General features: G+C 49.7%; 2 protein-coding genes across 4 annotated transcripts in view; both read left to right on the top strand.

Annotated features, from left to right (window-relative positions):
* LOC138737263 (kinesin light chain 1-like) overlaps nt 1-8,408 on the top strand; it is a 70,980-nt gene extending 62,572 nt beyond the window's left edge. Inside the window, 3 exon segments of the mRNA XM_069888005.1 lie at nt 4,544-4,668; nt 7,478-7,535; nt 7,887-8,408. Of these exon segments, the coding sequence (XP_069744106.1) occupies nt 4,544-4,668; nt 7,478-7,535; nt 7,887-7,976 (273 nt within the window). The 3' untranslated portion in view covers nt 7,977-8,408.
* Nucleotides 8,409-29,795: 21,387 nt separating this feature from the next.
* On the top strand, nt 29,796-51,972 carry gtpbp2b (GTP binding protein 2b). Of its 3 annotated transcripts, XM_069888006.1 has the most exons (12): nt 29,796-30,158; nt 30,816-30,842; nt 35,494-35,678; nt 35,962-36,070; nt 40,731-40,928; nt 41,547-41,721; nt 44,562-44,781; nt 45,523-45,658; nt 46,011-46,069; nt 48,390-48,561; nt 49,180-49,344; nt 50,190-51,972. In XM_069888006.1, exons 1-12 carry the CDS (start codon nt 29,838-29,840, stop codon nt 50,343-50,345), a joined length of 1,923 nt encoding a protein of 640 aa, XP_069744107.1. In that variant the 5' UTR covers nt 29,796-29,837; the 3' UTR covers nt 50,346-51,972. The 3 variants fall into 3 exon arrangements, with proteins under 3 accessions (XP_069744107.1, XP_069744110.1, XP_069744109.1); XM_069888009.1 differs by lacking the exons at nt 29,796-30,158; nt 30,816-30,842 and adding an exon at nt 30,849-31,027 and having other exon boundaries at nt 35,477-35,678; XM_069888008.1 differs by lacking the exons at nt 29,796-30,158; nt 30,816-30,842 and adding an exon at nt 30,938-31,027.
* The last annotated feature ends 9,763 nt before the right edge of the window (nt 51,973-61,735 follow it).

Raw genomic sequence — 61,735 nt, forward strand, 5'->3', positions numbered from 1 at the left:
GGATTGAACTCCATCTGCCACTTTTCTGCCCAACTCTGCATCCTGTCGATATCCTCTTGTAACCTTCAACAACCTTCAGCTCCATCCACAACTCCTCCAACCTTCGTGTCATCCGCAAACTTCCTCTCCATCCTCTCTAAACCCATCTCCTCTAATCCTGAACTTTCTCTCTGTGTTTGGAAGTCTCCTCTCCCTGCCTCCAGTGGGGCAAACAGAATTACACACAAGTGCAGCCGAACCATTTGATTTAACGACAACGTGACTTTATTTTACTTCATGCCCTTGCCAATGAAGCCCAGCATTCCACACAGCAACTCGACCACCCGATCCACCTGAGAGACTACTTTCAATGCATTGTGGTTCTCAACCCCCCACCCCCAGATTTCTTTCAATATCACAGAAGTTACGTGGAGGAAGTTTCGGGACCACGTGCTGGGTTCAGAATAGGTTTGTCCCACTGGTACAGGGAAAATATGGTGGGAAAAGGGAACCGTGGCTGATGAAACAGGTCAGGCAACTCGTCAGGAGGAAGAAGGAAGCAAACATTAGATATAGGAAGCAGGAAACAGGAAGGGCTCATGAGAAGTACATGGTAGCCAGGAAGGAGCTTAAGGAAGGGGGCCTTGACATGTAGGATTAAGGAGAACCCCAGGGTGTTCTATGTGTATGTGAAGAACAGAAGGATGATGAGAATGAAGGTGGGGCCACTAAAGGATAAAGGAGGGAACAAGTGCCTGGAGGTGGAGGAGGTTGGGGAGGGTCTAAATGAAAACTTTACGTCTGTATTCACAAGGGAAAAGGACCTTGATCAGGGTGAGGTTGGAATTGAACGGGCCTGTGTCCTGGACAATGTGGAGATTAAGGAAGAGGAAGTGCTGGATCTACTTAAACACATCAAGATTGATAAGTCCCTGGGGCCGGACGCGATGTACCCCAGGCTGCTGTGGGAAGGGAGGGAAGAGATGGCTGGGGCAATACCTATGATCTTTGAATCCTCTTTGGGTGCAGGTGAGGTACCGGAGGATTGGAGAACAGCAAATGTAATCATCTTGTTTATAAAAGGTAATAGGGAGAATCCTGGGAATTCTAGACGGGTGAGTCTGACGTCAGTGGGGTGGAAACTAATGGGGAAGATTCTTAAGGACAGGGTCTATGAGCATTTAGAGAAGTCCAGTCTACTCAAGGATAGTCAGCAGGGCTTTGGGAAGGGAAGGGTTAGGGTTTTTTGAGGAGGTAACAAAAGAAATTGATGAGGGTCGGGTGGTAGATGGGGTCATCATGGATTTAACAAGGCATTTGACCAGGTTCCCCACGAGAGACTCGTCCAGAAAGTCACAAGGCACCAGATCAGGGGAACCTTGGCCGTGTGGATAAAAAATTGGCCTGTCTGTAGAAAGCAGAGAGTAATAGTGGAAGGAAAGGATTCTGCCTGGAGGTCGGTGACTAGTGGAGGACGGATGGGTTAGGAATTTTGTGGATGATACGAAGGTTGGAGGGGTTGTGGATGGAGCTGAAGGTTGTTGAAGATTACAAGAGGGTATCGACAGGATACAGAGTTGTGCAGAAAAGTGGCAGATGGAGTTCAATCCAGATCAGTGTGAGGTGATGCATTTTGGACGGACAAACCAGGAGGCTGAGGACAGGGTTAATGGTCGGTTACTGAAGGATGTGGATGAACAGAGGGACCTTGGGGTCCAAATCCATACATCCCTCAAGGTCACCGCACAGGGTGATAGAATAGTTAAGAAGGTCTATGGGTCACTAGGATTCATTCATGGGGGATTGAGTTCAGGAGTAGAGAGGTCATGGTACAACTCTACAAATCTCTGGTGGACCCCGCTTAGAGAATTGTGTTCAGTTCTGGTCACCTCATTACAGGAAGGATGTGGAAGCTGTGGAGAGGGGGCAGAGGGGATTTCCCAGGATGTTGCCTGGATTGGGAAACAAGTCTTATGAGGCCAGGTGAGCAGAGCTGGGACTTTTCTCTCTGGAGTGTAGAAGGACGAGAGGAGATTTGATGGAGGTCGACAAGATTCCGAGAGGCATAGATAGGGTGGACAGTCAGTGTCTGTTTCCCAGGGCAGGATCAGCAAACATCAGAGGACGTGTGTACAAAGTGAAGGGAGGGAAGTTTAGTGGAGACGTCAGGGAGAAGTTCTTTACACAGAGAGTTGTGGGGGCCTGGAATGCCTTCCCAGGGGTGGTGGTGGAGGCTGGAACATTGGGGGCATTTTATAGACTCTTAGACAGACATATGGATGGAAGGAAGATAGAAGGTTATGGGGTAGGGAGGGGTTAGTACATGTTTTTATTGGTAGGAATATATGGGTTAAGCACAACATTGTGCTGTACTGTGCTGTCGTGTTCCATCAGTCTCTTAAGTGCCCCACCATGAACCCCCTTGCATAATCTCCAGTGGAGGGCAATGATCCCACTACTTGACACATCTTCCCCTCTCCACCTTCTGCAGAGACCACTCCCTTGTCCACTCATCTCTCCGCACCTATTCCACTCCCCTTCCCGGCACCTTCCCCTGTGCCCATAGGAGGTGCCACACTACACCCACACCTCCTCCCTCAACACAATCCGGGCTCCAAACGGGCCTTTCATGTGAAGCAACACTTCACTGTGTATCCATCTACGTTGGAGAGACTGGGCACAGACTGGGAGATGTTTCACTGGGCACTTTCACTCTGTCCGCACCAGTGACAGGGACGTCCCAACAGCCAACCATTTCTAATCTGAGCCCCACTCCCACACCCACGTCCATCCATGGCCTCATGTTCCATCCCACCAAGACCACCCGTAAATTGGAGGAAAACCACCTGATGTTCTGTCTGGACCCTCTCCAGCCAGACGGCATCAACGTCAACTTGTCCAATTTCTGCCAACTTGCTCTCCTCTTCCCCTTCCCGTCCTCCCATCAGCTTTCCGCCCCCTTCCCTCTCCATCCCCCTCCCCCTGATGGCTGCTGTGCCCTCCCTTCCTTCTCCACCTGTGGGACCGGGCCCCTCCGCCTCCCCTCCCCTCCCCTTTTATTTAGACGCCTGCTGACATTGTTCCAGACCTTGGTGAAGGGCTGAAGCTCGGAACGTTGTTCTGTGTCTATACCTTTGCTACATAAAGGACATTGTCTGACCTGCCGAGTTTCTCCAGCATCGTGTTTCTGGTCCAGTGGGAGTGCCTTGGGGTTCGGACCCGGGACCCTTACTTTTTGTCATGTTTGGAGCAGGGAGAGTAAGGTGGGTGTTGAGAAGACGATATGTGTTCCAGTGGTCAGTGAAGGGTCGGGTAGGGCATCAAGATCAGGTGGGGATCACAGCAGAGAGCAGAGCTGTGAGCTGCTGTACTTGGGTAGATCAGACCAGACCAGGGAGATGGAGTAGCCGAGAGAGCATTTGAGACACTTGCCTTCAATCTTCGGAGCACTGAGTCCAGTCTGGGACATCACAGTGAAGCTACACTTGGGATATCGTGGGCAGTTTTGGCCGCAGGGCGGTCGGAAGGATGTGAAAAAGTTCGAAAGGCTGGAGATGAGTTGTTGCCAGGATTAGAGAAGTTGAGTTCTGCTGAGAGACTGGGAAAACTGGAGTCCGCAGACCCCGTGGTTGAAGTAAAAACACGACACTGGAGAGACTCGGCAGGTCAAACGGTGACCTTTATACAGGAGAGATAGAGACACAGAACCAATGTTTCAGGCTTGAACCCATCATCCAGGTGTGGAAAAATGTTGGCAGGCATCCAAATGAAATGGTGGGGGAAAGGGGCAGGGGAGAAGTCTGGGGTAATAGGTGGATAAGGGAGTGGGTGCAAAACCAAACTTCCTTTCCTTCGAGTAAGGGAGATTGTGATGGGATCTTATTGAGGTCAATAAAACCATGCGGGGCAGAGATAAGGTGGACAGTGGCTGATTCCCATAGTGGGAGAACCTCAGACAAGAGGGCATAACGAGGTGAGGGTGAAGGTACGGGACAGTTCTTCGCATGGAACCGGCCATCAAGAACAGTGCTGGAGGCAGGGGCATTGGCTTCTGTTAACAAATGGGTGTGATGGATTGGAGGGGTGGGGGTGGGACTAAAGCAGGAGTGAAGGTTGTTAGGCGTGTGGACCTGTCTCCGCACTGTTGATCAAGAGGCCTCTGACCTCCCACACGTGCCAGGCCTGCTAACCTGCCCACCCTCTTGTCCATCCACACATGACCCGTGTACCACTCCGGCATTTGCCTGCGTTGTTTGAACAATGCTCAGCTTCTTCTCATTTGTGTTCGATCGCATTAACCAGCATCACTGTGTACCATAGATGATCAGCTGAGATGGGAGGGTGGGGCAGAACTACCTGTAAAGAACTGAACTGGGATGTCCCAGAACAGAACACAGGGTCTGAAGCCTGTCCACAAGGACCACTCATGAGGCAGTGTTAGGTCTGACAAAGGTTTGACCAGGTCATGTTTGACTGTCCTGCATTTGACTGTCCTGTGTTTTGACCCTCCCGTGTTGGACCCTCCCGCAGTTGACCAGCTGTGCCTCTCTGTACCCCCCACCAGGATGGCAGTGGGACCCTGCGGAGGAGTGGATCGTTTGGGAAGATCCGGGACGTTCTGAAGCGAAGTAGCGAGATGTTGGTGAAAAAGCTGCAAGGAAATGGCCCTCCTGAGCCCAGGAACCCCAGGTATGAGGCTCAACCCCTCCCCCTCAACCCCAAAACCCTCCCCTCCTTCCCACCCCTCCCGCCCCCCTCCCTCCCCAGGAACCCCAAATACAAGGCTCAACCACTGCTGAGAGATACACTGGAGGGGGGAGGTCCATCACGACAAACCCCCCCCTCCCTATCCCACCCCTTCCCACCACGCCACACCCCTCCCCCCTCCCCTCCCTATCCCACCCCTTCCCACCACGCCACACCCCTCCCCCTCCCTCCCCTCCCAATCCCTCCGCTTCCCACCATGCCACATCCCTCCCCATCCCCTCCCTATCCCACCCCTTCCCACCACACCACACCCCTCCCCCTCCCTATCCGACCACACCACACACCTCCCCCTCCCTATCCCACTGTGCCACACCCCTCCCCCTCCTTCCCCTCCCTATCCCACCCCTTCCCACTATGCCACACACCTCCCCCTCCCTATCCCACCCCTTCCCACCACGCCACACTCCTCCCCCTCACTCCCCTCCCTATCCCACCCCTTCCCACCATGCCACACCCCACCCCCTCCCAACCCCTCCCTATCCTACCCCTTCCCACCACGCAACACCCTCCCCCTCCCTCCCCTCCCTATCCCACCCCTTCCCACCACGCAACACCCCTCCCCATCTCACCCCTCTCTATCCCAACCCTTCCCACCACGCCACACCCCTCCCCCTCCCCTCCCTATCCCACCCCTTCCCACCACACCACACCCCTCCCACTCCCTCCCCTCCCAATCCCTCCCTTTCCCACCACGCTACACACTTCCCCCTCCCTATCCCACCACACCACACCCCTCCCCCTCCCTATCCCACCATGACACACCCATCCTGCTCCTTCCCCTCCCTATCCCACCCCTTCCCACCACACCACACCCCTCCCACTCCCTCCCCTCCCAATCCCTCCCTTTCCCACCACGCTACACACCTCCCCCTCCCTATCCCACCCCTTCCCAACATGCCACACCCCTCCCCGTCCCTCCCCTCCCTATCCCACCCCTTCCCACCACGCCACACCCCTCCCCATCTCACCACGCGACACCACTCCCCCTCCCTATCCCACCACACCACACCCCTCCCCCTCCCAAACCCACCACACCACACCCCTCCCCCTCCTTCCCCTCCCTATCCCACCCCTTCCCACCATGCCAAACCCCTCCCCCTCCCTCCCCTCCCTATCCCTCCCCATCTCACCTCGCCACACCCCGCCCCCTCCCTATCCCACCACACCACACCCCTCCTCCTCCCTATTCCACCAGCCACACCCCTCCCCCTCCTTCCCCTCCCTTCCCACCATGCCACACCACTCCACCTCCCTCCCCTCCCTTTCCCAACACTTCCCACCACGCCACACCCCTCCCCCACACTCCCCTCAGTATCCCACCCCTTCCCACCACACCACACCCCTACCCCTCCCCATCCCACCACGCCACACCCCTCCCCTTCCCTCCCCTCCCTATCCCACCCCTTCCCACCATGCCACACCCCTCCCCCTCCCTATCCCACCATGCCGCACCCCTCCCCCTCCCTCCCCTCCCTATCCCACCCCTTCCCGCCATGCCACACTCCTCCCCCTCCCTCCCCTCCCTATCCCACCCCTTCCCACCACGCCACACCCCTCCCTATCCCACCACGCCGCTCCCCTCCCCCTCCCCTCCCTATCCCAACCCTTCCTACCACGCCACACCCCTCCCCCTCCCCATCTCACCACGCCACACCCCTCCCCCTCCCCATCTCACCACGCCGCACCCCTCCCCCTCCCTCCCCTCCCTATCCTACCCCTTCCCACCTCGCCACACCCCTCCCCCTCCCTATCCCACCGCTTCCCACCATGCCACATCCCTTCCTTCCCCCTCCCCTCCCCTCCTCTCCCAATCCCACCCCTCCCCTCCCCCTTCCTCCCTATCCCACCACGCTACACTCTGTAGCGAGATTGTACGTTCTCCCCATGTCTGTGTGGGTTTTCCCCTGGGTCTCCGGTTTCTCTCAACCTTTGAAACCTACCGGGGACTGAAGGTTTGTAGGGGTGAATTGGGGGGCACAGACTCATGACCGAAAGGGCCTGTTACCGTGTTGTGTCTAAATCAAAAAGTAAAGTTGGCCAGGGTAGAGGTTGAGAACGGACGGGTCAAATTTGAAGGAAGAAAACTCTGTTGATGGGATGACTTTAAGTGAAGTGAAGGAAATGAAAGATACTGGGGACTCAGGACCCTCAGAGCTGCTGGCCAGGGTGATGGTGTTGTTCAGAAGGTGTACAGTGTGTTGAGCTTCATTAACCATGGGGTCAAGTTCAAGTGCCATGAGATAATGTAACAGCTCTATAAAACCTTGGTTAGACCCCAGTGGCAATATTGTGTTCAGTCCTGGTCCCCTCACTACAGGAAGGATGTGGTTGCTGTCGAGAGGGTGCAGAGGAGATTCACAAGGACACTGCTTGGATTGGAGAGCAGGCCTTATGAGGACAGGTTGCATGAACTTGGTCTTTTTTCTTTGGAGTGACAGAGGATAAAGGGTGTCCTGAAGGAAGTGGACAAGATGATGAGAGACATTGATCACGTGGATGCCAGAGGCTTTTCCCCAGGGCTGAAATATCCAACAAGAGGGGGTATAGTTTTAAGGTGCTTGGGGAGTAAGTCTGGGGGGGGGGGGGGGGGGATGTAAGAGAGTGGTGGGTGCAGGGAAAGCACTGCCAGTAACGGTAGAATAGACCCCTCCCCCCCACCACTGTGGTCCTGGTGTCGTGGGGGGGGGGGTTTCCTCACTGGGGCTGACTCTCTCTCTCTCCGCCCCCCCAGCATGAAACGTGCGTCGTCTCTGAACCACCTGAACCGACCCAACGACGAGCTCTTCCAGGTAATGTGTGGTGACCAGGATCGGGACCAGATCCCAAGGGAGGAAGTCTGGGGATGGGGTCCAGGGGAGGGAGACAAAGGATGGGGTGGTGGTATGGTCCGTGGAGGGGATCTGGGAATGGGGTCCAGGGGTGGGGTCCAGGATTGATATCCAGGGTGGGGTCCATGGATGGGGTCCTTGATTTGGTGTCCAGGGGTGGGGTCTGGGATTGATGTCTGGAGGTGGGGTCTGGGGTTGGTGTCCGGGGTGGTATCCAGAGGTGAAGTTGGGGTCAAGCAGTGGGGTCTGGGATTGGGGTCCAGGGTATTCTGGCCTGACACTTACCCTCGGTGAATGTCCCCATCCCCACAGGGTCGCCGCGGGAACCTGGCCGAGTCGAGGGGTCTCAGCTCCAGCAATGTGGACCTGGCCCATCCTCGCTCCGTCCTCACCCACAACTAGGGGAGGCACTTTCCTCCACCCCCCACCCCACAACGTCCCATCACCCCCCTCCCCCTCCCCTTATGGGGGGATGGTGGGGAGAGTCTGCGTCCAGCCCCCCCCCCCGTTCCATTGCTCAGGCTGGGCTCTGGGGCCCCAACCGCCCACCTCTGAAAACACTAATGCGCTGAAGGCCTGGCCTGTGCCGTGATCCCACCCTCGTCCGGTACACAGGCCAAAGTCCGGCCTGCATAGGTTGTGTGCTGGCTGCAGCGCAGACCTCCATCTGAAGTCACGAGCCTGAGGGTAAGCGCCGGCCCTAAGCGGAGCCCAGTCAATGTGTCTGACAACGTGTCACGCCCATCACTGCCCGGACGTGCATGAGGAAGCTGATCAGCGCAAACAGTTTCTGCTGCTATCGCACTCCCTCAATAAAGTCTGGTTGTGACCTCACCGCTGTCTCACTGACATCACCGGCGTCTCGCTTACATCACCACTGTTACACTGACATCACTGGTGTCTCACTTACATCACCACAGTCTCACTTACATCACCACTGTCTCACTGACATCACTGGCATCTTGCTGACTTCACCAAAGTCTCGCTGACATCACCACAGTCTCGCTGACATCACCGCTGCCTCGCTGACATCACTCCTGTCTTGCTGACATCACCAGTCTCGCTGACATCACCGCCATCTTGCTGACATCACCGCTGTCTCGCTGGCATCTCTGCCGTCACGCTGACATCACAGCCGTCTCGCTGACATCACCGCCGTCTCGCTGACATCACCGCCGTCTCGCTGACATCACTGCTGTCTCTGACATCACCGCCGTCTCGCTGACATCACCGCCGTCTCGCTGGCATCTCTGCCGTCTCGCTGACATCACCGCCGTCTCGCTGACATCACTGCCGTCTCACTGACATCAGAGGATGACTGAGTGGGGGAGGGGCCATAGTGAGTGGGAAGGGGTTGTGGGGGAAGGGCTGAGGGGTAGGGAAGTAGGGATGGGGTGACAACCAGTGCAGAATATTGCCTGTGGCCATTCCCATGAACAACTGTTTTAGATACTTTTGGTGGGGATGATCTACCAGAGACAATGTCATGTCTCCTGAACAGAGGCCGGTCTCCCCCCGGCTCAGAAGGGAAAGTGGGAAAGAGGAGAGTGATGGTAATTGGGGACTCGCTGGTTTGGGGAGTAGATAGGAGGTTGGATGAGGTTGGGCTCCGGATGGGATGTTGCCTCCCAGGTGCCAGGGTCAGGAACATCTCTGATGAAGTTCACATCATTCTGGAGGGGAAGGGGGAGCATCTGGGTGTTGTGGTCCACGTGGGGACCAATGATGGAGACAGGAGTGGGGATGAGGTCCTGAAGAGGGAATATAGGAAGTTAGGGAAGAAGTTAAACAGCAGAACTTCGAGGCTGGTGATCTCAGGATCACTGCCTGTACCACGGATCAGGGAGGGGAGGAACAGGACGTTGTGGCACATGAACATATGGCTGAAGAGTTGGGACAGGGGTTCAGATTTCCACATCATTGGGATCTTGTGAGGAAAAGACCTGACCTGTACAAAAAGGACATGCTGCACCTGAACTGGAGGGGACAATATCCTAGTGGGCAGGTTTGCTGGAGCTGTTGCGAGGGGGTTAAACTAGTTTGGAGGGGGGGTGGGAATCAGAATGTGAGGGGAGAGATTAGTGTAGAAGGACAGAAGCAAAAGGCTGTGTGCTCTGAGTTGGTGAGGAAGGACCGGTAGGGGACAGAACATAAAGGGAGCCGATTAGAGGGGTTGGAATGTGTCTATTTCAATGCTGGGGAGATTAGAAATAAAGGGGATGAACTTTGAGCTTGGATCAGTACGTGGAACCACGATGTTGTGGCCGTTACTGAAACTTGGCTGGAGAAAGGGCAGGATCGGCTGATGCAGGTACCGGGGTTTAGGGGTTTTAAAAGGAATAGGATGGGAGGTGGAAGAGTCGGGGGGGGGGGAGTAGCATCACTGTTCAGGGACAGTATCACGGCTGTAGAAAGGGAGGGGCTGCAGAGGGAGGGTCCACTGAGTCGGGGTGGGAGGACGTCAGAAACAGGAAGGGGGCTTTCACTGTGCTAGGAGTCATCTATTGGCCCCCAAATAGCCCTCGGGACCCCGAGGAGCAGATATTCAGTCAAATTGTGGAATGGTGGGAAATGCAGAGTTGTAGTTATGGGTGATTTCAGCTTCCCTAATATTGACCGGTGCCTCCTGACTGCAAGAGGGATGGTTGGGGCTGAATTTGACAGGAGTGTCCAAGAAGGATTCCTGACACCATGTGTGGACCAGCCAACGAGAGGAGTTAAGTGCTCACAGAGAACAGCGGCTGTGGTCGTGTCACTGGCGTGACGTGGCGAAATTTCAAGATGGCGGCACCCATAGGGAGAAGTGTCGGGGTACAAGATCAACGCAAATAAAACTGAAGCAATGCCAATGAATAATGTGGATTTCACAAAGTTTAAGAAAGAATCACCATTTAAATGGTAAACACAAGCAATGCGATACCTAGGTATTCAACTAGATAATAATCTAGGCCATCTATACAAATTAAATTATCAGCCATTAATGAAGAAATTACAAGATGACTTAGAACACTGGAAAGGTAAATTGCATTAAAATGAATATCTTCCCAAGGATACAATACCTATTCCAATCGTTACCAATTCACCTAACAGAGAAATTCTTCAAGGAGCTAAAGAAAATTCTTATGGAAAGGGGGGAAATGGTACAAACAAGGGGGCTGACAGCTACCAAACTTTAAGAATTATTATAGAGCCGCACAATTAAGATACCTATCATACTTTTATCAAACAAGGGAAAAGCCAGATTGGACTAGATTAGAACTAGATAAAATAGGGGAGAAGATACCTCAACACATATTATATAAATGGGATGAAAAATTGGTACAACTTAGGAATTCTCCAGTATTACATCATCTACTCAATATTTGGAAGAAGATTCATGTAGAAAGGAATAAAACAAATTACCAACTACCAAAACTAATACTGACGCAAAATCAGCTAATCCCTTTTACAATAGATAACCTTTCCTTTAGAGAATGGGAGAAAAAAGGGATCAAAAGAATAGAAAATTGTTTTTCAGGAAATAGATTATTATCCTTTGAACAAATGAAAGATAAATATAATATAACTCAAGATACAGCGCTGGCATATTACCAATTGAGATCCTACTTGAAGGACAAATTAGGAAGCAGTTTGAGTTTACCAGAGGGAAGTAAATTTGAATATGTGATTACAGATACAATAACAATCAAAAGATTTATAACAAATATGTATATTAAACTGCAAGAAAAGGAGAATGAGGAAACAAATGGTAAAACTAAACAAAGATGGGAACAAGATCTAAACATAAAGATAAAGAAGGAAACATGGGAGAAGTTATGCTCAGGAACTATGAGAAATACAATAAACACGAGGTTACGTATGATACAATATAACTGGATACACAGGCTATACATTACACCTCAAAAGTTAAATAAATGGGACCCAACAGTATCTGACAGATGTTTTCGCTGTAAAAAGGAAATGGGAACAACAATTCATGCAATCTGGACATGTGAGAAAGTAGAAAAATTTTGGGAAGATTGCCAGACTCTGGCTTTACCCTATCCTTAATTTAGTCTATGTGTCGTCTGAGTCCAGCGTGTTCGTTAAATGAAGTGATAGGAGAATCAGTTTATTACACAGCATAATAAAGCTTAACAGAGCTCTGGGTCAGTCGTTAGTTCATAGGTCACCTGCACAGTGAGCTATTCCCCAAGACTGACCTCTACTGTCCAGTCTCTAAAGTTTATATAGCTCAACCTTATCATACAGAACAAAAGTTGGCTTCCTTTGCTAGATTTCTTGCATAAGATTTATCACGTAATTTCCTGCTCTGCAGTTATCTGGGGTGTAGAGCTCCCATCTTAATCCTCAAGGTCAGAATATCCTGTTGTTTTGATCAGAAATCAATTCATACCCCAGATATTTCTAATTATTTCTTTGTTCTCATCTGGCCATATTCTTCTGTTCTACTCAACACCTCCTTCTGTCTTAGCTTCTTACTGATTCCATTCTCTTTGTTTCTGACAGTCTCTGTCAGATTATTTTTGTTTGTGCTAATCAACACCTCCTTTTGCCTTAACCTTCCTACTAAATTGTTTCATACATATCCTCTGTTGTGTATTTTGGAAGCAGACAATTCTAAACCTACTGTAATCAGCCAACTTTGCTACATACTGTGGCTGCCCCTTACTTACATTACTCTTTCCCTTCACCATGAGGTAAATATTAAATTGTTACATAGTTCTGGATTCATGTATACAAAATGAATAGTACATAAGCATATATTCTACATATTTTCTATGATTAATTAACCCCTATATTCCAACAGTCCCCCTTTTGGTCTCATGAAAATGAGACCAACCACCAGTCAACTTATGGGACCAAGACCTCAGGAGTTTTTGCAAGGACTGGCATCTCCGACCCCTTATTAAACTTAACCTCACAAACTTGGCCATTATGAACACACTTCAGTCCAGTGGGGGCCCCAACACAGTGTTCAGGAACGTCAGTCCAATCCGCAACGTACTGTTTTGGTTCGTTATGGGCCTCCCAGGCTGACCACAATCCCTTTGTACAGTTGTTTCCTTCTCCAGACGCTTCAAGGGCTAGGAACAACATCACCCATAGTCCCCACATAGTGTCCATCACAGCCCCCTAAATTCTGTTGACTTCAATATAGAAATATCATTTCAAATACTGAAATACAGTCACCGTAGTCCAATAGTCTCTTTAAAGGGACCCGTTCAAAAAGTTCTTAGTCCGTAGTTGCTTAACAGGTTCTCAGTCACCTCCGTTCGAATCTGTTCCAGTGTCTGTGTAGGTGGGTCCGTTGCTGTTCACTGACTCCAATGAAACCACGTCTCTCCTTTTCCCTGTAGTCGAACCGCATGGGATGTCCTCTCCACCACTCTGTAGGGTCCTGTCCACCTGGGCTCCGACCACTTTCTCTTGATGACCTTTAGCAGAACCCACTCCATGACTGATGGTATTGGTCTTTCCCCTTTTCTGTTGGGACTTGTGACCTGTTGTGAAAAATCTGACACCAGAGCCGTTAGTTTATCATAATAAAGCTTACATCCCATTGAACTTACTCATTCTTCGTAGTCTGAATTCCGGCTCCTGGTCCCGGAAACTGGTGCCCCGTTTGTAGTTCATACGGAGTAAATCCTGTCACAGAACTTACCGAACTCCTTATTGACATCAATGCCAGGGGCAGCGCATCCACCCAATTTAATTTGGTCCGTGCGTGTACTTTCCCGATCTTACCTTTTATTGTTTGGTTCATTCTCTCCACTTTTCCTTGGGATTGTGGATGATACACCATTCCAAAGGCATGTCTTAATCCTAACATCGCTTCTACCTCCTGTAAATCTTCATTCTTAAAATGACTTCCATTATCTGACCTGATCTTCCTAGGAAACCAGTGTATAGGAATGTACTGGTTGATTAGGAACTTAATCACCGACTTTGCATCTTCTCTTTTGGCAGATATTGCCTCCGGCCAACCTGTGTACACATCTACTGCTACTAAGAGGTATCGATATCCCCTTGCCCTCTCTATCATGTCCGTGTAATCAATTACAATTTCCTGCCCTGGTAACTTAGGTAACGGGAACTGTCCTTTGTGACGTTTCACAGTCGCCTTGACATTATATGTCATACATACCTTACACTCTCTGATATGATTCTCCACCATCGCCGGCAGGAAGGGGTGCCACCAATGTACCAAATACCTTATCATCTGTTTCTTCCCACAGTGGGTTAACCCATGTGCCTCCTCCAGGAGGGGTTTCAGATGGTAATACTGGCCTACCGTCCATTGATCTCCACAGTCCTTGCTCTTCGGTTGCCCCCCTTTCCTCCCATACCATCCTTTCCTGAGGTGATGCCTTTGCTTGTTCCTATATTATTACTTCTACCCTACACGGTGGTAATAAGTCATGTGCTGTTCTGTCTGCCTGTATCATAATAAACTGAGGGCCGTATCCTGCTGCCCTTTTAGCGGCCATGTCCGCTTCCTGATTTCCCCGAGCCACCATCGTATCTGTTCTATCATGTCCTTTACATTTAAGAACTGCTAATTCCCTTGGTTTCAGGAGGGCCTCAACCAGTTTCCTAACGTCCTTCTCGTGTTTAATTGGGGTCCTTGCTGCTGTTAAAAACCCACTTCTAATCCATTGACTAAGCTCAACCTGTATTGTCCCTACCACATATGCCGAGTCTGTATATATATTGACCTCCTTCCCTTCTGCCCATTCTAATGCTGCTATCATTCCCTGTAGTTTGGCCAGTTGTGCTGACTCCTTTCCTCTCACTGTCCCTGTAATAATTTCTTCAAATCCTTCTGTGCTTCTCCGTACTACTACATAGGCGGCTTTTAATCCGTAACAACAACCATCTGTAAATAAGATTTCATCTGGTTCTCTCAAGGGTGAAGCCTGTAAATCAGGTCTTATTTTAATATCCCTTAGAACCCTCTTTTCACAACAGTGTGGTTCTCCCTCTCCCATATTGTCTGCCATGTTAATGCCTTCATGGGTAAACGTAACATTTGGAACATTCAGGATCTTTTCCAGTCTCGTCTGCCTCAGTGACGTCATTGTAAACGCTGTCGAGCTCACAAATGCTACAATACTGTGTGTGGTTAATACCGTCAGGGCATGTCCCATCACTATGTGTGCCACCTTTTGTAAAATCTTTGCTACCCCCGCTGCATGTCTCGTGCATGGTGGGTGTCTGTCTTCCATCGGATCTAGTGTGATACTCACATCCATGAGCACACATCTTCCACCCCCTTTTTTCTGAAAAGGACACCAACAATCGTGTGTGCTTTTTCAGAAACATCCAAAAAGAAAGAGTGTCTATAATTTGGAATCGCCAAATCTATAGCTGTTGTAAGAGCTTGCTTAAGTAGAATAAAACTCATCTCAGCCTGTGCAGTCCAATCAAGTGTAGCTCCCAGATTCCTCATCCCCTGCTCATTCACCAAAGTTCGCAGTGGATGTGTCAACTCACCATACGATGGGATAAACTGCCTACTATAACCTGTCAAACTCAAAAACGAAAGCATTTCCTTAATTATCTTTGGTTTTGGATGATGTAGTATCGCTGTTCGATGCACAGGGGATATCCCTGTACCTTTCGCTGAGACCATTCTTCCTAAAAAGGAGACCACTTGTCTACAACATTGCAACTTTAAATGAGAGACTTTAAAACCTGCCTTGAACAGCTGCACTAACAGGAGTTTTGTGGCCTCCAAACAGGAGACAGACTCAGGTGCTGCCAATAAGATCTCATCTACGTACTGGATCAGAACTACCCCACATGGCAGTAAAACCTGATTGAAAATCCCTGGGGATAAGATAAAGCCCTGAGGGAGTCGAGTATAACGTAACTTTATACCTCTATACGTATATTTTAGTTAAAAATTCATCTATTTTGTCTTCTTTCCCTTCGTTTTCAGTTTGGTATAATTGTTCGTAGAATTCTCTAAAGTTTTCATTGATCTCCGTTGGATGATATGTGATTTGTTTGTCTTTTTTCCTTGATGCCAATACCATTCTCTTAGTTTGTTCTGTCTTAATCTACCATGCTAGAATTTTGTGCGTTTTTTCTCCTAGTTCATAATATTTCTGTTTTGTCTTCATTATATTATTCTTCGCCTAAAATATTTGTAGTGTTTCATATTTTATTTTTTTTTTATCTGCCAATTCTCTTCTTTTAGTTGTGTCTTCTTTCATTGCTAATTCTTTTTCTATATTTGCTATTTCCCTTTCCAACTGCTCTGTTTCCTGATTGTAGTCCTTCTTCATCTTGGTTACATAACTTATTATTTGCCCTCTGATGAACACTTTCATTGCATCCCATAGTATAAACTTATCTTTCACTGATTCCATATTTACTTCAAAGTACATTTTAATTTGTCTTTCAATGAATTCTCTAAAATCCTGCCTTTTGAGTAACATGGGGTTTAATCTCCATCTATACATTCTTGGAGGGATGTCCTCTAACTTTACTGTCAATATTAAGGGTGAATGGTCCGATAATATTCTAGCTTTATATTCTGTTTTTCTTACTCTATCTTGCATACGAGCTGATAACAGGAATAGGTCTATTCTTGAGTATGTTTTATGTCTACCCGAATAATATGAATATTCCTTTTCCTTTGGGTGTTGTTTCCTCCATATATCCAAAAGTTGCATTTCTTCCATCGATTTAATTGTAAATTTGGTTACTTTGTTCTTTCTGTTAATTTTTTTCCCAGTTTTGTCCATATTTGAATCCAAATTAAGGTTGAAATCCCCTCCTATTAGTATGTTCCCTTGCATATCTGCTATCTTCAAAAAAATATCTTGCATAAACTTTTGATCTTCTTCGTTAGGTGAATATACATTGAGTAGATTCCAAAACTCCGAATATATCTTACATTTTATCATTACATATCTCCCTGCTGGATCTATTATTTCCTCTTCTACTTTAATTGGTATATTTTTACTGATTAATATAGCTACTCCTCTTGCTTTTGAATTATACAACGCTGCTGTTACATGTCCTACCCAATCTCTCTTTAATTTCTTGTGCTCCAATTCAGTTAAATGTGTTTCTTGCACAAATGCTATATCAATTTTTTCTTTTTTCAGTAAATTTCCAGCAGTTTCTTCCTTTTGATTTGGTTATGTATTCCATTAATATTTAAAGTCATATAGTTCAACGTAGCCATTTCATACTTTGTTTATCTTCCCTTTCCGTTTCTCCATCATCACCTTTCCTTCTTACCCATTTCTGCTTTCTTGTTTTGAACACTTTATAAGACAACATTTCTAAAACATCAAACATTTTCCTTATTTTCCTACTTAAAACTTCTTTAACCCCATTCTCCCCTCCCCTTCCTGAGTTGCCCTTTATCCCTTGCCGGGCAACCACATCTCCCCTCTCCATTTTGATTTGCGAATTCACTCACAAGCGTCAACTGATTTTGCAGTGACCATAACTCCTCCCCACCCAGCCCCCCCCGGAAAAGATTTCAATTTTCGTATGTAACAAAGGTCACTCTTTAAATTCCCTCCTTATTCCCTCTATTCACTTTCATTCCCTTATTAATTCTTATTTATACTCTATATATTTTTCTGTAAGTACGGATACACTCATGTATACACATATATACATACACATCTATATATATATATATAATATATATATATATATCATGTTGAGGAACCCAAAGTTCCTCAACATGATTATCCAACTGCACGAAAACCAACAAGGTCGGGTCAGATACAGCAATGAGCTCTCTGAACCCTTCTCCATTAACAATGGCGTGAAGCAAGGCTGTGTTCTCGCACCAACCCTCTTTTCAATCTTCTTCAGCATGATGCTGAACCAAGCCATGAAAGACCCCAACAATGAAGACGCTGTTTACATCCGGTACCGCACGGATGGCAGTCTCTTCAATCTGAGGCGCCTGCAAGCTCACACCAAGACACAAGAGAAACTTGTCCGTGAACTACTCTTTGCAGATGATGCCGCTTTAGTTGCCCATTCAGAGCCAGCTCTTCAGCGCTTGACGTCCTGCTTTGCGGAAACTGCCAAAATGTTTGGCCTGGAAGTCAGCCTGAAGAAAACTGAGGTCCTCCATCAGCCAGCTCCCCACCATGACTACCAGCCCCCCCACATCTCCATCGGGCACACAAAACTCAAAACGGTCAACCAGTTTACCTATCTCGGCTGCACCATTTCATCAGATGCAAGGATCGACAATGAGATAGACAACAGACTCGCCAAGGCAAATAGCGCCTTTGGAAGACTACACAAAAGAGTCTGGAAAAACAACCAACTGAAAAACCTCACAAAGATAAGCGTATACAGAGCCGTTGTCATACCCACACTCCTGTTCGGCTCCGAATCATGGGTCCTCTACCGGCACCACCTACGGCTCCTAGAACGCTTCCACCAGCGTTGTCTCCGCTCCATCCTCAACATCCATTGGAGCGCTCACACCCCTAACGTCGAGGTACTCGAGATGGCAGAGGTCGACAGCATCGAGTCCACGCTGCTGAAGATTCAGCTGCGCTGGATGGGTCACGTCTCCAGAATGGAGGACCATCGCCTTCCCAAGATCATATTATATGGCGAGCTCTCCACTGGCCACCGTGACAGAGGTGCACCAAAGAAAAGGTACAAGGACTGCCTAAAGAAATCTCTTGGTGCCTGCCACATTGACCACCGCCAGTGGGCTGATAACGCCTCAAACCGTGCATCTTGGCGCCTCACAGTTTGGCGGGCAGCAGCCTCCTTTGAAGAAGACCGCAGAGCCCACCTCACTGACAAAAGGCAAAGGAGGAAAAACCCAACACCCAACCCCAACCAACCAATTTTCCCTTGCAACCGCTGCAATCGTGTCTGCCTGTCCCGCATCGGACTGGTCAGCCACAAACGAGCCTGCAGCTGACGTGGACTTTTTACCCCCTCCATAAATCTTCGTCCGCGAAGCCAAGCCAAAGAGAAAGAGAAAAGAGATATATATATATACCCATATACACACATACATATAGTTCGTGGTCATTTTTACTCTCATTACATGTCTTCATCTCTCTGGTTGTTTTGTAGTTGTTCTGCAAATTTTCGTGCTTCCTCTGGATCCGAGAATAGTCTGTTTTGTTGCCCTAACCATATAACCATATAACCAATTACAGCACCGAACAGGCCAGTTCGGCCCTACTAGTCCATGCCGTAGCAAATCCCCACCCTCCTAGTCCCACTGACCAGCACCCGGTCCATACCCCTCCAGTCCTCTCCTATCCATGTAACGATCCAGTCTTTCCTTAAATGTAACCAATGATTCCGCCTCGACCACGTCTGCCGGAAGCTCATTCCACATCCCCACCACCTTCTGCGTAAAGAAATTTCCCCTCATGTTCCCCTTATAATTTTCCCCCTTCAATCTTAAACCATGTCCTCTACTTTGAATCTCCCCCACTCTTAATTGAAAAAGCCTATCCACGTTTACTCTGTCTGTCCCTTTTAAAATCTTAAACACTTCAATCAAGTCCCCTCTCAATCTTCTACGCTCCAGAGAAAAAAGCCCCAGTCTGCACAACCTTTCCCTGGAACTCAAACCTTGAAATCCTGTCAACATTCTCGTGAACCTTCTCTGCACTCTCTCTATTTTGTTTCTATCTTTCCTATAATTTGGTGACCAAAACTGTACACAGTACTCCAAATTTGGCCTCACCAATGCCTTGTACAATTTCATCATAACCTCCCTACTCTTGAATTCAATACTCCGATTTATGAAGGCCAACATTCCAAATGCTTTCTTCACCACACCATCTACCTGAGTATCAGCCTTGAGGGTACTATTTACCATCACTCCTAAATCCCTTTGTTGCTCTGCACTTCTCAATTGTCTACCATTCAATGTATATGACCTATTTAAATTTGCCTTTCCAAAATGCAGCACCTCACATTTATCTGTATTAAATTCCATCAGCCATTTCTCAGCCCACACCTCCAGCCTTCCTAAATCACCTTTTAATCTACGGTAATCTACCTCACTGTCCACAACACCACCAATCTTTGTGTCATCCGCAAACTTGCTTATCCAATTTTCTACCCCTACATCCAGATCGTTAATATATATAACAAATAATAGTGGACCCAGGACCGAACCCTGAGGAACTCCACTAGTCACCGGCCTCCAATTGGACAAACAATTTTCTACCACTACTCACCTTCCATCCAACCACTGCTGAATCCATTTCACTACCTCCTTATTTATACCTAATGCCTCCACCTTTTTTCCTAACCTCCTGTGGGGAACTTTGTCAAAAGCTTTACTAAAGTCCAAATAGACAACATCCACAGCATTCCCTTCATCAACCTTTTTTGTAACCCCCTCGAAGAACTCAATCAGGTTTGTCAATAACTATTTTAAGTACCACTGGGTACTTTAACATAAATTTATATCCTTTTTTCCATAAGATCGTTTTTGCTGTATTGAACTCCTTCCTCTTCTTCAGGAGTTCAAAACTTATGTCTGGAAAGAAAAAAAAATTTTTGACCTTTGTATTCCAGTGGCTTTTTGTCTTCTCTTATTTTCTTCATTGCTTTCTCCAATATATTTTCTCTTGTTCTATATCTTAAAAATTTTACTAAAATGGATCTTGGTTTTTGCTGCGGTTGTGGTTTCGGGGCTAAAGTTCTATGTGCCCTCTCTATTTCCATTTCTTCCTGTAATTCTGGTCTTCCTAGGACCCTGGGGATCCAATCTTTTATAAATTCTCTCATATTTTTGCCTTCTTCATCTTCCATAAGGCCCACTATCTTTATATTATTTCTTCTATTATAATTTTCCATTATATCTATCTTCTGAGCTAACAGCTCCTGTGCCTCTTTAACTTTTTTATTAGATTCTTCTAATTTCTCTTTTAATTCCTCCACTTCCATTTCTACAATTGTTTCTCGTTCTTCCACATTATCCACTCTTTTTCCTATCTCTGATATGGCCATTTCCATTTTATTCATTCTTTCTTCTGCATTCTTAATTCTTTTTATTTCATTAAATTCTTGTAATTGCCATTCTTTCACTGATTCCATATATTCTTTAAAAAAAGCTTCATCCATTGTCTTGCCTTTCTCTTCTTCTTCCACTTCTTTCTGTTCTTCTTCTTCTTCTTCCTCTGGGTTGACCATCTGTTGTTTCCTTGTTTTCTTTTTACCCTCTTCTTTCTTGTTCTCGTTATTGTCTGTGTTCTGCACCTGTTGCTGTGCTGCAGGTGTCTCTCTCAGGTGTGGAGATCGACTCCGCAGCTGTTCCCCCCTCCCGTCAGTGGGTTTTTTTTCATGCGCGGTTGCGCACTTTTACTCGGCTCTGCGAGCCATTTTTGTAGTCCCGAGCCCGGGACCTCCACTGACCTGCGGGAGCGGGCTTCTCTCTCCGCGGCGGGCCTCTTCGGACAGGTAAGGCCTTCACCTTCTTCTTCCGACGTCTTTCCTTCTTCTTTTCTTCCCATTGTTTTTGGTTTTTCTTTCTTCGCTGCCATTTTCTTCACACTTTTACTTTCACTTTGTTTTGGTTTTTAAGTTTGTGCCTTTGCTTTTTCATCTTCTCTTCTTCCCGTTGTTTTCGACTTTCGAATGCGTGGATTGGGAGAAGTTGTTTTCGGGCAAGGACGTGTGAGGGAAGTGGAGACCTTCAAAGGGGAAATGTTGAGAGTACAGAGTTTGTATGTTCCTGTCAGTATTAAAGGCGAGGTTCGCAGGCACAGGGAACCTTGGTTTTCGAGGGATATTGGGGATCTGGTTCGGAAGAAGAGAGAGGTGGATAACAGGTACAGGCAACACAGAGCAAATGAGGGACTTTTTAAAATTTTTTTTTTATTTTTCACACTATAAACCATATTGACCAAGATACATAGACATTTTTTCTCTTGAATATATAGTGTCATTTTCTCCCCCTTTTCCCCCCTCCCTTCCCTCCCTCCCTCACTCCCTTCCCCATTTATTTGAAGTTCAATCTATAAGATACATTAAATCCGTCAAACAATGTTGTCACTCAATAAAAATAAACAAGAAATTCCACTGAGTCAGTTCTTTTCATTCTCTTCTCCTTCTGTCATTTTAGGTGGTAGATGTCCCCGGTAGGTTTTCTCTATCGTGTTTCATGTATGGCTCCCATATTTGTTCAAATGTTGTAATATTATTTCTTAAATTATATGTTATTTTTTCTAATGGAATACATTTATTCATTTCTATATACCATTGTTGTATTCTCAAGTTATCTTCTAATTTCCAGGCTGACATAATACATTTTTTTGCTACGGCTAGGGCTATCCTAACAAATCTTTTTTGTGCTCCATCCAAATCAAGTCCAAATTCTTTTTTTTTTATGTTACTGAGGAGGAAGATCTCTGGGCTTTTTGGTATATTGCTTTTTGTGATTTTATTTAATATTTGGTTGAGATTTTCCCAAAATTTTTTCACTTTCTTACATGTCCAGATTGCATGAATTGTTGTTCCCCTTTCCTTTTTACAGCGAAAACATCTGTCAGATACTGTTGGGTCCCATTTATTTAACTTTTGAGGTGTAATGTATAGCCTGTGTATCCAGTTATATTGTATCATACGTAACCTCGTGTTTATTGTATTTCTCATAGTTCCTGAGCATAACTTCTCCCATGTTTCCTTCTTTATCTTTATGTTTAGATCTTGTTCCCATTTTTGTTTAGGTGTACCGTTTGTTTCCTCGTTCTCTTTCTCTTGCATTTTGATGTACATGTTTGTTATAAATTTTTTAATTATCATTGTGTCTGTAATCACATATTCAAAATTACTTCCCTCTGGTAACCTCAGACTGTTTCCCAATTTGTCCTTCAAGTATGATTTCAGTTGATAGTATGCCAACACTGTATTGTGAGTTATATTATATTTATCCTTCATTTGTTCAAAGGATAATAATTTATTTCCTGAAAAACAATTTTCTATTCTTTTGATCCTTTTTTCTCCCATTCTCTAAAGGAAAGGTTATCTATTGTAAAAGGGATTAACTGATTTTGTGTCAGTATTAGTTTTGGTAATTGGTAATTTGTTTCATTCCTTTCTACATGAATCTTCTTCCAAATATTGAGCAGATGATGTAATACTGGAGAACTTCTACGTTGTACCAATTTTTCATCCCATTTATATAATATGTGTTCAGGTATCTTTTCCCCTATTTTATCTAGTTCTAATCTAGTCCAATCTGGCTTTTCCCTTGTTTGATAAAAATCTGATAGATATCTTAATTGTGCGGCTCTATAATAATTTTTAAAGTTTAGCAGTTGTAAGCCTACTTGTTTATGCCATTCTGTTAATTTATCTAGTGCTATCCTCGGTTTCCCCCCTTTCCATAAAAATTTCCTTATTATTTTCTTTAACTCCTTGAAGAATTTCTCCGTCAAGTGTATTGGCAATGCCTGAAATAGGTATTGTATCCTTGGGAAAATGTTCATTTTAATACAGTTTATCCTTCCTATTAGTGTTAGTGGTAAATCTTTCCAATGCACTAAATCGTCCTGTAATTTTTTCATTAGTGGATAATAATTGAATTTATATAGATGGCCGAGGTTTTTATTTATTTGTATACCTAGGTATCTTATTGCTTGCATTTGCCATCTGAATGGTGATTCTTTCTTAAATTTTGAGAAATACGCATTATTCATTGGCATTGCTTCACTTTTATTTGTATTAATCTTGTAACCTGACACTTCTCCATATTCCTTCAATTTCTTATGTAATTCTTTTATTGATAATTCTGGTTCTTTTAAGTATAGTATAACGTCATCTGCAAATAAAATGATTTTATATTCCTTGTCTTTTATTTTTATCCCTTTTATTTTATTTTCTGTTCTTATCAATTCTGCTAGTGGTTCTATAGCTAACGCGAACAATAAGGGTGATAGTGGGCATCCCTGCCGTGTTGATCTGCTTAAATTGAATTGCTTTGATATATATCCATCTACTGTCACTTTCGCCAATGGCCCCTTATATAATGCTTTAATCCAATTAATATACTTCTCTGGTAAACTGAATTTTTGTAATACTTTGAATAAATAATTCCATTCTACTCTGTCAAAGGCATTCTCTGCATCTAAAGCAACTGCTACTGTTGGCGCTTTACTCCCTTCTACTGCACGAATTAAGTTAATAAATTTACAAATATTGTCTGTTGTTCGTCTTTTTTTAATAAATCCAGTTTGCTCTAGATTTACTATTTTAGGTACATAGTCGGCAAATCTGTTTGCTAATAGTTTAGCTATTATCTTATAATCTGTGTTAAGTAAAGATATTGGTCTATATGACGCTGGTGCGAGTGGATCTTTCCCTGTCTTTGGTATTACTGTAATTATTGCTGTTTTGCATGAATCTGGTAAGCTTTGTGTTTTGTCAATCTGGTTGATTACTTCCAGGAGGGGAGGAATTAATAAATCTTTAAATGTTTTATAGAATTCTATTGGGAATCCATCCTCTCCTGGTGTTTTATTATTCGGTAGTTTTTTTATTATCTCTTGTATTTCAAATGGTTCTGTTAATTTATTTTGTTCCTCTATTTGTAATTTTGGTAGTTCAATTTTAGTTAAAAATTCATCTATTTTGTCTTCTTTCCCTTCGTTTTCAGTTTGGTATAATTGTTCGTAGAATTCTCTGAAGTTTTCATTAATCTCCGTTGGATTATACGTGATTTGTTTGTCTTTTTTCCTTGATACCAATACCATTCTCTTAGCTTGTTCTGTCTTAAGCTGCCATGCTAGAATTTTGTGCATTTTTTCTCCTAGTTCATAATATTTCTGTTTTGTCTTCATTATGTTCTTCTCCACCTTATATGTTTGTAGTTTTTCATGTTTTATTTTTTATCTGCCAATTCTCTTCTTTTAGTTGTGTCTTCCTTCATTGCTAATTCTTTTTCTATATTTGCTATTTCCCTTTCCAACTGCTCTGTTTCCTGATTGTAGTCCTTCTTCATCTTGGTTACATAACTTATTATTTGCCCTCTAATGAATGCTTTCATTGCGTCCCATAGTATAAACTTATCTTTCACTGATTCCGTATTTATTTCAAAGTACATTTTAATTTGTCATTCAATGAATTCTCTAAAATCCTGTCTTTTAAGTAGCATGGAGTTTAATCTCCATCTATTCATTCTTGGAGGGATGTCCTCTAACTCTATTGTCAATATCAGGGGTGAATGGTCCGATAATATTCTAGCTTTATATTCTGTTTTCCTAACTCTGTCTTGCATACGAGCTGATAACAGGAATAGGTCTATCCTTGAGTATGTTTTATGTCTACCCGAATAATATGAATATTCCTTTTCCTTTGGGTGTTGTTTCCTCCATATATCCAAAAGTTGCATTTCTTGCATCGATTTAATTATAAATTTGGTTACTTTGTTCTTTCTGTTAATTTTTTCACCACTTTTATCCATGTTTGAATCCAAATTAAGGTTGAAATCCCCTCCTACTAATATGTTCCCTTGCGTGTCTGCTATCTTCAAAAAAATATCTTGCATAAACTTTTGATCTTCTTCGTTAGGTGAATATACATTGAGTAGATTCCAAAACTCCGAATATATCTGACATTTTATCATTATATATCTCCCTGCTGGATCTATTATTTCCTCTTCTATTTTAATTGGTACATTTTTACTGATTAATATAGCTACTGCTCTTGTTTTTGAATTATATGACGCTGCTGTTACATGTCCTACCCAATCTCTCTTTAATTTCTTATGCTCCATTTCAGTTAAATGTGTTTCTTGCACGAATGCTATATCAATTTTTTTCTTTTTTCAGTAAATTTAGCAGTTTCTTCCTTTTGATTTGGTTATGTATTCCGTTAATATTTAAGGTCATATAGTTCAAAGTAGCCATTCATGCTTTGTTTATCTTCCTTTTCCGTTTCCTCATCATCACCTTGCCTTCTTATCCATTTCTGCTTTCTTGTTTTGAACACTTTATAAGACATTTCTAAAACATCAAACATTTCCCTTATTCTCCTATCTAAAATTTCTTTAACCCCATTCTCCCCTCCCCCTCCTGAGTTGCCCTTTATCCCTTGTCGGGCAACCACATCTCCCCTCTCCATTTTGATTTGCGAATTCACTCGCAAGCATCAACTGATTTTGCAGTGACCGTAACTCCTCCCCACCCAGCCACCCCGGAAAAGATTTCAATTTTCATATATAACAAAGGTCACTCTTTTAATTCCCTCCTTACTTCCTCTGTTCCCTTTCATTCCCTTATTAATTCTTATCTACACTCTATATATTTTCCTCTAAATACGGATACACTCATGTACACACATATATACATACACATCTATATATATATATATATATATATATATATATATATACATATATATACCCATATACACACATACATATAGTTTGTGGTCATTTTTACTCTCGTTACATCCTCAACATTCATTGGAGCGCTTTCATCCCTAACGTCGAAGTACTCGAGATGGCAGAGGTCGACAGCATCGAGTCCACGCTGCTGAAGATCCAGCTGCGCTGGATGGGTCACGTCTCCAGAATGGAGGACCATCGCCTTCCCAAGATCGTGTTATATGGCGAGTTCTCCACTGGCCACCGTGACAGAGGTGCACCAAAGAAAAGGTACAAGGACTGTCTAAAGAAATCTCTTGGTGCCTGCCACATTGACCACCGCCATTGGGCTGATATCGCCTCAAACCGTGCATCTTGGCGCCTCACACTTCGGCGGGCAGCAACCTCCTTTGAAGAAGACCGCAGAACCCACCTCACTGACAAAAGGCAAAGGAGGAAAAACCCAACACCCAACCCCAACCAACCTATTTTCCCCTGCAACCGCTGCAACCGTGTCTGCCTGTCCCGCATTGGACTTGTCAGCCACAAACGAGCCTGCAACTGACATGGACATTTACCCCCTCCATAAATCTTCGTCCGCGAAGCCAAGCCAAAGAAGACATGTCTTCATCTCTCTGCCTGTTTTGTAGTTGTTCTGCAAATTTTCGTGCTTCCTCTGGATCCGAGAATAGTCTGTTTTGCTGCCCTGGAATAACTATTTTAAGTACCGCTGGGTACTTTAACATAAATTTATATCCTTTTTTCCATGGGATTGTTTTTGCTGTATTAAACTCCTTCCTCTTCTTCAGGAGTTCAAAGCTTATGTCTGGATAGAAAAAAAAATTTTGACCTTTGTATTCCAGTGGCTTTTTGTCTTCTCTTATTTTCTTCATTGCTTTCTCCAATATATTTTCTCTTGTTGTATATCTTAAGAATTTTACTAAAATGGATCTTGGTTTTTGCTGCGGCTGTGGTTTCGGGGCTAAAGTTCTATGTGCCCTTTCTATTTCCATTTCTTCCTATAATTCTGGTCTTCCTAGGACCCTGGGGATCCAATCTTTTATAAATTCGCTCATATTCTTGCCTTCTTCATCTTCCTTAAGGCCCACTATCTTTATATTATTTTTTTCTATTATAGTTTTCCATTATATCTATCTTCTGAGCTAACAGCTCCTGTGCCTCTTTAACTTTTTTATTAGATTCTTCTAATTTCTTTTTTAAGTCCTCTACTTCCATTTCTACGGCTGTTTCTCGTTCTTCCACCTTGTCCACTCTTTTTCCTATATCTGACATGACCATCTCTAATCTATTCATTATTTCTTCTGTACTTTTAATTCTTCTTTTTATTTCACTAAATTCTTGTGATTGCCATTCTTTTACTGATTCCATATATTCTTTAAAAAAAAATATCCATTGTCTTGCCCTTCCCTTCTTCTTCCATTTCTCTATGTTCTTCTTCTTCCTCTGGGTTGGTCATCTGTTATTTCCTTGATTTCTTTTTACTCTCTTCTTTCTTGTTCTCATTGTTTTCTGTGTTGTCTTCCTGCTGCTGTGCTGCAGCTGTCATCCTTAGCTGTGGAGATCGACTCCTCAGCTGTTCCCCCCTCCCGTCAGTGGGTTTTTTTCATGCGCGGTTGCGCACTTTTACTCGGCTCCGCGAGCCATTTTTGTAGTCCCGAGCCCGGGACCTCCACTGACCTGCGGGAGCGGGCTTCTCTCTCCGCAGCGGGCCTCCTCGGACAGGTAAGGCCTTCACCTTCTTCTTCCGACGTTCTTTCTTCTTCTCTTCCTCCCGTTGCTTTCAACTTTTCTCTCTTCGCTGCCATTTTCTTCCCACCTTTACTTTTACTTTGTTTTAATTTTTATTCTTGTCCCTTTGTGTTTTGTGTATTTTTTTTCAACTTTTCCAGAGAGGGCTGGAGTTCCCTGACCGGCCACTACTCCGTCACGTGACTCCTCCCCTCTTTCTATCTTATTGAGATCTTTCCTGCAGGAGCCATGGTCACGCTGGGGGTGGGATTCCTCAGGGGGTCCTTGCAGCGGACTGGCATGTGGGCCATCAGCAGTCAGTGGGCTGCCTATGTTGGCCATCAGGGAAATAGGGATGGCCGATGGGCCCACGCCCCGGATCTGAAGCGCCTGCTGACTGTAGGCCCAGTCCAAGCGCCTTTCTCCACTCCAGCTGCTGTGGTTGGTGACCTGCAGAAATCTCCAGCGCAGATTTTCCAGTTCATTTCTCACCTGCCTTTTTGCCTTCTCGTACCCTGCCTCCCACAGTCTCCGCACAATGAGGTCGGACATTCGACCATTGTTGGTGGTACGAGGTCGATGTGGACCTCCGTCAGGGGATCACCCTGTCCAGAGAGCAGGTCTCTGACCTCAGCTTCCAACCACTCGCCACCCATTACTGCATCGAGCGGAATTTCTGACTGAGGTTCTCTGATTAAATATCACAACAGGTACTACCAGAAACCTGCACAGTCCCAACAAGGAGAGCGAGCTGGTCTGCAGTCACCACTCAGGTGGCCTAGACGGCAGCTTTAAGGGCTGGAGTAATGTCTTTCTCTCTAAATGAGCCTACCTGGGGCCCACTGGACCAGACATGTGAGATGAAGTTAAAATCCCGCACGAAACAATCCCCCAGAAACACTTTTCCACCACGTTTTAATGTCCCCTTTGACTAACCTGCATTGAGCTCCCCCTCTACATTTGAACATGGCACCAACGTGCTGTCTGCTGACGCGCGCACAAGCACTGACGTCACCAGAGTAAGTGGGTCGGCCATTTTCCTGTCGAGGTATTTAAAATGATGAGGGGGACGGACAGAGTAAACGTAGGTCGGCTTTTTCCACTGAGGGTGGGTGAGATACAAACTAGAGGACATGGGTTAAGGGTGAAAGGGGAAAGGTTTGGGGGAACATGAGGGGGAACTTCCTCACACAGAGAGGGGTGGGGGTGTGGAACGAGCTGCCAGCTGAAGTGGTGAATGTGGGCTCCATTTTAACATTGAAGAGGAATTTGGACAGGGACATGGATGGGAGGGGTATGGGGGGGGGCAGGGCAATAGGACCAAGGAGAATATTAGTTTGGCACAGATTAGATGGGCTGATGGGTCTTCAGCGTAGGCGCAGTGCCGGGTGTTAACGTCAGAGACAGGGCCGCGCAGGCGCAGTGCCGGGTGTTAAGGTCAGAGACAGGGCCGCGCAGGCGCAGTGCCGGGTGTTAAGGTCAGAGACAGGGCCGCGCAGGCGCAGTGCCGGGTTTTAGGGTGGGGGAGGCGGTGGCCGCGCAGGCGCAGCTCCGGGTGTTAAGGTCAGGGACAGGGCCGCGCAGGCGCAGCTCCGGGTGTTAAGGTCAGGGACAGGGCCGCGCAGGCGCAGCTCCGGGTGTTAGGGTCAGGGACACGGCGGCGCAGGCGCAGTGCCGGGTGTTTTGGTCGGTGGCGGTGGCCGCGCAGGCGCAGTTCCAGGTGTTAAGGTCAGAGACAGGGCCGCGCAGGCGCAGTGCTGGGTGTTAGGGTCGGGGGGGGGCGGTGGCCACGCAGGCGCAGCTCCGGGTGTTAAGGTCAGGGACAGGGCCGCGCAGGCGCAGCTCCGGGTGTTAAGGTCAGGGACACGGCCGCTCAGGCGCAGTGCCGGGTGTTAGGTTCGGTGGCGGTGGCCGCGCAGGCGCAGTTCCAGGTGTTAAGGTCAGAGACAGGGCCGCGCAGGCGCAGTGCCGGGTGTTAGGGTCGGGGGGGGACGGTGGCCACGCAGGCGCAGCTCCGGGTGTTAAGGTCAGGGACAGGGCCGCGCAGGCGCAGTGACGGGTGTTAGGGTCAGGGACACGGCGGCGCAGGCGCAGTGCCGCGTGTTTTGGTCGGGGGCGGTGGCCGCGCAGGCGCAGTGCCAGACCGGTGACGAGGCGAGCCTGTTGCCATGGAGCCGCTGCCGGGCGAGCTGTGCGCGGGGGTCCCGGGCCCCGGGTCGGGGACGGCGGCTGCCGGGGGACTCCCGACTCCAGGCCGAGGCTTGGTGCGGGGAGCGGGCGGGCGAGGCCGCGGTCCCGGGCCGGCAAGATTCAGCTCAGGCCGCGGCCTTTCGTCCCCCGCAGCCCCGGGCTCCGGCTCGGCCGCCGCCGCCCCCCCCGGGGCCTGTCCGCCTGCCAGGGCCAAGGGCAGCGGGGCCTCCAGGGCCGGGCACAGGAAGGCGAAGGGCCGGCCTCGGGGCCGCAACAACCCGCCCTTCCTCCCGCCCGAGGTGGGGGCGAGGGGACTGGAAGGGAGACGGGGTGGGGAGGAACCTAAGGGGAGGAGGGGACTGGGGGGCAGGTGAGGGGTGTAACCCCTGGGTCAGAGGGGGTGGAACAGAGGGGGGGTGGGGGAACGAGAGGGAGGGGATGGAACAGGTTGAGGGGGTTTAGGTAACCCTGAGGGGAAAGGGAGGGAGTCGGTGGGGGGAGAAGGGGGATGTGGGCTGGCACTAGGAGAGAGACAGTGTCGTCCCTGTAACCCCAAGGGGATGGCGTCCCAGGGGAGTGGGGGGTTTAAGTAAGCCGGGGGAACGGGGTGGGGGGGGTGATGTGGGAATGGGGGTTTCGGGGGATGGGGTGGCAGGGTGGTGGGAGTTGCTGGGGGGGCCGGGATGTGTGGTAGTTGGAGCATTTTCAGGTGAGGGTAAAAGGGGGGGGGGGGGGAACCCAACGTCCCGGTGAGCAGTGGGTGGAACATGGAGTCCCAGTGAGTAGTGGGGGGGAATGCGTCCTTGAAGTACAGGAAGAATGTTCTGGCTGGCTGTGTGACCACGTGGCAGAGATGTGCAGTTGCTGTCACGTGAAACGGGCTTCCCTGTGAATGACTGTGCTCGGGGAACCCCTTCATCAGTTGCTGACATCTGTCTCTGTGCTTCCCTTCACAGGCAGAAGAGGGAAACATTGAATACAAGGTGAGCTGTATTGCACTCTGTAATTATCCCCTTGCAATGCACCTGCCCTCTGGACCATGACAGGGGAGATGGGTCCCAGGTGTCTCAGACTCCACACAGAGAAAGGAAATGTCTTCCTCCCCAAGGTGGGGAAGATGCTGGAATTCTTCATGAAGAAGGGCTGAAGGCACAGGTCGAATCAACAGGTCGGTTTCATAAGAAATAGGAGCAGGAGTCAGCCAACCGGCCCATTGAGGCTGTTCCACCATTCAGTGAGATTATGGCTGATCTGGTCATTGACTCAACTCCACCTACCTGCCTTTTCCCCATATCCCTTAATTCTTTTTTTATGTAAAAATTACTGATCCTTAAATATGTTAAATGAAGTCACCTCAACCACTTCCCTGGGCAGAGAATTCCACAGATTCACCACTCTCTGGGAAAACAGTTTTTCCTCATCTCTGTCTTCAGTCTATTCCCCTGAATCTTGAGGCTGTGTCCCCGAGTTCTGGCCTCACCTACCAGTGAAAACAATTTTTATGTCTATCTTATCTATCCCTTTCATAATTCTTCTGAATTCAAGTGAGTATAACCCCAGGTGATTTAGTCTCTCCTCATAGGTCAACCCCCTCATCTCCAGGATCAACCTGGTGAACCTCCTCTGGACTTCTTCCAAGGCCAGTCTTTCCTTCCTCAAGTTTGGAGACCAGAACTGCACACACTTCTCCAGGTGCGGCCTCAACAGGACCTTGTACAGTTGCAGCATGACCTCCCTGCTCTTGAATTCAATTCCTCTAGCGATGAAGGCCAACATTCCGTTTGCCTTCTTAATCACCTGTGACCCAACTTTTTGCGATTCATGCACAAACCCTCCCAAGGCCTTCAGCACGACTGCACCTGCTGCAGTTTTCACCATTTAAATAATCTGGTCTTCTGTTTTTCCTGTCTAGTTGACCACATATTTACTAACATTGTCCTCCATCTGCCAGACCTTGGCCCACTCACCTAACTTAACTAGATCCTTCTGCAGCCTCTCCACATCCTCTGTACAATTTGCTTTTCCACTCAATTTAGTCTCATCCACAAACTTGGCTTCACGACCCTCTGTCCCTCTTCCACATCATCAGTGTAAATGATGAACAGCTGCGGGCCCAGCACTGACCCCTACGGCCCCCCCCCACCCAACTTCCCACTGTCTGCCAATCAGAAAAACACCCATTTAACCTGACTCTGCCTTCTGTCAGTTAACCAATTCTCAATCCCTGCCAATATATATCCCCCGACTCTATTCATCTGTATCTTACTGATAAGTCTCTTGTGCGACACCTTATCAAACGCCTTCTGCAAATCCAAATATACAACATCCACCTGTTCCCCTCTATCTACCCCACCCATTATATCCTCTAAGAACTCCAGCAAGTTTGTCAGACAAGACCTGCCCTTTCTGAATCCATGCTGCGTCTGCCTGATGGAACTCCTTCGTTCTAAATGTCTCGCTATTTCATCCAGCTTCAAGCATTTTCCCAAATACAGACATTATCTAACTGGCCGATAGTTACCTGTCTTCTGCCTACATCCCTTTTTAAAAAGTGGCGTGAGATTTTCTGTCTTCCAATCTGCTGGAACTCGCCCAGAATCCAGAGAATTTTGGTAAATGACGTCCAACGCATCGACTATAATTCCTGCCATTTCCTTCAGTACCTGGGATGCATCCCATCAGGACCAGGGGATTTGTCCACCTTCAGTCCCATTAGTTTGCTCATCACAATCTCTTTTGTAACAATTATTTTATCGAGGTCCTCACCTCCCTTCACCTCCCTATTGCCACACTTTGGCTGGACGTGTCTTCCACCATGAAGACTGACACACAATATCTGTTCGATGCCTCATCCATTTCCTCATTACTCAATATCAATCTCCCTTTCTCATCTTCCAAGGGACCCATGTTGACTCCAGTTGCCCTCTTCCATTTTATATAGTTTTAACATTTTTTGCTATGTTTTTATATTTTGTGCTAATTTCCCTTCATGATCCTTCCCTTCCTTTATTTCCCGTTCACTCGCCCTTTGTAGCCTTTTAAAGTTTTCCCCATCCTTCAGTTTCCCACGACTCTTGGCCACTTGGTACCCATGACTTTTTAATTTTATACTTTCCTCTATTTCCTTAGTTAACCAAGGCCAACTCTTCCCTCTCTTACTGCCCTTATTTTTAACGGGAAGATATTTTTGTTGAGCACTGTGAAAAATCTCTTTGAAAGTCTTCCACTGTTCCTCAACTGTTCTCCCAACGAGCCTGTGCTCCCAGTCCATGCTGACCAATTCCTCCCTCCTGTTATCATCTCCTCTGTTCAAGCATAATACACTCCTTTAGATCTAACTATTGCACCCTCCATCTGGATGAGAAATTCAATCGTACTATGATCGCTTTTTTCCAAGAGGCATCCTTTGTTTTTGACCTCTTTTTCTCTGTCCTAACTAGCTTTGGTCTCTGTACCACCTTCCTCATTCTCTCTTTGTAGGTTCCCATCCCCCTGCCCCATTAGTTTAAACCTTCCCCAAAAGCACTCGCAAACAATCTCCCTAGGATATCAATCCTGGCCCTGCCCAGATGTAGACCATCCTGTTTAACCTGGTCCCCTCTGTCTCAGAACCGGTTCCAATACCCCAAGAAACTGAAGCCCTCCCTCCTGCACCACTGTTCAAGCCACATATTCCAGTCACTCAGTGGGAAACAGGTCCCACAGTCCCAGTAACATCACATCTGCCTCTGTTTGGCCCATATTTATCTCATTCCCACCAATCTATGCATCACTCCAATTCTCGGTGAGGTTAAAGGGAGCAGGAAGTGTGTCCCTGGTGAAGTTAGAGCGTGGGAAACGGAACCCTGTTAAATCTCTCCCCCTCCCCTCACCTTAGCTCTGTCCTCTGGTTACCAATTCCCCTACTCTGAGCAAAAAACTGTATTCACCTAATCTATTCCCCTCATGCTCACCCCTCATCCCCCTGTGCTCCAAGGGATGAAGCCCCAACCTGCTCCACCTCTCCCTGTAGCTCAGGCCACCAAGTTCTGACCACATCCTTGTCAATCTTCTCTCCAGCTCGACTATAACTTTCCTGTAGCACGGTGACCAAAACAGAGCAAATAACCTCCCAACCCTCCGTACTCTGACTGGCGAAGGTAATGTGCTGACTGCCCAATGGACCTGTACTTCTAGATCCCTCCCCTTTACCACACTCCCCAGATCCCCATCGTTCACTCTGTTAGACTTCCCAAAATACTGCCCCTCACATTTCTCTGTATTAAAATCCATCAAGCATTTAAGAAAGGATGTGCTGACATTGGGCAGGGTCACAGGATAAATCCAGGAATGAAACAGTTATGAGAAGCATTTAATGGCCCTTGGCCTGGACTTGCTGGGATTTAGGGGAATGGGTGGTGGGGGGGGGGGGGGGGGGTCCTCATTGAAATATTTTGAATATTAACGGAGTGGACAGAGTAGATGCAGAAAGGTTGTTTCCCACGACAGGAGAGTCCAGGACAAGAGGGCACAACTTCAGGATTGAAGGGCGTTTGCTTAGAGCAGAGATGCGGAGGAATTTCTTCAGCCAGTGGGCGGTGAATCTGTGGAATTTGTTGCCACAGGCAGTTGTGGAGGCCGGGTCATGGGGGATATTTAAGTCAGAGATCGATGGGTTCTATATTAGCCAAGGCTTCAAAGGACAGGCACTGGGGCTGAGTGGGAAAATGGATCCACTCATGATGGATTGGCAGGGCAGACTCGACAGGCTGAATGGCCTAATCCTGCTCCTACGTCTGATGGTCTTATCTCGAAACGTGGTCTTAAGAGCAGCATGGTTAAGACCTGGGTTCAAATCCCGCGCTGTCTGCAAGGAGTTTGTACGTGTCTGCGTGGGTTTTCACCGGAGGTTCCGGTTTCCTCCCACCTTTCGAAATGTATTGGCGGTTTAGATTAATTGCAGTATTTAAGTGGCACAAGCTCATGGGCTGGAAGGGCCTCTTATTGTGCTGTAGGTCTAAATTTTAAAAGCAAGAGGTTGCCTGAATGAGAAGTGGGGGGTGGAAGGGGCAGGGAAAGAGCACAGGCCCCACAGGGAAGAGGTGAGAGAGGTGGATCACGGTGGGACGGGATAAAAGGATGAAGAAGTGAGGGGGGTGGGGAAGAGGACAGCTGTCAAGCTGCTGGGTTTCTCCAACACATTTGTGCATTGCATTTGTATGCCTATGGCCTGGTGTGGTTGGAGGGAAGGGGGCTGCGCTGAGTGAGGGGTTGTGCTGAGGGGGGGTGCAGAGGGAGGGGAGGCATAGAAAGAGGGGGTTGTGCGGAGTGAGGTGAGGTGGTTGTGCGGAGTGAGGTGAGGTGGTTGTGCGGAGTGAGGTGAGGTGGTTATGCGGAGTGAAGGGAGGGGGTGCAGAAGGGGGGGTTGTGGAGGAAGGGATGGGGTGCAGAGGGAGGGGCAGCATGGAGAGAGGGGGTGCGGAGGAAGGGGTGCAGAGCGAGGGGAGTGTGGGTGAGGTAAGAAGGGATGGTGGGGTTGCAGAGGGCGGGTTGGTGTGTGAGGATGGGCCAGGGGGTGTTTGACACACCGTCAGGAGGGGGTTGTGCATGATCACGCCCCTGTGCTCCTTGCTGACAGATGCTGTGTCCCCTCAGCTGAAGCTGGTGAACCCCTCACAGTACCGCTTTGAGCACCTGGTCACACAGATGAAGTGGCGGCTTCAGGAGGGGCGAGGGGAGGCTGTCTACCAGATCGGGGTGGAGGACAACGGGCTGCTGGTGGGGCTGTCCGAGGACGAGCTGAAGGCTTCACTCAGGACCCTGCGCCGGATGGCAGAGAAGTAATCATAGCAGGGGCAAGACCCCGGGGTGGTGGGGAGGATGGGTTTTGGGGGTCTGGTGGTAGGGGCAATCCAGGGATCTGGTGGGGCAGGGGCTCAGAAGGGGGGAGGGGAGTCTTGGGAGGCAGGGCAGGGTGCTTTGGTGGGGTTCAGTTAGTGTGGAGGGGGATCTGGGAGCTCCAGGAGGGTGGGGATCCAAGGGCACCCTTAGGGTGGGGTTTGAGGGCAGGGTTTTGTGTGCACACTACCCTGCTTAATTGGCATACGTTTGTTGTGTACACAGGGTGGGAGCGGACATCACTGTCCTGCGGGAATGCAATGTGGCGTACGACGCAGATTTGCCCAGGCGGATAGCTGAGGTCTTGATCCGGAAAGTACCAGATGACCAACAGGTACGTGGCAGGGTGATTCCTCTCGCTGGCCCCATACCCATGGACTGCTGAGTCACGGGGTCGCCCGGAGACCACCAAGTCAGGGAGGGAGTGGATGCCACAGCAGCATTAGCCCATTCAGCCCATCAAGGCTGCCCCATGGCTGCTGTATTCCCTTCTTCTCGCCATTCCTCATTACCTTTGACCCTTTACTGGTCACTCTCCTCTAAATTTTCCGAATAACCTGGCCTCCACAGCCGTCCACATGCAGTGAAGTCCACAGATTCACCCCACCCCCAACCCCCACCTTTGGGTGAAGGAACCTCACCTGCAGGTATGTCCTGATGCTATGTTCCTTGGTCCCAGGCTCTGCCCCGCTACATACATCCCCTCCCCTCCCGCAGCAGGCCAGAGCACCCCCCCCCCCCCACTTCATCTTCTCAATTCCAGCGAGTGTGCATGAGCTGCAATGCCCAGGGGTGGGGGAATGCAGAAGGGTCAGGGTAAGTGTGGAGGAGATGGGAATGGAGAGGTGGGGAGGGGATGCAGAAGGGTCAGGGTGGGGGAGGAGGGGAGGGGATGCAGAAGGGTCTGGGTAAGTGGGGAGGGGTTGGGAGTGGAGAGGTGAGGAGGGGATGCAGAAGGGTCAGGGTAGTGGGGAGGGGTTGGGAGTGGAGAGGGGGAGGGGATGCAGTAGGGTCAGGGTGGGGGAGGAGGGGAGGGGATGCAGAAGGGTCTGGGTTAGTGGGGGAGGGGTTGGGAGTGGAGAGGTGGGGAGGGGATGCAGAAGGGTCAGGGTGGGGGAGGAGATGCAGAAGGGTCTGGGTAAGTGGGGAGGGGTTGGGAGTGGAGAGGGGGAGGGGATGCAGTAGGGTCAGAGTGGGGGAGGAGGGGGAGGGGATGCAGAAGGGTCTGGGTTAGTGGGGGAGGGGATTCAGAAGGGTCAGGGTGGGGGAGGAGGGGAGGGGATGCAGAAGGGTCTGGGTAAGTGGGGAGGGGTTGGGAGTGGAGAGGGGGAGGGGATGCAGTAGGGTCAGGGTGGGGGAGGAGGGGAGGGAATGCAGAAGGGTCAGGGTAAGTGGGGAGGAGATGGGAGTGGAGAAGGGGAGGGGATGCAGAAGGGTCAGGGTGGGGGAGGAGGGGAGGGGATGTAGAAGGGTCTGTGTAATTGCGGAGGGGTTGGGAGTGGAGAGGGGGAGGGGATGCAGTAGGGTCAGGGTGGGGGAGGAGGGGAGGGGATGCAGAAGGGTCTGGGTAAGTGGGGAGGGGTTGGGAGTGGAGAGGGGGAGGGGATGCAGTAGGGTCAGAGTGGGGGAGGAGGGGGAGGGGATGCAGAAGGGTCTGGGTTAGTGGGGGAGGGGGTTCAGAAGGGTCAGGGTGGGGGAGGAGGGGAGGGGATGCAGAAGGGTCTGGGTAAGTGGGGAGGGGTTGGGAGTGGAGAGGGGGAGGAGATGCAGTAGGGTCAGGGTGGGGGAGGAGGGGAGGGAATGCAGAAGGGTCAGGGTAAGTGGGGAGGAGATGGGAGTGGAGAAGGGGAGGGGATGCAGAAGGGTCAGGGTGGGGGAGGAGGGGAGGGGATGTAGAAGGGTCTGTGTAATTGCGGAGGGGTTGGGAGTGGAGAGGGGGAGGGGATGCAGAAGGGTCAGGGTGGGGGAGGAGGGGAGGGGATGCAGAAGGGTCTGTGTAAGTGGGGAGGGGTTGGGAGTGGAGAGGGGGAGGGGATGCAGTAGGGTCAGGGTGGGGGAGGAGGGGAGGGGATGTAGAAGGGTCTGTGTTAGTGGGGAGGGGTTGGGAGTGGAGAGGGGGAGGGATGCAGAAGGATCAGGGTGGGGGAGGAGGGGAGGAGATGCAGAAGGGTCTGGGTAAGTGGGGAGGGGTTGGGAGTAGAGAGGGGGAGGGGATGCAGTAGGGTCAGGGTGGGGGAGGAGGGGAGGGGATGCAGAAGGGTCTGGGTTAGTGGGGGAGGGTTTGGGAGTGGAGAGGGGGAGGGAATGCAGAAGGGTCAGGGTGGGGGAGGAGGGGAGGGGATGCAGAAGGGTCTTGGTAAGTGGGGAGGTGATGGGAGTGGAGAAGGGGAGGGGATGCAGAAGGGTCAGGGTGGGGGAGGACGGAAGGGGATGTAGAAGGGTCAGGGTGGGGGAGGAGGGGAGGGGATGCAGAAGGGTCTGTGTAAGTGGGGAGGGGTTTGGAGTAGAGAGGGGGAGGGGATGCAGAAGGGTCAGGGTGGGGGAGGAGGGGAGGGGATGCGTAAGTGTCAGGGTGGGGGTGGAGGGGAGGGGATGCAGAAGGGTCTGGGTAAGTGGGGGAGGGGTTGGGAGTGGGGAGGGGATGCAGAAGGGTCAGGGTGGGGGAGGGGATGCAGAAGGGTCTGGGTAAGTGGGGTAGGGGTTGGGAGTGGAGAGGGGGAGGGGATGCAGTAGGGTCAGGGTGGGGGAGGAGGGGAGGGGATGCAGAAGGGTCTGGGTAAGTGGGGAGGAGATGGGAGAAGGGGAGGGGATGCAGAAGGGTCAGGGTGGGGGAGGAGGGGAGGGGATGCAGAAGGGTCTGAGTAAGTGGGGAGGAGATGGGAGTGGAGAAGGGGAGGGGATGCAGAAGGGTCAGGGTGGGGGAGGAGGGGAGGGGATGCAGAAGGGTCTGGGTAAGTGGGGAGGGGTTGGGAGTGGAGAGGGAGAGGGGATGCAGTAGGGTTGGTGAGGGAGGAGGGGAGGGGATGTAGAAGTGTCAGGGTGGGGGAGGAGGGGAGGGGATGCAGAAGGGTCTGTGTAAGTGGGGAGGGGTTTTGAGTGGAGAGGGGGAGGGGATGCAGAAGGGTCTGGGTAAGTGGGGTAGGGGTTGGGAGTGGAGAGGGGGAGGGGATGCAGTAGGGTCAGGGTGGGGGAGGAGGGGAGGGGATGCAGAAGGGTCTGAGTAAGTGGGGAGGAGATGGGAGTGGAGAAGGGGAGGGGATGCAGAAGGGTCAGGGTGGGGGAGGAGGGGAGGGGATGCAGAAGGGTCTGGGTAAGTGGGGAGGGGTTGGGAGTGGAGAGGGAGAGGGGATGCAGTAGGGTTGGTGAGGGAGGAGGGGAGGGGATGTAGAAGTGTCAGGGTGGGGGAGGAGGGGAGGGGATGCAGAAGCGTCTGTGTAAGTGGGGAGGGGTTTTGAGTGGTGAGGGGGAGGGGATGCAGAAGGGTCAAGGTGGGGGAGGAGGGGAGGGGATGCAGAAGTGTCAGGGTGGGGGAGGAGGGGAGGGGATGCAGAAGGGTCTGGGTAAGTGGGGGAGGGGTTGGGAGTGGAGAAGGGGAGGGGATGCAGAAGGGTCAGAGGGGGGAAGGGGATGCAGAAGGGTCTGGGTAAGTGGGGGAGTGGTTGGGAGTGGAGAGGGGGAGGGGATGCAGAAGGGTCAGGCTAGGGTGAGGAATTGGTGGGAGGGGATGGATTGCAGAGATGGGGAGGGGATATAGAGGTAGGGTAGGGTGGGTACAAGGGTGGGGAAGGGAGGTGATTGAGAGGTATTACGAGCCCAAACCAGCATCAACAGAAATTGACCAAGACAATGGCTACGGAAACTAAAATGTTTTTATTAACACATAATAAGATCAATATTACTATTGATTTAACCTTACCTAACCCTCCCTTCTAATTCTAAGTGCATAAATAGTGTAATATGTGCATAAGTTAGGAAAGTTCTTTGTTTCACTGTCCAATCATTCACTGTTCACTTCTCCAAATTCACTGGGATCAAACAGAATTTAACATTTATGATCTTCACCAGGATCTGGTGCTTTAACTTGAGTTGTTACGGCTCAGGAATGTCTTTGTTGGTTTCAGAGAGAGATATTCGTTGTTGGTTGGACACACAAACTGATTTCATTCAATCAGCCACTGAAGTGCGTTACCAAAGAAACCCTCATGGGTTTTTCCGAAAGATAACCTCTTCAAGAAGTTCTTCTTTTTCCCCTATTCCAGGAGAAACACAATAACCAGACACAGCCTCTGCAGTTGACTACAAGGGTTTAGAATAGGCTGAACTCAGAACCCAAAACCCGTCTTGAATGAGGTCGTGCAGCAGGTCCTTGCCAACTCACAGCCTTCATCACAAACTGCTGCAGATTACTTTCCCAAACAATGGATGTTTCCTCTCTGTTTACAAAACCATGTGGCCCCTCTTAGGACAACAAACTTCAACCAGAAATATAAAACCCTGGACACTGTTCATACATTCTGGTTCATTAACACCTACTTGTGAAACTGTCACAAGCACTTCCCATTGTCTCTGCAAAGCATATAGCAGACACAAAGTCTACCCTTGCATAGCTCCTGTATGGCAAATGAGAAGTTTGTTTGTGAAATGTGACCTAATAACTAAACCTCATAATCTTACCCTTTTAAGATGTATTTTATCATAATTTTATTAATATTCTCTAACAGAGGGGAGAGGATGGGGAAGGGACGGATGGTGGGGTAGGATGGATGTGGAAATTGTGGGATGATGACAGGGAGGGGAGGGGAGTGCAGGCAGCATCTGACCCTAGTGGGCATGGGAGTGCCTGGCCTCATAGGCTGGGTGGGAGTCAAGGTGAGGAAGGACAAACCAAGGGGAGGGGGGTGGGAGGAGGCGAATGAGTGCAACCTCTGATCTGACTGGGCACGGGGGTGCCTGGCCACATGAGCTGGGTACTGTCGGCCCTCTGTCGCCCACAGTTCCTGGACCTGCGGGTGGCCATGCTGGGGAATGTGGACTCGGGGAAGTCGACCCTCCTGGGGGTGCTAACGCAGGGGGAACTGGACAACGGGCGCGGCAGGGCTCGCCTCAACCTCTTCCGGCATCTGCATGAGATCCAGTCGGGCCGCACGTCCAGCATCAGCTTCGAGATTCTGGGTTTTAACAGCAAGGGCGAGGTGAGTTGGCAGTGTGCCCTGGCTCCCTCTCCCTGCCTATCCCCATCCCTCCCTATTCCCTTCCCTGTCCTATTCCCCCTGCCCTCAATGCCCCCTCGCCCCTCACCTCCCTGCTGCTCCTCCACTTCCCCCTCCCCACCCCATTTCCCCCACCCCATTTCTCCCACCCCCTCGCTGTCCCTGCCCTGCTGCATCACCCACCCTCCGCTCTCGGCCCTAGGACTGCCCTTTCCCTGGTCCTACACCCTCACCACCCCTGGGTTTGGCGTCTCTGTATGGGCGTCCAGCTGGTCTCTGAGTGGGGGGGTCCTGGCTGGTCTCTGGGTGGGGTGGGGGTCCGGCCAATCTCTGTATGGGGTGTCTATGTGGGGGATTCAGCTGGTCTCTGGGTAGTGGGGTGTCCAGCAAGTCTATGTGTGGGGGATCCAGCTGGTCATTGGGTGGGGAGTGTCCAGCCAGTCTATGTGGGGTGGGGGGGTCCAGCCAGTCTTTGGGTGGGGGGGTGTGGATCCGGCCTGGACTGTGTGGGGAGGTGGGGCGGCCTCTGTGGGGGTGGGGGGGGTCCAGCCCGACTCCGTGCTGGGGGTGGTTGCTGACTAGATGCTCTCCCTCCCCAAGGTGGTAAACTACAGTGGCTCCCAGACAGCTGAGGTGATCTGTGAGAATGCCTCCAAGATGATCACCTTCATCGACCTGGCCGGGCATCACAAGTACCTGAAGACCACCATCTTCGGCCTCACCAGCTACTGCCCGGACTTCGCCATGCTTGTAGTCAGTGCCAACACCGGTATCGGTACGTTTGCCCAACGGGGGTGGGGGGGAGGCCGAGACCTGGAGATGCGCCTTAGACAGAGTGGGAGTAACTCATTGTGAGAACCCTTCCTCAACTGCCTGTTGGGGAGGTGGCCTTGTGAGGGGGAAGGAGGGGGCTTAAGGAGGGGTAGATGGGGACCCCAGAGTGGCTATGGGTCACATGACTGCGGGGGAACTCCCTCAACTCTAGCGCAACACCCCTCCTCACCAATCCATGCAACTGAACATTACTGCTCAGTACAGGCCATTCAGCCCTCAATGTTGTGCTGAACCATTTTTGCCTACCCTGTAACCCTCTATTTATCTTCCATCCATGTGTCTGTCTAAAAGTCTCTTAAATGCCCCCAATATTCCTGCCTCCACTACCACACCTGGTGAGACATCCCAGGCCCCAACAATTCTCTGTGGAAAGAATTTCACCCTGACGTCTCCCCTAAACTTCCCTCCCTTCACTTTGTACACACCCCCTGGTGTTTACTGATCCTGCCCTGGCCGTCCACCCTATCTATGACTCTCAGAATCTTGTCGACCTCCATCAAGTCTCCTCTCATCCTTCTACGCTCCAGAGAGAAAAGTCCCAGCTCTGCTCACCTGGTCTCATAAGACTTGTTTCCCAATCCAGGGAGCAAATCCCCCTCTGCCCCCTCTCCACAGCTTCCACATCCTTCCTGTAATGAGGTGACCAGAACTGAACACAATTCTCTAAGTGGGGTCTCACCAGAGACTTGTAGAGCTGTAACATGACATGACAAATGAAGCCAAACATCTAAAGGCCCCCCCACTAGTCACCGGCCTCCAGGCAGAAAACTTTCCTTCCACTACTACTCTCTGCTTTCTACAGACAGGCCAATTTTTTATCCACACAGCCAAGGTTCCCCTGATCCGGTGCCTTGTGACTTTCTGGATGAGTCTCTCGTGGGGAACCTGGTCAAATGCCTCGTTAAAATCCACGACAACCAAATCTTCCACCCCACCCTCATCAATTTCTTTTGTTACCTCCTCAAAAAACTCAATTAGGCCCGTAAGGCATGACCTTCCCTTCCCAAAGCCCTGCTGGCTATCCTTGAGTAGACTGGACTTCTCCAAATGCTCATAGACCCTGTCCTTAAGAATCCTCCCCATTAGTTTCCACCCCACTGACGTCAGACTCACCTGTCTAGAATTCCCAGGATTCTCCCTATTACCTTTTATAAACAAGGCGACTACATTTGCTGTTCTCCAATCCTCCGGCACCTCCCCTGCGGCCAAAGAGGATTCAAAGATCATCGCTACTGCCCCAGCCATCTCTTCCCTCCCTTCCCACAGCAGCCTGGGGTACATCGCGTCCGGCCCCGGGGACTTATCAATATTGATGTGTTTAAGTAAATCCAACACTTCCTCTTCCTTAATCTCCACATTGTCCAGGACACAGGCCCGTTCAATTCCAACCTCACCCTGATCAAGGTCCTTTTCCCTTGTGAATACCAACGCAAAGTTTTCATTTAGACCCTCCCCAACCTCCTCCACCTCTAGGCACATGTTGCCTCCTTTATCCTTTAGTGGCCCCACCTTCATTCTCATCATCCTTCTGTTCTTCACATACACATAGAACACCCTGGGGTTCTCCTTAATCCTACATGTCAAAGCCTTCTCCTGCCCCCTTCCAACTCTCCCAAGTCCTTCCTTAAGCTCCTTCCTGGCTACCATGTACTTCTCGTGAGCCCTTCCTGTTTTCTGTATCTAATGTTTGCTTCCTTCTTCCTCTTGATGAGTTGCCTGACCTGTTTCGTCAGCCACGGTTCCTTTTTCCCACCATCTTTTCCCTGTCCCAGTGGGACAAACCTATCTTGAACCCAGCACAAGTGGTCCTGAAACTTCCTCCACGTTACTTCTGGGCTTTCACCCTTAAACATCTGTTTCCAATTTATTCTCACTAGTTCCTGCCTCAACCCTTCATAATTAGCCCTTCCCCAGTTAAACACTTGCCCAGTTTGGCTGTTTTTTTCCTTATCCACGGCTATGTTGAAGCTCAGGGAGTTGGGGTCACTCTCACAAAAATGCTCCCCCACCGAGGGGGTCTGTCCCCTGATCAGGTTCATTCCCCAGACCCAGACCCAGTCTGGCCTTTCCTCTTGTCGGCCAGTCCACACACGGTGTCAGGAATCCTTCTTGGACACTCCTGACAAATTCAGCCCCATCCATCCCTCTTGCAGTCAGGAGGTTCCGGTCAATATTAGGGAAGTTGAAACCACCCATAACTACAACCCTGTATTTCCCACCATTTGAAAATCTGCCTGAATATCTGCTCCTCGGGGTCCCGAGGGCTATTTGGGGATCTATAGACGACTCCTAGCACAGTGAGAGCTCCCATCCTGTTTCTGAGATCCACCCACCCCGACTCAGTGGACCCTCTCTGTAGCCCCATCCCTTTCTACAGCCGTGATACTATCCCTGAACAGTGATGCTATTTCCCCTCCTTTTCTTACCTCCCATCCTATTCCTTTTAAAACCCCTAAACCCCGGTACCTGCATCAATCCATCCTGCCCTTTCTCCAGCCAAGTTTCAGTATCGGCCACAACATCGTGGTTCCACGTACTGATCCAAGCTCAAAGTTCATCCCCTTTATATTCCTAGCATTGAAATCTCCCCACCGCCAGTCCACCCCCGATCCCACCCGATGAGTGATCACCTTATCCCCCGAACCCAGCCAGTGAGTGATCACCCTATCCCCCGATCCCAGCTTGTCCTCACCGTCCATCCCATCTGGTGTGTGATCACCCCCCCCCCTCCCCCCCTCCATGACCCAGTTGGTGAGTGACCCTGTGCCGTTTGTGTCCCAGCCGGAACCACCCGTGAACACCTGGGCCTGGCTATGGCGTTGAAGCTGCCCTTCTTTATTGTGATCAGCAAGGCAGACCTGTGCAGCAAGGGTACAATCGAACGCACGGCACGTCAGCTCGAGGCCGTGCTCAAACAGCCCGGCTGCAACAAGGTGCCGCTCCTGGTCACCTCTCACCATGATGCCCTCACCGCCGCACACCAGTTCTCCCAGTCCGCCAGGTAAGGTGCAGGGTGGTCTATCCACTGTATACCTCTGCGTCCTCCCCCCACCCCGCGCCCTCGCCCCCAGTTTCCCCAGTCCTCCAGGTATGTTGTGGGGTGGTCCATTCACCATACCTTTCACCCTCTGCCATTTATTATACCCTACCCCCTGTCTTAACACACCCCTACCCCTCCCCAATCCTCCTCCATCCCACATGTTCGCATCTGTGCCTGACCCCAGGAACCAGGGTGTGTGTTGGGTGGCCCAGGACCCAGACTTCTCCCTATTTGTCTCCTCTGCCCTTGCCCTGCTCCCAACGCCTTTTCCCTCCTCGCTCATCCTTTGCCCCTCACCGAGCTGTCCAAGACCCTCCCAAGCCATCCCCGGTGCTGCCGGGGCCCTGCCGAGCCATCCCCGGTGCTGCCGGGGCCCTGCGGAGTCATCCCCGGTGCTGCCGGGGCCCTGCGGAGTCATCCCCGGTGCTGCCGGGGCCCTGCTGTGCCGACCCCGGTGCTGCCGGGGCCCTGCCGAGCCGACCCCGGTACTGCCGGGGCCCTGCCGAGCCGACCCCGGTGCTGCCGGGGCCCTGCCGAGCCGACCCCGGTGCTGCCGGGGCCCTGCCGAGCCGACCCCGGTGCTGCCGGGGCCCTGCCGAGCCGACCCCGGTGCTGCCGGGGCCCTGCCGAGCCGACCCCGGTGCTGCCGGGGCCCTGCCAAGCCGTCCCCAGTGTTGGTAATGCCCTGTCCCCTCTGTCCAGCGTCACACCAATCTTCACCCTGTCCAGTGTGAACGGCCTGAACCTGGACCTGCTGAAGGTGTTCCTCAACGTGCTGCCTCCTCTCACCAACAGCAAGGAGCAGGAGGAGCTGATGCAGCAGCTGGCTGAGTTCCAGGTGGGGAGGGTGACAGGGGTGGGGGAGGTTGGCTGGGGGACGGCGCTGGAGGTTGGGAAGGGCAGCAGGGTAAGGAGGGTTGGGAGAGGAGAGGAATGGGTAAGGGGTTGGGGGAACAAGGCCAGTTGAGGGTACTGGGGTAGGGGTGCATGGTTGGGGCTGGGAGGGGAGGGTGTGGGGATATGTGGGGCTAGGGGAGGGTGCTTGGGTGGGATAGTAGGTGCGAGGAAAGCGGTCGGGATGTTAGGAGATGGCTTGTGGGGGAGGCAATGGGTGTGGGGAGGTTGGTGGGGGAAGGCGGCAGGGGTCCCCGATTGGCAGAGACCCTAACCCACTGTTTACCCACGGACAGGTGGACGAGATCTACTCGGTGCCTGAGGTGGGGACCGTTGTTGGGGGAACGCTGTACAGGTGAGGGGACATTGCCCACAGGAGGGAAATATAGGGTGGAGGGCTGATGGCTCTGACCCCTGACCTTGGGAGCATCAAGACATAGAACATTTCAGCCCAGAAACCTGCCCTTTGGCCCTTCTACTCTGTGCTGAACCATTTTTTGCCTAGTCCCACTGACCTACATCCAACCCAACCCCCCCCCCATACCCCTCCCATCCATGGACCTATTCAAATTCTTCTTAAATGTTAAAATTGAGCCCACATTTACCACCTCAGCTGACAGCTCGGTTCACACTCTGTGTGAAGAAGTTCCCCCCTAAACTTTTTCCCCTTTTACCTTTAACCCATGTCCTCTGGTTTGTATCTCACCCACCCTCAGCAGAAAAAGGGTCTGTCTACATTTACTCTGTCTGTCCCCCTCATAATTTTAAATACCTCGGTCAAATCTCCCCTCATTCTTCTACGCTCCAGGGAATAAAGTCCTAACCTGTTGAACCTTTCCCTGTAACTCAGTTCCTGAAGTTCAGGCAACATCCTAGTCAATCTTCTCTGCCTCTTTCTATCTTATTGAAATCTTTCCTGTAGATCGGTGACCAAAATTGCACACAATTCTCCAAATCTGGCCTCACCAATGTCTTGTACAACTTTAACATAACATCCCAGCTCCTTTTCTCAATACTGTGGATGTGCTGGTGTTGGAGAAGGTCCATTGGAGGCTTAGGAGAATGATCCCGGGATTAATAGAGAAATAGTAAGATGGGTTCAGAGGTGGCTGGAGGAGAGACATCAGAGGGTCAAGGTGGACAATGGTGGACAACTATCTGTCAGAATGGAAGCCTGTGACAAGCGGAGTACCTCAAGGATCAGTGCTAGGTCCCCTGTTGTTCAATATTTATATTAATGATTTGGATGATGGGGTGGTTAACTGGGCGTAAATACGCAGACGATACGTAAATGGGGGAGTGGTGGATAACAAGGAAGGTTTTCAGGGATGACAGAGGGATTTGGTTTGTCTGGAGAGTTGGGCTGATAGATGGCAAATGGAATTTAATGTAGAGAAGTGTGAGGTGCTTCATTTCAGTAAAAATAATGAAAATAGGACATATGTAGTAAAGGGGAGAACATTGGGGAAATGTACAAGAACCAAGAGATCTTGGAGTTATGGTGCAACGTTCCTTGAAGGTAGATTCCCATGGTTAAGAAGGCATTTGGTATGCTAGCCTTCGTAAATCATAGCAGAGAATATAGGAGCTGGGAAGTGATGCTGCGACTGTTTAAGGCGCTGGTGAGGCCAAGTTTGGAGTATTGTGTTCAGCTCTTGTCTCCAAATTATAGGAAGGATCTAGATAAAGTGGAAAGGGTGCAGAGATTTACAAGGATGTTGCCTGGCTTAAAATACCTAGAGTACAGAGAAAGATTGAAGAGGTTAGGAGTTTATTTATTGGAACGTAGACGGTTGAGAGGGGATTTGATAGAGGTGTTTAAAATTATGAAGGGAATTGATAGACTCGATGCAAGTAGACTCTTCCCCCTGAGAGCAGGGGAGGTTGAAACAAGAGGACACAAGTTGAGGGTAAGGGGGCAAAATTTTAGAAGAAATATTAGAGGATGTTTCTTCACTCAGAGAGTGATATATACATGGATAAGAGGGGGTTGGAGGGTTATGGGCGGAGAATAGGCGGGGGGAGTTAGTGGAGTTGTTTGAGTGAACTGGCGTGGACGTAGGGCTGAGATGGCCTGTTTCCATGCCATCAACGGTTATATGGTTATAGGAGAGGATTAACGTCCAGCTTTGGGCTTGAAACCTGCCGATATTGTACCGGCTGGATGGAGTGGCTGTGGAGAGGATGTTTCCTGTAGTGGCAGAGGCTGGGACCAGAGGGTGGTATACCCGGTCAGTGTTGCCACAGCAGGTGGGGAGATTTAAAATGGAGGGGTTGTGATTTCTGAGGGTCAAAGGTTGACACCGTGGCTAAGTGGAAAAAATACACAAATGCTGGAGAAACTCCACGCCCTGATGATGGGCTCCAGCCTGAAACGTCGGTTCTGTATCTTCACCTTTGCTACATAAAGGCTCTGTTCAACCTGCTGAGTTTCTCCATCATTTGTGTGTTTTTTTGTAAAAGGTTGCAGGGTCAGGAGGGACATTCATCAGCTGTGATGGGAATGGTGGAGCAGACTGGATGGGCCGAATGGCCAGTCTGCTGACTTGCCTGTTCCCCTGGCTCAGCCCCGACCCCTGGCCATGACTGTCCTGTCGATCTGCCCCCCCGCCCCTGCCCCCTGCCCTTCAAACCCGTGCCCCCCTGTTGTGACTGACCTGTCGATCTGCCCCCAGTGGGATCTGCCGGGAGGGCGAGCGCCTCGTGGTGGGGCCCACGGACACAGGGCAATTCCTGCCCCTCAGCGTCTGCAGCATCCAGCGGAACCGGTCGGCCTGCCGCGTGCTGAGGGCCGGCCAGGCTGCCACCTTGGCCCTGGGCAGCTTCGACCGGGCCCTGCTTCGCAAGGTGGGTGGATGGGCTGAGCGGCAGCCTGGCTGCCCGTGGGGGGCAGGGACTACAGGATGGGTATAACAGGCTGAGTGGCTACCTGACAGACTGTGTGGGGTAGGTCGGGCATAACAGGCTGAGTGGCTGCCTGGCTCACTGCACGGGGTGGGGAGGAAGGGTGGGCAGGGCAGACGGTAGGCTGTCCGCAGAGAGCAGGACAGGGCATGACAGGCTGAGTGGCTGCCCAATGGACTGAGGGATAAGAAGGGCATGATAGGCCAAATAGCAGTCTGACCACGGTGGGGCGAGTGGGTACAGGTATTGGGGACTGTATTCTACCCTACAAGACAATGCCATGCTGGGGCCGTGCCAGGAGCCGTATGTGCCGGGGCCGTGCCAGGAGCCGTATGTGCCGGGGCCAGACTGCAAGGAATCCTGCTGGGGCTTGTACTGTGCCTGGAGGCGGTGCCGCGAGACGGGTGCCAGGGGCCTGACAGTATCAGGGCTGCGCCGGGTGAGCTGTGTGGGGGCAGGACTGTGCCAGGAGTCATACATTCCCCATGGGTCGTGCAGGGAGACAGGTGCCGGAAGACGTGTTCCAGTTGCTGTGCCTGGGTTAATGGAGTTTGTCTGCAGGGTATGGTGATGGTGAGCCCAGAGATGCAGCCAACAGTGAGCTCTGTCTTCGAGGCCGAGATCGTGTTGCTGTTCCACACCAGGACGGTGCGCGCCGGCTTCCAGGTCACCGTACACGTGGGCAATGTGCGGCAGACTGCCATTGTGGAGCTCATCCACGGCAAGGTGAGCCTGGCCAGTGCCACGGGAATGGACCCGTCCTGATCCCTCCCCTGGAACTGACCCAATTTATCCACCCCTCCCACCTCCCCTCAGCCCAGCCCCAACCCATCCCACCGCCCCCAGACTCAACCCCTCCCACTTCTCCTCCTCCCCCCGCGGACCCATCCCACCCTCTCCCATTCGCCCCAGCCCCGACCCATTCTCCCCCGGAGCCAACCAGCCCCTCCTCCCTGCCCCATCTCTCCCCCCCTCCCATGGACATGTCCTGATCCTTTCCATCTGACCCAACCTCTCACCCTTCCCCTTCCTCTCTCCCCCCCCCACCCCCCCCAGCCGTCTTGACCCAAACTCCCCCCTCCCCCTCTCATATCTCCTCTCCCTCTTCCTGGCGACCCATCTCTCTCTCTCCCCTCTCCTGAACCCACGCCCCTCACTCTCACTTTCCCCCCTAGGTCCTGATATGCTCCCCCATCTCTACCTCCCTGATCCACCCCACCTTATGGTCCCCTTCCCCGTCCCTGGACCAGACTCCATCTCCCCCCTCCCCCCTTGATCCTGATCTACTCCTCCCCTCTCCTCATCCCTGGCCCACCTCCTCTCCCCTCTTTCCCCAGATGACCCTCCACCCACTCCTTCCCCCCCCCACCCCTCCCACCAGACCTGACACTCCCTCTCCCATCCCCATATCTGTACCCCGGACCCACACTTGCCAATTGCAGGAGGAGCTGCAGCGGGGGAGAAGGCTGTGGTGCAGTTCCATCCCCCTTTCTGTCCATGTCGTTTCTCCCCCCCCCAACCGTTCCCCACCCCCCCCCCCCCCCCTGTCACTGAGCTGCTGCCTATTGCAGGAGGAGCTGCGGACGGGGGAGAAGGCTGTGGTACGGTTTCGCTTCATCAAGCATCCCGAGTACCTGAAGGTGGGGGCGAAGCTGCTGTTCCGGCAGGGCGTCACAAAGGGCATCGGCCTCGTCACCAAGGTCATACCACAGCACAGCACTCAGTAAACGTGCAGTCCACATCTTCACCATGACTCCTGCTGCCATTCTCAGTGACCACAGCCTGAACTGGGCAGCACCAAGCATGGAACGCACATGGCACTGAGATGGAACGTGGGAGAGGGATTGACTCTGTGTGTCCCACACCGGAATGGGCGAGTGTGTGATGGGACAGTGCGGAGTGAGAATCACTGTGTGGCTGATCCTAAGAGTGCGATGGAATGGTGCAGAGGGATCTTCACTCTGTGTCTGACCTCGGGAGTGTGTGATGGGACGGTGTGGAGGGAGCTTCACTTTGTGTCTGACCTCGGGAGTGTGTGATGGGATGGGGGAGAGGGAGCTTCATCTGTTTCTGACCCTGGGAGTGTGTGATGGGATGATGTGGAGGGAGCTTCACTCTGTGTCTGACTCCGGGAGTGTGTGATGGGACGTGCGGAGGGAGCTTTACTCTGTGTCTGACTCCGGGAGTGTGTGATGGGATGATGTGGAGGGAGCTTCACTCTGTTCTGACCCCGGGAGTGTATGATGGGACAGTGTGGAGGGAGCTTCACTCTGTGTCTGACCCCAGGAATGTGTGATGGGATGGTGCGGAGGGAGCTTCACTCTGTGTCTGACCCCGAGACTGTGTGATGGGACGATGCGGAGGGAGCTTCACTCTGTGTCTGACCCTGGGAGTGTGTGATGGGATGGGGAAGAGGGAGCTTCACTCTGTCTGACCCTGGGAGTGTGTGATGGGATAGGGGAGAGGGAGCTTCACTCTGTCTGACCCTGGGAGTGTGTGATGGGATGGGGAAGAGGGAGCTTCACTCTGTCTGACCCTGGGAGTGTGTGATGGGATAGGGGAGAGGGAGCTTCACCCTGTACCTGACATTTTTGTTCCAAAATATTCTTTGTGAAAAATATGTAAAATATCGAAGTGAGGAATGTTTGTGTTAATTTCATTTTGTGTAGTTATCCCCATTTCCTCTCTGCTCTGGGAGTGAAGTTGCTCATACATAACCACACAATACAAGCCCTTCAGCCCACAATGTTGTGCTGACCTCTGGAACCCACTCCACGCCAACTTCTCTACTCTAACCCTTACATCCAATGCTGAAGAAACTCAGCGGGTCAAACAGCTCACTTTATATAGTAAAGATACATGACCGATGTTTCAGGTTTGAGCCATTTATCAAGTCCTTCCATCCATGTTTTGAAAAAAAGTATTTTAGGTGCCCCTATTGTAACAGCTTCCACCACCACCACCTCTGCCAAGGCATCCACCTCTGCCAAGGCATTCCAGCCACCCACCAGGCGCTGGCTGTCCACCCTATCTATGCCCTCTAGATGTCGATCAAGTCTCCTCTCCTCCTCCTACACTCCAAAGGGAAAAGTCGCAGCTCTGCTAACCTGGCCTTATGAAACACGTTCTCCATCCAGGCAACATCCTGGGAAATCCCCTCTGTCCTCTCTCCACAGCTTCCCCATCCTGTGATGAGGTTACCAGTAAAGGAAGGACAGGCAACTGGGATTGGTCTGGCACCAAGTGCTTCCATCAGTAGGTGTGTGTTTCATCATGTGATATAACCATTGTACAATGTTTCTGTAATATAAAGATGTACAGAGATGTTTGCTTTCAATAAATGATTTCCAGTGATGGTTTCTCCACTGCTCATTATGAAGGAACATCAAGGCCAGTTGTCCAGCGCAGTTGGACAGTTACAAGGTGGAACACAGGATGGGTGCACTGGCTGGGGTGTGAGTGATGGAGCAGATTTCAACAAGAGACGAGTGGTGGTGTTTGAGGAGAGACAGGAGCTCTCAGAACAAAGATGAGCACACGACAGGAACTTGATCCAGTTGCACAGCGATTGTGTTTGGCTCCACATCCCTCTAAACCTGTCCTATTTGTGGATCCATCCAATAACCCACCCACACCGATCCCACCTGCCCCCATCCCTCTAAACCCATCCTATCCACAGATCTGTCCCACCCACACTGATCCCACCTGCCCTCATCCCTCTAAACCTGCCCTATCCATAGATCCATGCAAATGTATGTTAGACATTGGAGTACCACAGAGGTCACGTGATGTGAATGAGCTGAGTGGACAAGCTCCACAATATAAACCCCAAAATCCACCAAAAACATTAAATAATTGGAAAAACAAGGGTCAAAAAACATGGTATTATAGGCTAGAAGAATAAAATAGCTCTCTTGGGAATGGGCAAGATGGACAGGCAAGGACAAGCGGTATCAGAGCCGCGCGAGGTAGTGACATGATGAGAGCAGAACCCGACACGAAGACAAGTAGCAGATCGATGCCAACAATTAGTGATGTTATGGGCATCATTCAGACGCTTAGTACCCAGGATGGGAGAGTCCAAATGATAATGGAAGGAGTCAGGGAGTTGAAGACTGCACTTGCCACTCTAACCACCTGCATGGCCGCCACCAAAGACCAAGTGGAAGCCATGGAAGAAAGAATGGAAAAGATTGAAAATTATGTGGGTGCATGAAAGGTTGAGGGAAAGAAATTTCTAGGGAGGCTGAACTCACTAGAAGATTCAAACAGACAGCAGAATGTAAGGGTTATAGGGGTGAAGGAAGGGGTAGAGGGTCAGGATTTGGTGGGTTATCTTTGGAGATAGATGCCAAACTCCTGGGAATGAAAGGTCGTGATGAACCTCCGGTCACCGACCAGGGCCAAATCAACGGCCACGCCCGGTATTAATAACGGTTCAAATACCAAGATTGGGAGATGATACAACACACGGCAGGGAACATGCTCTACTACTGGCAGTAGAAGGGGAAAGGATCCACTTTTTCTCTGACCTGATCATGAAGAGAAAGGAATTTGACGTAGTCTAAAGAACCCTGCCCAGCGACGCTGCAATCAATATATCAGGGAGTGAAAGGTCCTCAAGAGGTGATGGAGATGGAACAGAAATTAAAAGAAAGACCCAAAGGAGTGATAGGAGAACGAAAAAAGTAGACTGAGGGATCAGGGACATGAAAAATAATATGTCCCTGGAATTTTGATTATGACACCAGGGTGAGTAGCAAATGGATCGGGACATAAAGTTGAAATGATGCAATATAGTAAGAGGGGGAAAGGGCTGGTGATGGGATAATGTAAATATTCAACAGGGGCTGGAAGGGAAAGTCGTGGACAACTGTTTGTCAGGCTGGAGGCCGGTGATGAGCGGTGTTGGGTCCCTTGTTGTTTGTCACATTAATGATCTGGATGATGGGGTTGTGAGAGATGGGAAAACTGATCTAAAATTATGAACATGAAGGAAACTAAAATTCATACATCAGTTAATGGCTGTAACCAGTACAAGCAGGATGAGCTTGGGAATTAGGATGCAGGAAAGCAGATTCAGCACGATTAACATAAGAATCTTCTAGTCTTTGTGATCAGATAAGGGTCTCCTAGCCCTGGACAGAAGTACCAAGTCCTACATATCTAATTAGCTAACCTTACACAGATTTATACATATTAAATTAGCCAACCCTAGACAGGATGAGCCAACTCTGCGAGAATCAGGAAGGTGTGAATAAGGACAATAACATGAAGGGACACCCACAGGATACCCCCTGGTCCTCCAAGTATACAGAAACAGCACTTAGGCAGGCAGGATTACCTAATGCCAAACCTCTCCAGCAGGAGGCAGAAGAATGTAAGGGGGAGGGTATTCCTATACTGAAATCAACTGTACAAAAGTTGGGTGAGCCCCAGTGTATGTGTGTATTCCCAGGGTAAGGGGAAGCACCCAACTTTGCATTGTTGTACAATAAATGTTCTTTGTTCTCAATTTTTGTCTCGAGCAATTTCTTTAAAGATACTTCTATTTCTAACAGGGTGGTAAATTGGATTAATAAATATACAGATGTTACTAAAATAGGTGGAATTGTGGACAATGAAGAAGGTTTTTAAAGATTGCAGGAGGATTTGGACTGTGTTGAAGAGTGGGCTGAAAGATGGCAGACGGAGTTTAATGCTGAGAAGTTGTGAGGTGCTTCCTTTTGGAAGGAAGAATCAAAACAGGACATGTGTAGTAAATGGGAGGGTATTGAGGAATGCAGTGGAGCAGAAAGATCTAGGGATAATGTTTCATTGTTCCCTGAAGGTAGAATCTCATGTGGACAGGGTGGTGAAGAAGGCTTTTAGTATGCTGGCCTTTATAAATCAAAGCATAGAATACGAGAGTTGGGAAGTGATGTTGAGACTGTCCAAGGTGTTGGTGAGGCCAAATTTAGAAAGTGTGTGCACTTCCAAATTATAGGAAGGATATCAACATATCAAAATATGTTTCTTAAAATAGCGAGTGGGTGCAGAGATTTACAAAAATGTTGCCTGGGTTTCAGCATCTGGATTACAAAGAAAGATTGAACTGATTAGATCTTTATTCTTTGGAGCATAGAAGGTTGAGGGGGGGGGAGATTTGATAGAATTATTTAAGGTTATGAGGGGGATAGATAGATAGAGGGGGGGAGGGGTAGCCATTTTAATAAACAAAAAGATTCCAGTGGTGCTGAAGGATGTCATGGGGGATCAGAATGGATGATATGTAATAGCACACTTTCGGATCTATTCAGAGGCTTGGACGCTGATAGACCTTTATGTACCAAACACAGACAATGAGTCATATATCAAAATATGTTTCTTAAAATAGTGAGAGGTCAAAATAATGTTTTAATTGGAGGAGACTTCAATTTTTTTTGAGACCCCATATTAGATGGTGACATATGAAAGATCTAAATCTAACAGACATCTGTGAGCGAGAGAGAGAGATCAGTTCTACAGTTCAACAGCAGCACTTGGGATGAGAAGAGGACAAGCTGGCAAATAACTTTTCTGAACTTACACACACATGCGCTTAGAATTATGAGAGGGTTAAGTTAATAGTAATGTTAAAGTTTGATTCTATTTTCATGTTTAAAGAAAATTAAACGTTACTTTAGTTCAAGTAACCATTAGTTGGTGAATTTCTATTGCTGCTGGGTTTTGGGGTTCTCTGGGCCTGTAACAAAACAAATTTGAATGACCGCATAACCAAACGAAAATAGGAGTATTTCAATGGCCTGTTTCTGTGCTGTAATTGTTATATGGTTGTATGGAGTTGAGCTGCCAAGATTGGGTCAAGAAGATCAGATGAGGTTAAAGGCCCACTTTACTTGGGAGGAAATTGAAAACATTTTAGGATTGCTACAAGCCAATAAGACTGGGGGAGGACGGTTTTCCACCCGAGTCTTATAAAGAGTTTAAAGATTTGTTGATGCCACTCATAATGGATGTGGTTAACCAAGTGGTGGAGACAATAACCTTCCCGGACACCTTTTCAACAGCAAGGTGTTACCTAAGGAAAATAGAGATCCATTGAATCCATTATCTAAACCATGGTGTCAGCAGAATCCTGTGTTTTACCCATTTTGCGATTGAATACTGTAAGCAGGAAAGGGCTTTGGCAAATACTAGAGCGCATCGGATGCCCCCCAAGGTTCCTCAACATGGTTATCCAACTGCACGAAAACCAACAAGGTCGGGTCAGATACAGCAATGAGATCTCTGAACCCTTCTCCATTAACAATGGCGTGAAGCAAGGCTGTGTTCTCGCACCAACCCTCTTTTCAATCTTCTTCAGCATGATGCTGAACCAAGCCATGAAAGACCTCAACAATGAAGACGCTGTTTACATCCGGTACCGCACGGATGGCAGTCTCTTCAATCTGAGGCGCCTGCAAGCTCACACCAAGACACAAGAGAAACTTGTCCGTGAACTATTCTTTGCAGATGATGCCGCTTTAGTTGCCCATTCAGAGCCAGCTCTTCAGCGCCTGACGTCCTGTTTTGCGTAAACTGTCAAAATGTTTGGCCTGGAAGTCAGCCTGAAGAAAACGGAAGTCCTCCATCAGCCAGCTCCCCACCATGACTACCAGCCCCCCCACATCTCCATCGGGCACACAAAACTCAAAACGGTCAACCAGTTTACCTATCTCGGCTGCACCATTTCATCAGATGCAAGGATCGACAACGAGATAGACAACAGACTCACCAAGGCAAATAGCGCCTTTGGAAGACTACACAAAAGAGTCTGGAAAAACAACGAACTGAAAAACCTCACAAAGATAAGCGTATACAGAGCCGTTGTCATACCCACACTCCTGTTCAGCTCCAAATCATGGATCCTCTACCGGCATCACCTACGGCTCCTAGAACGCTTCCACCAGTGTTGTCTCCGCTCCATCCTCAAAATTCATTGGAGCGACTTCATCCCTAACATCGAAGTACTCGAGATGGCAGAGGCCGACAGCATCGAGTCCACGCTGATGAAGATCCAGCTGCGCTGGGTGGGTCACGTCTCCAGAATGGAGGACCATCGCCTTCCCAAGATCGTGTTATATGGCGAGCTCTCCACTGGCCACCGTGACAGAGGTGCACCAAAGAAGAGGTACAAGGACTGCCTAAAGAAATCTCTTGGTGCCTGCCACATTGACCACCGCCAGTGGGCTGATATTGCCTCAAACCGTGCATCTTGGCACCTCACACTTCGGCGGGCAGCAACCTCCTTTGAAGAAGACCGCAGAGCCCACCTCATTGACAAAAGACAAAGGAGGAAAAACCCAACACCCAACCCCAACCCACCAATTTTCCCCTGCAACCGCTGCAACCGTGTCTGCCTGTCCCGCATCGGACTTGTCAGCCACAATCGAGCCTGCAGCTGACGTGGACTTTTACCCCCTCCATAAATCTTCGTCCGCGAAGCCAAGCCAAAGAAAAAAACAGATTATAAGATAATAGCCAAGGCATTGGCTGAGAGATTGGGTCAGTATTTTCCAAAATTAATAAATCCAGACCAAACAGGCTTGATAACAAAGAGACATTCTGCTGACAACCTTGGAAGATTGTTGAACATTTGGCACAGACTAGAGAGGGTCCTAGTGTGACAATATCTCTGGATGCAGAGATATTGATAGACTGGAATGGCCATGCTTATTTAAAGCTCCACCTCTCCCTGTGGCTCAGGGCCCCCGAGTCCTGGCAACGTCCCCTCAAATCTCCTCTGCACCCTCTCCCACTCGACAAATGTTGGCAATCAGACAGACCTTTGCTGAAATGGATGGGTGGGACAGACCGTGAATGGCACAGAAAATGCAACGTCTCCACGCAGCAGGGACGATAGGGCGAAGGTGCCCTGTGGAAACGTTGCACAGGAGATGGTACATTGTGGCCCAAAGGCTACATCCTTGAGTTGAAGGTTTGTGACCAGTTCTATAAGCCAGGAATTCGTCATCCTGGCGCTGAGTTTTGGGGAGGGCCATGTAGTCTATACCCGGAGAGAGGGCACATATTGCTTGAACAAAGGAGCGGGACTGCCCATCAACCACCATGTTACGCTCACCAGAGATATGTTTAATCCTGGTTGAAAACTCGGATACATAAGATAGGTGGCTTTGCTGGCGGGCTGACCAGGGATGTGCTGCCTTCGCAAAGGCGAATGTTAGCGGTTTGTGGTGCGTGAAAACTGAAGTCCCTGCCTTCCAAAAAAGTAGCGGAAGTGTCTGACCACTCGGTTCAGCTCCAGCAGTTCCCTATCGAATATGCTGTATTTTGTTTCCGGAGTGCAGAGGTCCCTACTGAAAAATGCTAGAGGCTTCCATTGTCTATTGGTGTACTGTTCCAAGACCTCACCTACTGCCACATCAGATGCGTCTACTGTCAAGGCAGTTTGTGCATCCATTGCCTTCGCTAGGACATCTATGGTCTTCTGGAATGTTACCGTCGTCTCCTTTGTCCACTCGAGTTCTTTGTCATCGCTGGACATGAGGTCGAAGAGGGGTTTCATAATATGAACTGTAGAGGGTAGAAAGCACCAACAGAAATTGACCATCACTGCAAATTCCTGGAGCCCTTTGATCGTATTTGAGGATGGCTTCCACCTTGCTGGGCAATGGAATGCCACCCCGTCTGCTAATACGATGTCGATAGAGGACTGTCTGAATTTGCACTTGGCAGGGTTCACAGTTGGCCCAAACTCCTGTAGGCGGTGACAGAGTAAATGCAGATGTTGCAGGTGCTCTTTGTGGGAGTGGCAGGGGAAGATTATGTCACCAAGTATACGAAAAGGAAGTCCATGCCACGCCCCACTGCGACCATCAGGTGTTGGAATGTTTTGCAGCATTGTTGAGCCCAAAAGTCATTTCTCAAAAATTTGAAGAGACGAAACAGTGTTATGATGGCGGCCTTGGGCTCATCCTCCGGATTTACAGGTATTTGGTGGTACCCACATACCCAGTCAATTTTAGGAAGTATCCTGGCCCCATGAAGATTAGCTGTAAAGTCCTGTACATGGGGCACAGGGTAGCGATCTGCAGCGTTGAGATGCCTGTAATCCCCGCATGGTCTCCAGCCTTCTGGGGCTTTAGGCACCATGTGTAGCGGGGAAGCCCACGGGCTATCAGACCTGTGTATAATTCCAAGTTTCTCCATTTTGTGGAACTTTTGCAAGCTGCAACTTGTCGGGCGGCAGGTGTCGGGCTCAGGCACGTAGAGGAGCTCCTTGGGTGAGGATGTGGTGTGCGATGCCATGTTTGGGTGTGGCAATGGAGAACTGGGGAGTGACAATGTCCGGAAACTCCACAGGAAATTTGGCAAATTCATTGTTCTAGTTTTCTGTGGTGCCTAGGCAGAAAGTCTGGAACATTGTGGTATTCACCAACCAGCATCCTTTTAAATCCACCATCAGCTCTGAGGAAGTCGGCACCCAGCAACGGCCGGGAAACAGCGGCAAGAATGAACTTCCATGTGAACTTATTGTTGCTGAATTTCAGGGGTATAGTTCACGTGCCATACGTATGAATCAAACTGTTATTCACCGCAGTGAGCGCCAGATCTGCGCTCCTGGTACGGGTGTCAAAGCCTGAAGGAGGAAGGACACTACCCTCCGCACCCGTGTCGACTAGAAATTTGCACTGGGAGAGTTTGTCCCAGACGTAGAGTAGGCTGTTACGGTGGCCTGCTGCCATAGCTATTGTCACGAAGTCATGCTTGTCTGGGGGAATGCGCGCACTCATCGCTGGTTCTCGTGGAGTCTGGGCCTTTGGGTGTGATGCACCACTAATTCTGTGGGCCTTATACCTTGTTGTTTCATGCACCACAGAACATCTGTAAGGGTGGCCACTGTGTGAGGGTTATCAAAGTCCTCGTCAGCTAACATGAGGCGGCTGTCTTCTGGCATCTGCTCTAAAAACAACTGCTCGAAGAGCAAGCAAGGCCTGTGGCCGTCTGCCAGTGCCAACATGTCGTTCATTAATTCCAAAGGGGTATGATCCCCAGGCCAACGATATGGAGGAGCCGTGCAGCTCACTCGTGCCGTGAGAGACCGTAAATCCAGAGAAGGAGGGATTTTAGGACTTTGTACTTGCTGAGAGCTGGTGGGTCCCAAAGGAAATCCACTACTCGACCGGCTGTGCCCTGGTCGAGGGCACTTACCACATGATAGTACTTAGTGGTGTCCACTTCTATCTTAAGAATGTGGAACCGCACCTCAGCTTGTCCGAACCAAACTTCAGGTTGAGTGGTCCAAAGGTCAGGCAGTTTGAGTGAAACCACTGTGTTGTCCATGTTAGGTCCAAAATCCATTTGGGCCCATCAGGGTCACTAATGTAGCAACCGTGTCACAGAGTGAAATGAAGAACGAGGAAATGATCAGACGTAGTCGAATTGAAGTTCAGTAAATGTCATTTACTTAAACCCCACGTGTTGCAAATGATCCCATCACATTGTGATGTCACTATGGCACTCGGAACCTCCCGAGCCGGTTTGGTTAAACCTCTGGTGAGCCGAACACCATGTACAATTTCATCTCAATCACCTCACTCTGTGGCACCACTAGACACAGCTTAGTGCAGGCACCCTCCGAGTGAAAAAAATGGCCTGTCAGGACCTTTTAAATATCTCCCCCCAGCTCCAGAATCATCAACCCTGGGGAGGAGACAGAACATTCACCTTATCCACATGCCAACCCCTGCTGAAAAGCAACCCCAGGGAACGAGGACCAGCCTCTCCAATCCCTGCAGTCACAGCCCCATCCCAATGAACAGGTGTCCTTCAGACTGCATACAGGCCCAAGGAGGGGGGAAGGGGCCTGGGGGAGAGAGGAAGGTGGAGGTGGCCCAGGAGGGGAAAGGGAGAGGGGGAGGGGGCGGGGGCCTGGGGAGAGAGGAGGGGGCGGGGGAGGGGACGGGGGAGTGAGGACAGGGACAGGGACAGGGAGAGGGGGCCCGGAGAGAGAAGGGGGCCTGTGGGAGAGAGGAGGGAGCCAGGGGGGAAAGATGAGGGGAGCTCGGGAGTGAGGAGAGGGGGAGGGGGCCTAGGGGAGAGGGGAGGGGGTGTGTTATACTGACTGCTTGCTATTGGCTTTGGCTGAAGAAACTGCGCTGGGTAGGTCACGTCTCCAGAATGGAGGACCATCGCCTTCACAAGATCGTGTTCTATGGTGAGCTCTCCACTGGCCACCGTGACAGAGGTGCACCAAAGAAGAGATACAAGGACTGCCTAAAGAAATCTCTTGGTGCCTGCCCCATTGACCACCGCCAGTGGGCTGATCTCGCCTCAAACCGTGCATCTTGGCGCCTCACAGTTTGGCGGGCAGCAACCTCCTTTGAAGAAGACCGCAGAGCCCACCTCACTGACAAAAGGCAAAGGAGGAAAAACCCAACACCCAACCCCAACCCACCACTTTTCCCCTGCAACCGCTGCAACCGTGTCTGCCTGTCCCGCATCGGACTTGTCAGCCACAAATGAGCCTGCAGCTGACGTAGACATTACCCCTCCATAAATCTTCATCCGTGAAGCCAAGCCAAAGAACATACAGACATCATGTACAACCCTGTGATTGTTTTTCCTGTGGACGAGGCAGAATGACCGCTTATCGGAGGTGCAAAAAAAAACTGAACACAATGTCCACGTGTAAACAAATAAGAAGAACTGTAAACTTAACAAATGTAAACAAACTGACTGTGCAATACGGAGAATACAAAGAGAATTGATAAAGTGCACAAGACAGAGTCCTTAAATGAGTCCCTGATTGAGTTTGTGGTTGAGGAGGCTGATAGTGGAGGGGGAGCAGCTGTTCCTGAACCTGGTGGGGCAAGTCTTGTCAAGTCCCCTTTATTTACCGTTTCGTACCATGCTCATACGGTAAAGACGAGATAGTGTTTCTCCAGGACCATGGAGCATACAAGTCAGAATAGAAGGAGAACACATTAAAGCATTGAGACGTATACAGTAAAAGTCCACGGTTCACCATCCACATCTGTCTGGGAGTTCAGGACCCCGATGGTTTGTGGGTAAAAACTATTGCCCAATCTGGACGTATGGGCATGAGTAACCAGATGGCAGGAGGGAGAACAGT

Source organism: Narcine bancroftii, chromosome 6 (assembly GCF_036971445.1).
Source record: "Narcine bancroftii isolate sNarBan1 chromosome 6, sNarBan1.hap1, whole genome shotgun sequence".
Lineage (NCBI taxonomy): Eukaryota > Metazoa > Chordata > Chondrichthyes > Torpediniformes > Narcinidae > Narcine > Narcine bancroftii.

Bases quoted from the DNA above. Each gene is read 5' to 3' on its own strand.
- gtpbp2b (XM_069888006.1), top strand. From the start codon at position 29,838: ATGGAGCCGCTGCCGGGCGAGCTGTGCGCGGGGGTCCCGGGCCCCGGG. The intron at 40,929-41,546 runs GTGAGTTGGCAG...TCCCTCCCCAAG, and splicing joins GTTTTAACAGCAAGGGCGAG to GTGGTAAACTACAGTGGCTC. The intron at 45,659-46,010 runs GTGGGGAGGGTG...ACCCACGGACAG, and splicing joins AGCAGCTGGCTGAGTTCCAG to GTGGACGAGATCTACTCGGT.